Below are 72,089 nucleotides of genomic sequence, written 5' to 3'. Positions count from 1 at the left end.
AGCTCATTTTATTCCCATCAGAACCACATACCAAGCAGTACTCGGCATGGATGACGACGTAGACCGTAACATCGCCTCGCTTGTGACGGTGCTGGTAGTGGCAGCGCCATGTTCACGTCATCAGGAGCCAGTTGCCAGGGTGGCGTGGTGACTAGCTGGAGGCACATGGGGATCGGCGGATCCGTTCGGTGCATCGGCTGGGTCATCTCGTCCTGGGGGTGGCGTGTGCCCAGCGTCCGCGCCCGCAGCGGGGGCGGCCGGAGAGCTACGGTTCGCCCCAGAGCGAGCGCCACCGCTATGGCTGCGTCCTTCGATGGGGCGAAGAGGTGCGGACGGAATGATCTCTCCATGCGCACCTTGTGGAGCGTGGCCGCTGGGATGCTACTGGCGCTATCCTTCTCTGGTGCCTCCTGCTCCCATTTCGACCGCAGGGGAGGTGGTGATGATGCTGCCTGCACCGGCCATGTCCCCCTCAGCCTCCATGTCCCCATAGCCCCTGCGGCGTCAACGGTCGCGTGCGACGGGGCCTTCGAGGTGGACAGGTGAGCTGAAGCATCGGGCTTCTTCTTGGGCGCCATGGATGATGAAGCCATTGATGAAGAAAACGTTGATGAAGACGACGCGCTGCGTACGCTTCTCGGGTTCACGCAAGCGCTTCCCCCTAACTGGCGCACTAAAGATGTCGTGGGAAAACATGCCCACCTATGGGGCCATCAGGCTCTTGTGGTTCGGCAGGGGGGGGAAGAGCACATTGCAGAAAAAGCGGAGGGCGTAGAGCAGCACAGTAGAGATCACACAGACAGTTTTTACCCTGGTTCGGGCCGCCGCGAGGCGTAAAACCCAACTCCTGCTTTGGTGGATTAATGAGGGGAACGTAGTGGCGACTCAGCGCTCTAGCCCGGCAAGGTGGCCTCGGGGCGAGAGCGGTTACACGCCTATGAGTGAACAACGGTCCGAATCCTTTCTATGGTTGCCACGACCCTCCTTTTATAGATTGAGGGGTCACCACAATATCAAATTAGTTATTGTGTACTGATTAGATAGCAAACCGTGCTATCATACCTAACTTTGCAGACAGGACAAGGCCCATTAAATATGCCACTTAGTGTCACAACGTAGCGCAGCCTGGCAAGCCTTGTCGGGCCGTTCAGCCAGCTTCTCGCCTGTGTGACACGTCTCTGGATGGGTGTCATTTGGAGGTGATTTCCTTAGGAAGTGGTTGCGACGTGCCAAATACCGGACACTTGGGGCTCAACACCGCACCGATCGGTGACTTGCGTTGCTGTGAGGTGGAGCGATGGAGCCTTGGCGGGGGAGTCTGCCCTCATCTTGCCTGGCAAGCCTGCCGGGACAGTCTTGAGACTTGTCTTCGGGCCAACCTCGACCTCGCCAGGCTCGCCTGGCAAGGAAGGTTTTTCCTTAGTGGTATCTTGCTCCTTTGGCTTGACTTGGTCTTCTTGATCCGCTCCTTTTTCTCAAAGAGCTGATCTCTTCTGCTTGGTCTGGTCTTGGACGTTGCAACCTTTCTCTTGAGCTTGTGTATAGTCCGGGCAACAGACATGGGGTTTGTTTCACCGACAAAACTGGAGAGAGTCTCACTTCAACCAACCTAACAAGAAAATACAGAGAAACAGGGCATATGCTTGAAAACTGGACAAATGCTCACTGCAACCAACCTAACAAGCAAATATAGATAAATAAGGCATCTGCTTGAAAACTGGACAAATGCTCACTTCAACAAACCTAACAACCAAATACAGATAAACAAGGCATCTTCTTGATAACTGGACAAATGCTCACTACAGCCAACCTAAGAACCAAATACATATAAACAAGGCATCTACTCGATAACTAAAAAATGCTCACTTCAACCAACCTAACAACCAAATATAGATAAACAAAGCATCTACTCACTATAAACAACCAAATATAGCCATTCGTGAAACTGAAGTGGACAATTCATACTTAAACATCACATAGCCCTATTGAACAATGCATTTTTGCATAACTAAAATAATTAAACATGACACAGTTAAAACACCACACGACAAATGCTACTACGACAAAGGGTACAGGTTGGCAAGCTAGAAAACCTAACATTTGCAGATAGGATGTTGCCTCACATGTCATGGACGGGATCCCTCCAGTTGGAAGAGCATAGCCCAGGGTGCCCTCCTCGTGGTCGTGGTCTATGAGATCTGACTTGGCAATTGAGGATCCCAAGCCGCCGGCGTAGAAAGTGTCCTTCAAAATGACAAAATGGGCTCAATGGCATACAAGGACTGCAAATCCTTGACCGCGTGGCGAAGGAGATCAACGGCAGGGCCATCGAAGAGATCAACGACGGTTGAACCAGAGGGGTTGGGGATGGACCACTTAACCTGTGACATGCCGGCGTGAAGCCGCCGCTGTCGACGAGCTTTATGTCGTAGCCAGCTTTCCTAACATACAGTAATATGCTAGCCTGCTGACATGAAGCCTTCGGCACGGCGACGTAGTCAACATCTTCATCCGCTTCCACGGCGAGGTGTTGCTCCGGGATCGATAGGTCGGGGTGAATGGCATCCACCTCTCCAATGTCCACCGGGGAGGCCATGATAGACCTCTTCTTGGCCGAAAGCTCGTCGGGATCCTCGGGATACGTGGTCGAGCTTAGGCTGCGACATTCTGGAGCAGGGGATGTGGATCTGGCGGGGAGGGACACCGCAGGCCTCATCTAAAAACTCAGGGGAGTGGGGTGACGGTATGTGAATCGATGGGTAACCGGAAGTTTATTATCTAAGCTAGGAGGATTGGGCAGACCGACAGGGGTTGGTGGTGGCGGCGGTGAGCTAGGGTTCAACGGGGGATGGGGCCAGGTGGGGGACTGTTGAGGGGGGGTAGTGTTTGAGGATACGCCGCGGCTACTGCAAATTTTAGTAATGGTGGGTGGAGATGGTGGCGGACAAGGGAGGATGACGGTTCAAATGCCTCGGCTACTGCAATTTTACTATAAGGTCGGTGCTGGAGCAGTGTGGGCGACGGTTGAAGTATGACAACTACTAAAATTTGGGTAAAGGAATTGATTCGGGGCGGGAGAACCCAAGATCGCGCACGGTCCAATAAGAATATGTGTGTATGATAATAAGGAAAGGTGGCGGAACCGCCGATTTTTGCAACACTCAAGGCGGGTAGTTTGTTTTTAGATTTCAAGCTGGCTGGTCTATCGCACATGGTTCGTCGTAATTTTCAGACGCACACATGGAATTCAATCTAAATAAACTACACGCCTTTAGCCTGCTTAGGAGGTGATTTTATAGAGCACTTGCATCGCACATGGTTAAGCCAGTTCCTCCAGCTTTGCTCGCGCTTGCGCAGTCGTGCTGATTTTACAATGCATTTGCATTGCACATAGTTGAGCTAGTACCTCCACCTTTGCTCACGCTTGCGCCGTCGTGGTGATTCACAGTGCACTTGCATCGCACACGATTAAGACATTATACCCGTGTCCGTTGAGCGTCATCAGAGTCTTTGTAGCAAAAGGAACATTAGAGAGGGTCAGGAGACAACCACACCAGCATGTGTCCCAAATATATATGAGTGAAAAGGGTAGTCTGTGATGTTCAAAATTCCAATGCACAACTTTGACCATACGGGCCCATGGTCGGGCACGTCGTCGAAGATCGATGAGAGGGGCCAGAAGTCAAGAACCACCTCGAAGTGGCCAAATATATGTAGGAATATAGGGTGTGATGTTTGAAACTTTTAATACACAATGCACAACTTTGGTGGCACCTGCCTCGCAAACCTGAAAGCACCCTTGGATATATCTATAATGACATAATGTCGTAGCTATCTAGGGTGCTTGAACCACCTCCCACTTCGTGTCAGCGGGGCGGATGCACATAATGATACTTTGGTCATACATGCATGTCGCCATGACCTACCATAAGATAGACCAGTCAATCTATCATTTGGTCAGACAACAACTGTTGTTGTCGATTAACCGCTTGAGCCAATAGATTGAACCATCATAAAAAATCGCACGAGAGGGACCATGGAACCAACAACTTTTGCATGCGGCCCAAAATGATGTACGTTGGAAGGGGTGATGTGTGTTTTCAATATAGAATAATGTACAATTTAGATGTGGTGCCTGCCTCTCGATACAGACAACAACCATGAAGGCCAGGTACTTAAGGACGAGATACGCATGGTACGGTGTTGGTCGAGCCCAGCAATCTGAGCATGTGGGAGGGAATCCTGACAACGCATGAGCTCGATCTTTGGTTGAACGACATGTGATGGTGACCAGCCCTAACACGAACTAGGAGGAATCCATTCATGGCCAAGACATACCCCTCATTATCGGTCAAAGGGATGATATATATACACTCGGGGAGCCCATAGATATGCGTGTCGTCACAAAAAGCCGCACAAGGGAGATGTGGTCGATCAAAAGACCCCGTAGACACTGCATGCGGCCCAAAAATATGTATGGGTATGGTGGTGTGTGATGTGTTTAAATCCCAAATGCACAACTTCGATGGGCCACGAACTATATTACAAACCGAACACCATACCCGACACCAAGCCTGGTTCAATACATACGATGTCAGTTTCCCAACTTCGAGCAGGCGGGGGGGGGGGGTGTCGTCCAACGCATGCGTTCAAACTTTATTTGGTCTAACATGGCACACATAGCAATAGGAAACCATCATGGTCAAACCCTTCTCGTATGTTGGGTCAAAGGAATAGATTGTGTGGCCCACCTCATTATCAGTCAAGGATAATATATATACCTCGGGGAGCCCACAGATATGTGTGGCGTCTATAAACCACACAAGGGAGACATTCTTGATCAGAACAACCGGCCCACTATACCCTGCATGTGACCCGAAAAAATGTATGTATCTGGTGTGTGATTTGTTCAAATCCAGAAAGCACAAGTTCGATGGGCTACCAACTACATCAGTAACATTACAAACTGAAGATCGTACCCCTCGCGGCCAGGTTAAAGACGTACGATGTCGAGAACGCAACTTCGAGGCAGATGGGGGGGGTAGGGGCCGGGTGCCGTCCAACGCATGTGGTGAAACTTGTTTTGCTCTAACATAGCACATGAAGCAAAGAGTAAACCCTTCTCGTGCTTTGAGTCAAAGGGAAAATTTGTGTGGGCCTACAGATGCCAATCATTCTTTGATCTTTTAGAACAAAAAATAACCAATAAAAACATAGTCTACAAATTAGCAAAACAAGGATCCCAAGGTTTATATAATCGCCATGATAGGTCACTATAGAGTCGATCATTCTTTTATTTTTTAGAACAAAAAATAACCAATAAAAACATAGTCTACAAATTAGCAAAACAAGGATCCCAAGGTTTATATAATCGCCATGATAGGTCACTATAGAGACATTTATCTCTATAATGACCATGTCATAGTGTTTAAATGAAGCTTGAGATATGCAACTTCCCACTGGGTTACCCATCCTTAGACTACTCCAGACCGAGCATGCTTAACTTCTGCGTTCTATTCGACTAGGCTAGCGGATGGGAAGCCGCCCCTTGCTATTAGTAATTGCCTCCTTGCCTTTAAGGTGTTTCATGCTGGTCACCCTATGGGACCTACTCCCTCCTATCACACACATTTGTGCTTTTAGAAACTGTGTGCGATATTTACATGGCCGGTGTGTCGCCGCCTCGCCTTCAATGAGCACAGACACTGGCAGCGGGAAAACCATGGGAGAAGAGGCGGGAAACCGATGAGAGGAGTGGCGGTAAACGATAGCGTGTTTGGATATAGAACAACATTAATATAGAAAACTTAGTAGAGAAGGAAGCATGAGCTAGCACGACGCATGCGCACAGTGCTTACCCATATACTACATGTGTTGTCGAAAGGGATGAGGATTGCCCTTCGACCTGGGAGCATCCAACGGTGGAGACGTAAGATCCGTGGGCTTTCGGTTCTGGCCAATCAGAACACATGACTCATATCTGTGACGCCCTCGATTCAATCGTACACTAATCATACACGCAAATGTGTACGATCAAGATCAGGGACACACGGGAAGATATCACAACACAACTCTAGACACAAATTAAAATAATACAAGCTTCATATTACAAGCCAGGGGCCTCGAGGGCTCGAATACATAAGCTCGAATACACAAGAGTCAGCGGAAGCAACAATATCTGAGTACAGACATAAGTTAGACAAGTTTGCCTTAAGAAGGCTAGCACAAAAGCAACATCGATAGAAAAGGCAAGGCCTCCTGCCTGGGAGCCTCCTAACTACTCCTGGTCGTCGGCGGTCTCCACGTAGTAGTAGGCATCGACGGCGGCATCTGGCTCCTGGGCTCCGACATCTGGTTGCATCAACCGGAAAGAAGAAGAAAGGGGGAAAGGGGGAACAAAGCAACCGTGAGTACTCATCCAAAGTACTCGCAAGCAAGGATCTACACTACATATGCAACATTATCAAAGGAAGGCTGTATATGTGGACTGGGCTGCAGAAATGCCAGAATAGAGGGGAGAACCTAGTCCTATCGAAGACTAGCATCTTCTGGAAACCACCATCTTGTAGCAACAGGAGGGAGTAGAGTAGCATAAAGTAAAATAGTACTAGTGTTATCAACCTCGGCCAGAGATCCTTTCTCGACTCCCTGCGAGAAAGCAATCCCAGAGCCATACTATCCATTTCTCATATCCATGTCTCATCTCAATTATCCAGTTCTAGTTGTATCGATCGGGATACAACTCCAAGTGTCTGTTATTGTAGGACAGGCTATCGATAGATGTTTTCTTCCTTGCAGGGGTGCACCAACTTACCCACCATGCTCGATTAACTCCATCCGGACACACTTTCCTGGGTCATGCCCGGCCTCGGCCAAACAATACACCGCAACCCGACCTAGGCTTAATAGAGAGGTCAGCACGCCGGACTAAACCTATGCCCCCACGGGTCATGGGCCATCTCCCCGGGAACTCCTGCACGTTGCGTACGCGACCGGTGAGGAGACATAGCTACATCCTTTAAAAGGCAGGTGCTTACTAGTCCAACCCAGCGCGCGCCGCTCAGTCGCTGACGTCTATTAAGCTTCGGCTGATGCATACGACGTAGAATGCCCATACTATGCCCACGTGATGGTTAGTGCTATCAGGCCAGAGGCCCCTCGGATCAAATATCCAAATCGTAGTGGATTAGGAACACGCGGTAATAAGCAAAGACTCACGAAAGATGTGACCCCGTTGCCCCGTCTCGAGGACTTGCGGCAAGGGCTAGGAATACTTGGCCACGCCTCGTAATTATCTCGCGGGCACCATCCAGGTCAACCCGTCTCCACATCACTCGCAGGTACCCCTCGGGGTTGACCCACCCTTCCAAGTAACAATTGTAAAGTCCAGGTATCCGTGTTCCAAACATCAATGAGAAAACCCGAGGAATCACCCCCGGTGAATTCCACTTGATGTAATCATCAAGGTGAACGTAAGAGGAACCACCCCCGAGGTTCACACTTGAGGGGTTGCACGACAGAGTCATATCGGAAGTGGTTAAGGAGGAAATCACCCTCGATTACCACGACCGAATAGCTACACTACATGGTTAACATCAGAAGTGCTGAAGAGGTCTCACCCTCGGCACTCGATAGTAACCGTGTAGTTTCGAGCAACTAAGGGGGAAAGTGATGTGCGGTGCCGGGGCCTGGCCTTCGATCCTGTTGGTCGGGTCTTCAATGATGAAGCAGGGGCAACAAAGACAAGGTGGGGGTCACAGATGGATCACTAACCAACCTATACTAAGCAGTTTAGGATAAGCAGGTAGGTAACAATGAGCCGGTTACGAAAGCAGGCTATGCATCAGAATAGGAGCAAACAATAACAGTAGCAAAATCTAATGCAAGTATGAGAGAATGGAATGGGCGATATTGGGATGATCAATGGGGGGGCTTGCCTGGTTGCTCTGGCAAGGAGGGGTCGTCGGTGACGTAGTCGATCACAGGGGCATCAGCATCATCACGGGGTCTACCGAAGAGAAGAGGGGGGAGAAACAGTAAATACATAGCAAGCAAGTGCATAACAGGACAACAGGCAGAGCTAGACGTGTTCTAACACGCTGCTACACGATGCCGACGAAGGGGGGAAAGATGCGGGAAAGCTTTCCCGAAGTTTGGCATCTTCGGACAGATGAAATAGAGAGGGGCGGTTGCACGTTCGCTATGCTAGGGATGTATGGCAGACGAACGGACTGCGTATCCGGATACGTCTCGTCGTTCTGAGCAACTTTCATGTATAAAACTTTTTCATCCGAGTTACGAATTAATTTATATGATTTTCTAAAGTTTTAATAATATTCTGAAATTATTATTAATTCGAAAAAGGACTTATTGCGTCAGCAGGACGTCATGCTGATGTCAGCAGGGTCAACAGTAAACTCTGACTGGGTTGACTGGTCAAAGGTGAAGTGGGCCCCATCGGTCGTTGACTTAACTAATTAACATAATTAAATTAACTAATCTAGTTCATTAGGCTAATGAAGCAAGGGTAATTAAGTTAATCAATTACCTATTTAATTAATTAATCAACTAATTATTTATATATATATATTTTTAAAACCCTTTTTTATAAATAGGGGGTGAGGCCTCGCTGGCAGTGGCACACCCGGCCACTGGAGCGGGTGGCTTACGGGCGCGCGGGTGCGGTCGCAACCAGGCGGCCCGCACCCGGGGGGGCGAGGCCGGCTGGAGCGTGGCTGGCGGGAGCCGGCGGAGCAACTAGGCGGCGGCCCACAGGGAAGTGTGGGGCCACGGGGAGGGGAGCGCCTGCGGCAGGCGGTGTAGTCGCGGGGGGGGGGGGGGGGCGAGACGGCGTGGTCCCGGGTGCCGGGCCGAGCTCAGCGAGCCGGTTCCGCGGCGAGGCAGCCAGTGGCGGCGGCCAATGGACGCAGGTGAGGTCAGGGGAGGCGGGGCACAGAGCGGGAGGAGTCGCAGAGCGGCAGCAGCAGTAGTAGGGGAGGCGTAGCCGCGACGATGGAGTGGCAACGGCGAGGCGAACGCACGCACGGGCGGCTGCGCTGGCGCACCTGGGCGCGGGCGAGGCGTTCAGGCGCAGAGGCTACGGGCGCGGGCAGCGGCAGCATGTAACACCCCGGATGTGACTTTCCATATTTGTAACTCCAACTCTTGCCATTTTCGGCTATGTGTTATGATATTCCCTCCGTGGTTGTGTTTTGTCTTTCGTTTTGCATTTTGTTCATGTCATGCATTTCATATCATGTCATCATATGCATCTCATTTGCATACGTGTTCGTCTCATGCATCCGAGCATTTTCCCCGTTGTCCATTTTGCAATCCGACACTCCCACATGCACCGGCGCCCCCCTCTTGTCTCTCGTCGTGAGCGGGTGTTAAAAGTTCTCAGAATGGACCGAGGTTTGCCATGTGGCCTTGGTACACCACCGGTAGACCACCTGTCAAGTTCCGTTCCATTTGGAGGCCGTTTGATGCTCCAACGGTTAACCGGGTAACCGCAAAGGCCTGTTGTGTGTTGCAGCCCAACACCCCTCCAAAACAGCCCAATAACCCATCTAAACCCCCTCCATGCTCTCCTCCGTTGGGCGAAAACCGCTCCTCAATTGGAGTCTCCTAGCTCCCTCTACTTATAAATATGTGCTCCCCTCCGAATTTTTCGCGCAGTCCAACCCTAGCCTCCCCCTCTCCGCCGCCGGACACGTCCGGATCGGGCCGGACGCGTCCGCCGCCGCGCCCGCTCCAACCGGAGGCCGCCACGTGGCGCGCCGCCGCCTCCTTCCGCCGAAGCCCGCCGGGCCCGAGGCCGGCCCCCCGAGCCCATCGCCGCCCGCGTCTCCCGCGGCTCGGCCCCGAGCGCCCGCGGCACCGCCCCGAGCGCCGGCGTGCTCCACCGCACTTCGACGCTCCGCCGCCTCGCCATCGTCGCCGGCGACCGCGCCGCCGCCTCCCTTCGCCGTTCGCCGCCTCCCGCCGACCCTCCACACCAGATCCGGCAGTCCCAAGGCCGGATCCGCCTCCTCGCCGCCCCCGCCGCCCGGCCACCTCGCCGGAGCTCCTCCTCCTGTTCTTCGCCGGAGATCGACCAATCCAGCCTCACTGCGCCGCCGTTGACTTTTGCCCTCGAGGTCATGAAATTTCTGCCAAGTCCTTAAATTTTAGCATTCTGGAGCCCTGTTCATCATGCCATATCTCCATGCTCGGTGCTCCGATTTGTGCATATAATATGTCAAAATGGTCATCATGAGATGCTATTCATTTTTTTCCATTGTGCCATGTTTGTTTGAGTTCATCTTGGTGCCTAAATCATTGTTGCAAGAGTGCTATATGATGTTTACTGCTGTTAGTTATCAGATTATGATGTGTTGTCATTTTTGTAACTTTTGACGTGTGCATCTTATGAGCATGAGCTCTACATGTGTTTTGAACTAGGTCATGCCATCTTTACAGGGGTGCTTGCCATTTATTTTTGTGATCTATGTGGTGACTAGCAAGCATGTAAACTAGGCTTCATGATGTTGCTGTTTTCAGGGACTTAGAATTTTGCTGTCCTTTTCCTGCTGTTATTTTGATGCCATGTATCCTTGTTGCTACAGTGAGATCCATGCTTTTTTTGAGTATGTGCAGTAATGATGTTTTGGACATATAGATGTGCTCTATCCATCCATGCCCCTGTCTGCAATTATGGAGTGCCCTAGCATGTCTAAATCTTGGTCTACTTTTGCTATAAAATGTTCCTGGCAGAATGTTAACATGCTATTCAATATTGCCATGGATGTTGCTAGTGATCCATACATGCTATCAACTTTCTCTTGCCGTGGTTAGCTTCATGAACATGTCTTCTCGCTGTTGGTATGCTTGTTTTGTCATGCAATGGCTTGTGATGAGTGAATCGAGGTCGCAAAGATGCCTTCACAAGTCTGAATCTGGTAATAAAACTTGCTATGTTTATAGAGGTGCCATCATATCTTCTGTGCCTTTTTGGCTCATGATCAGTAAGGGACTTTTGTTCTATGCATTTAGTAGATTCATGCCATGCCTTGATTTGCTATGATATGTTCCTGTAGCATGTTGTTTGCTTGCTCTAAACATGGCTTCTTGATGTTATTTCTTGCTCTAGAATCTGCCATGCCTTGATTCATGCCATAAGTCTGTGAAGCTGATATCTTTTGCACTTTTGCCATGCTTGTTTGAACCTGCTCTGGTGTGATTTATCCGTAGCTTAGTATTCATGTTTTGTCAAGCATCTTGAGTAAATCACTGTCATATGCTTTGTTGTTATGTTGGAGTGCAGTAGCTTAGCTTCTTGTTGCATACTATGTGGCATCGTGCTGTTAATCGCAGAATTTTGCCATCCTTGTTTTCCTTGTCATTTGCAAACCGTGCATCCGATTCCGGTGATCCTTATATCTATTTCAGCCGAAATCATCTCATCTTTCCAACGGCATACTTGTTCATCTTTTCCCTTCCGGAGCACGCATACGCATTGCATATCACATCTCGCATATCATGCCATGTATTGCATCATGTTGCTTGTGCATTTCCCGTGATTGATTGTTGGTCCTTTGCTTTTGTTCTTGCTTTGGGTAGAGCCGGGAGACGAGAACGCTTATGAGGAACCTGTTGAGAACGCTTACGAGGATCAAGCTTTCGACAACTCGGAGAACCTTGCAGGCAAGATGACCATACCCTTGAAATCACTTCTATCTTTGCTTGCTAGTTGTTCGCTCTATTGCTTTGCTGCACTACCAACCACTTGCTATATCATGCCTCCCATATTGCCATGTCAAGCTTCTAACCATCCTTTCCTAGCAAACCGTTGTTTGGCTAAGTTACCGCTTTTGCTCAGCCCTTCTTATAGCGTTGCTAGTTGCAGGTGAAGATGAAGTTGGTTCCATGTTGAAACATGGATATTTTGGGATATCACCATATCTCTTATTTAAGTAATGCTTCTATATACTTGGTAAAGGGTGGAAGGCTCGGCCTTATGCCTGGTGTTTTGTTCCACTCTTTCCGCCCTAGTTTCCGTCATACCGGTGTTATGTTCCTTGATTTTGCGTTCCTTACGCGGTTGGGTGTTATGGGAACCCCTTGACAGTTCGCTTTGAATAAAACTCCTCCAGCAAGGCCCAACCTTGGTTTTACATTTGCCTACCTAAGCCTTTTTCCCTTGGGTTTTCGCGAGCCCAAGGGTCATCTTTATTTTCAACCCCCGGGCCAGTGCTGCTCTGAGTGTTGGTCCAACCTATCAGCCGCCGGTGGTCACCAGGGGCAACTCTGGGCTGGCCTATCGGAAGTTTGGACAATCCGGTGTGCCCTGAGAACGAGATATGTGCAGCTCCTATCGGGATTTGTCAGCACATTCTGGCGGCTTTTCTGGTCTTGTTTTACCATTGTCGAAATGTCTTGTAAACCGGGATTCCGTGACTGATCGGGTCATCCTGGGAGAAGGAATATACTTCGTTGACTATGAGAGCTTGTGATGGGCTAAGTTGGGACACCCCTGCAGCGTATTATCTTTTGAAAGCCGTGCCCGCGGTTATGTGGCAGATGGGAATTTGTTAATGTCCGGTTGTAGAGAACTTGACACTTGACTTAATTAAAATGCATCAACCGCGTGTGTAGCCGTGATGGTCTCTTTTCGGCGGAGTCCGGGAAGTGAACACGGTCTGGGTTATGTATGAACGTAAGTAGTTTCAGGATCACCTCTTGATCATTTTTAGCTTCTCGACTGATGCGTTGCTTCTCTTCTCGCTCTCTTTTGCGTATGTTAGCCACCATAAATGCTTAGTGCTTGCCGCAGCTCCACCACATTACCCCTTACCTACCCACAAGCTTAAATAGTCTTGATCTCGCGGGTGTGAGATTGATGAGTCCTCGTGACTCACGGATTCTACCAAAACAGTTGCGGGTGCCGACGATACCAGTGCAGCTGACGCAACCGAGCTCAAGTGGGAGTTCGACGAGGAACTTGGTCGTTACTATGTTTCGTTTCCTGAAGATCAGTAGTGGAGCCCAGTTGGGACGATCGGGGATCTAGCATTTGGGGTTATCTTCTTTTCATTTGGATTTGACCATAGTCGGTCTATGTGTGTATTTTGGATGATGTATGAATTTATTTATGTATTGTGTGAAGTGGCGATTGTAAGCCAACTCTCTTTATCCCATTCTTGTTCATTACATGGGATTGTGTGAAGATGACCCTTCTTCTTGCGACAAAACCTACAATGCAGTTATGCCTCTAAGTCATGCCTCGACACGTGGGAGATATAGCCGCATCGTGGGCGTTACACAGCAACACGCGAGCGCAGCGGCCGAGCAACGACAGGCGAGGCCAGGCGCGTGGGGGAGAACGATGTGGTTCGGGCGCGTTCGTGGTGGCGTCCTACGGCGTCCAAAATGAACGGGGAAAGTGAAGGGATCGGCGGAGGGCCTCACGGTGAGCGCGACAGCATGGTCGGGGAAGCCGGGGAGGTCGTGGTGGTGTAGATCGACGGCGACGACGGCGAGGCAGTGGCGGGGCCGAACGGGGAGAAGCACTTGATCCCGACGGTGTGGCGGCTCCCGGCTCGTACGCGTTGTCGGGGATGAAGCAGCGGACGTCGGTGGTTCTCCGGGACTCGACGGTGCGGCGCGGGGCAGCCGGTAGCCATGGCAATGGCGACAGTAGCGAGTGGCTGCGCAGTAGAGAATAAGAGAACGAGCGAGGGGAGGGGAAAGTGGGCTCTAGGGTTTGCCTATGCGTTTGGGGATGGTCTTATCCTCCTCCCGGCGTCCCTGTAGCGCCAGACGTCGAGCATCGGCGGACCGGGCGCCGTGGATTTCTGCCACGCCAAGCCTCTATACAGGGAGGAAGGAGATGGCTTGTTGGTGGGCTGGGTTGTGCACTGTAGCAATGGGCTACAAGTACACAGTAGTAGTTAGGCCTTTCTCTTCTTAGTTTGTTTTAATTACTATTTTGTATTTTCTCCAATGTTTTGCATTTTAAAGTAACACCAACTGAATTTTATTGATTACACCAGTTGTCACATAAATCAAGCACGATATTTTGGAGAGGCCCAAGAAGTTTCAAGTTAGTTGGAAATACATAAAAATTTGTTTATTTTGAAATGGTTACGTTTGTCTGAGTTGGACCACTTTATATTTTACTAGAGTTTAATCAGAGAGCCAAATGATGTTGGATTCAACATGACAAATATCCAGGGATTATTTGCCACACTTTGAACATTTTTTGTTTGCACGTTTGAGAAATTTGAATTTAAATTTGAACGGGATTGAACCATCATGGAATTAACAATGGTAATCATGGTGACGTGGCATCATTAGCAGATGTTACTGTAGCATGATTCTCGGGGTGTTACAATATCGCTCACGCAGCAGGGGGGCATCGGCCACGGTTTTGTAGGCACATGGCTTCCGTGAGTGGACCGTGTGCTATTTGAAAACATTTCGTGAGAAGAATTTAAATCCCATAAATCCAATACTCGCCCGAAAATCGTGAAACTTGGCATGGTGTCACAACATGGCACATATATGTCGAGGAAATTTCTTGTCCATTTTGGCGCAAGTTTTATTACAAGCCTCTTACAAACCGAACCTTCCCTCAAAGAAGCCTCGTGGTTCCGATAGGGAAACTTGTCCCCCTTTTGGGCAAAACGATAATCACTGCCTCTTTTCGCCTTGTCTTTGCTTCTATGGGCAACATGGAATGACAGGATATCTATGCTGAAATTTAAACTTATTCAGGGTTCGTGTAGCCTTTTTATACACTAATTGAGTTTCCTAGGCATTTAATGTCCATATTTCAAATCTGAACTACAAATCCATGCTCCAGTTCACCAAAATGGCTAGAAACATTATACATGTGTCCTTGGGTGTATGTTTAGGTCCCATGCCAGGAACGGGAATAAATTACAACCGTACCGGCGTCCTGGCTCGTCCTCCAATATTTGGATTCTCGGTTTTTAAATCCCCATAAATCCAAAGCTCACCAGAAAGTCATGAAAGTTGGCATGGTATCACGTCATGGCACATATATGTCGTGGTGAAAACATTGTCCAATTTGGGCCAAGCTTTATTAAAAACCTCTTACAAACAAAAGCCTGTCGCAAGAACCCTCGTGGTTTTGATAGGGAAACGTGTCCGCTTGTGGGCGAAACGATAATCGCTCCCTCTTCCAGCCTTGTATTTTCTTCTACATGCAAGATTGAATAAGGGGAGATTCGCGCTGAACTTAGAAATTATTTAGGGTTTGTTTGACTTTTTTTATTCGTTAATTGAGTTTTCTAGGCATTTAATGTCCATAATTAAAACCCGGACTACAAATACATTCTCCAGTGCACAAAAATGGCTTGAAAAATGTACATATGTCCTAGGGGTGCATGTTTAGGTACCATGGAAGGAATGGGAATGAATTCAACCGTCTCGGCATCCTGGCTCGGCCACAAACATTGAGAATCTCGATTTTTAAATCTCTGTCAATCCAAAACTCACCAGGAAATCATGAAACTTGGCATGGTGTCACTACATGGCACATATATGTCGTAGTAAAATAATTTTCCAATTTGGGCCAACCTATATTACAAGCCTCTTACGAACCGAAGGTTCTCGCAACCCTCATGGTTCCAGTAGGGAAACATGCCCCTCTTGTGGGTGAAACGATAATCGCTACCTCTTCTCGCCTTGAACTTTGTTTTCTACAGGCAACATAGAGTAATAGGAGTGTCGTGCTAAAATTTGAAACTGTTCACGATTCGCTTGGCCATTTTATAAATTAACTAAGTTTTCTAGGCATTTAATGTAGTCCATAATTCAAATTTGAACTACAAGCGCATGCTCCAGTGAAACAAAATGGGTGGAAAATCGTACATGTGTCCTTGGGTGCATGTTTAGGTCTCATTGAAGGAATGGGAATGAATTACAAACTTCTCCTCGTCTTGAAGCATTAGAATCTCGATTTTTATATCCCAGTAAATCAAAAGCTCACCCAAAAAACATGAAACTTGGCATGGTTTCATGACATGGCACATATATGATGTCGTAAAAAAAAGTCCAGTTTGAGACAAGGTGCACAAATTAATAGCCAACGAAGTCCTTTTGAAACAAATAGTTGTCACGTTAATATCACAAACGGTTGTATTATATGAACCGTGTGTTCTCTTAACCATATAAGTGCGGCCACGCGTCCCCCTTTTCTTATGGGATAGTACTACCTCCGTCCTCGTTCATTGGCCATCTTTGCATTTTGTGCCAAAATTTAACCCTACTCTATCGCGTGCGTGCAGCCGTTTGATTAGATGGGACGAGCACGAGAAGTCCACCGTGCAGGCACAATGGTACGCGTGCAAATAGTTCGCCGCGCAGGCTCGACAAGACGCGTGCATCCTGTCCACCTCGCAGGTTTGACAGGACACGTGCGAGCAGCAAGGCCGCCCATGCTCACCAGGAAGCGAGCTCTTTGACCTCCATCCACCAGCCGCCTGCCTCGCTCACAACTTCTCCATTAATGGCGGCAAAGCTAGTGTTTAACACGCGGTTATTTAGAGCACCTGGATGGAGGGTGTTTGCTTGTGATCACATGGCCTCGCTCAATGTTAGCATCTACTTTGTTCGTGTTTTCAAATTGTATTCTAGCCTAATTGAAAACGCCACATAGGGCAATGGATAATACGATTACAAATAAAATGACAATGGATAATACGATGACAAATTTACAATGGCGCGGATAATAATTGTCTTATATTCCGGATAATTTAAAATGCCACATGCGGCAAATCCCGGAAGATAGGGGGCAAGAGAAGAAGGAAATCGCAGACAATAATCTGGGTCGCTACTGTCTCTACTCCTCGATGGATTGTCGGGCGATGACATCCTCCAGCTCCTTCTTTAATTCCTCACGACTTTGCTTGAAAGCAGCCACAGATTCCTCAACCTCCTGCTCGTGCTCGATCCGGAACTTCCTCTAGTCACCCATGAGTTCTTTCAACGACCATTGTCAGCGTCATCCCTGAGGCTCTGCTCTACTCATGCAGCATCTTCCAGCCGGCGACCTCCTCCTCCTTCTCGACGAGCGCCTTGAGGAGCTTCTCATTTTCACCTATGAGTTGCTCGACGAGGCCGGTCGCCTTCTCATCCGAGGCATCGCTGATCTCGAGCAGCTTTATCAAGCCGTCGACCAGCTCCTGCTGCGTAATGAGGCCAGCGAGAATGTCGTCGTCACCGGCCATGGACTTTAGTGACGCCAACTCGTCGCGATCGCCGTCGCGGCGAGTGCGCTTGTGAGAGCTCGTTCGAGGGCTCCGCGGCGCGCCGGGACATCTCTGCTACGACTGCCACTTGGTCTTTGCTACCTGGTTATATGTCCACCTAAAACTCCTCCTACCAGTCATGGCAGAACAAGTTGACAGGGAAAGACCAGTTTGTGGGTGATGTGGAGAGGAACTGTGAAGTAATTTTTTAGTGGGTAGTTTTTATAGCCCGGTGCTAAGTGTGAACACATATTAGTTTGATCGGTGTGAATAGATTTGCAAGTACTTATTGCGTTGTAATCTGCAATGTGACGAGAAACAAGGTCAAAAATTATTGATGGTTTTGGGCCTACAAAGCCCGTTTCTATTGTTCTGGCTCATCGCAAACAGTTCTTATGGATCAACTGTATGCCACGCATCGGAAGCCCGAAACGTGGGCCCACATTCTCAAATGTACGTGTACGTGTTTGCCCACTATCACACACGGTCAAGATATCACCATCCTGTCCGATGGATGCACCGTCGCGCCTCCCACAGGGTGCCAAAAGGATGACCACATGGTTGCTCACCGTTGAGGCGACCGTGGCGCGCTCTGCTCGTAGTTGAGGCAGCCGCGGCGCGCTTTGCTCATGTCCGTCCGCATGTTTTGCATGCCATTGAGGCGGCCCTGGCGCGCTCCTCTCTAGCGTCCCTGCGCACGCTCTGCTCGCCGTTGAGGCAAATTTACAATGGCAACGGTTAATAATTGTCTTACATATTCAGGATAATTTAAAATGCCACATGCGACAATGCCCAAAACACTCATGACCTACATATGCATACAATTATAATAAAATATAGGCTAAAAGGATGAGTTGGAGGCCTTCCGACGACGGTCTTCTCGAAATCCATGATCAGCATAGCACCCTTGCGGCCGTTCATTCCAAGTGTCCCGACCCGCCTCTGCCTACGGGGCTGCTGTCCCTAGGAGGCTCTTGGGGCTGCTGGGCCTCTTCCAGAAGAGCTTGACAGCGTGCAATTGTGCGCATGATATCTCTGTGGAACCGCTCCATTTCCATGTCTTCGTCCATCACTTGCATCCTCAAGATATCACGTTGGCGATGTCCTACATCATCAGGGACGTCAACTCCACTAAGGATGCCCTCGAGCCTTGCCACCACATCATCGGGATCGAGGTTGACACGTCTGCCGAAAGCAATGATGATGCCGCGGGCTGGCTGTGTCTTGACTGAATTGCAGAGGTCCTCTGCCCATTCCTTGCAGTGCATTAGGCTCTCGATGAGCACTGGTGACGGCGGCTCTTCGTGTCGGTCATCGATCATGTCACCGAGAAGCTCTGGATCACTCATCACAACTCCTCTGCAATATGTCGATTGTGCGCCCAAGGATTATCACGCCGATATCGCTGTTGATGGGCCATGGTGCTTGCACTGGCTGATGAAGCTCTTGCTCCTTGACCTGCTCCGGCTCGTTCTCCTCACCGAAGATGTAACAGAGGTAGGGATCGACTTTGAAGCTTTGGTCGTTGCCTGGCATGCTTCGAATAACTAATGGTAGATGGGTGAGGGCTAGATCTGCGCAGAGTGTCGCGATGGTGCGTTGCCGCCTGGGTTATATGCAGCAAGCCATTACCTGGTGGTGGGAAACCGATGAGGGAAGAGGCGTGTATTTTATAATTCACCCATGTGGAGAGCGGGAAGTATTCGCTGGAGCGCGGGAAGATAAGTGGAGCACACACACAACCTGAATTACGTATCCGGTGCCACGTGTTATTTATCACACACGTGTTACCATAAGGAAACATATGTGTAACTTACTAATCATCACACACGAGTACTCGCAAACGCATCGTGTGCGATACTCCCAGCCACCACAAGCAACTAGTTTGCATTTTTCAAAGTTTTTTGTACAAACAGAATCACAATCGAACTAACTATAGTAACCGTCTGTGTTATATTTTCCCATTGCAAACAGTTCATCCGAGTGGGCAGTTTGTTGTGTATCACACACATCTTGTTTACACGAATCGTTTGTGTTCTTTTGGCTGATCGCAAACAGTTCATCTATGTGAACTGTATGCCGCATATCACATACATCTTGTTAAGTTGAACCATTTCTGTTCTCTTCCCTAATCGAAAATAGTTCCGTATATCACACACGCCTTGATCTAGCTGACCATTTCTGTTGCATTCCCTAATAACAAACAATTCATCGGAGCGAACTATATGCCGTATATCTCACACACATTGATGTGGATGCCCGTTTCTGTTGTTCTATCTAATCACAAACAGTTCGTATGGATCAACCGTATGCCCCACATCGCACATGTAACTAAAATCTGAACCGTGTTTGATGTCTCTGCCATCGCAAACATTTTGCATCTTTTTTGACGATTGTTTTACATCCCCTTTTGCGTTTAATGCATCGCACACCGTTTCGTCAAAGGGTCTCTGATCGTATTGTTGCATTAGTAGCGTCCTGTAGTAGTGTTGGTTCTCCACAAAATGATTTTTGTCCCATAATATTTGGTACACCTTTCTTGAACACTGTTAATGCTAAGATTGAATGCGCTAAAGAAACTGTGAGGGTTAACTTTGGTGACATATCTCATGAGTTTAATTTCTCTAAGTTTCTTAAAAAACCTCATGATAAAGAATGGCGTAGTAAAGATGAAACTATTGGTCTTGCTCTTATTGCCGTACCTCCTAATGATCCATTAGAACAATATTTGCTATAGCATGAAAATGATGTGAACTTCAATGAAAGACATGAAATAGATAAGATGTTCTTTGATCAACAACCTATTCTTAAACACAATTTGCCTGTTCAAACTCTTGGAGGTCCTCCTCCACCTAATGGTGATCCCGTGTTTCAATTAAAACAATTTCCTGATACACTAAAATATGCTTATCTTGATGAAAAGAAGATATATCATGTTATTATTAGTGCTAACCTTTCAGAGCATGAAGAAAAGAGATTGTTAAAAACTCTATGGAAGCACCGTGCTGCTATTGGATATACTCTTGATGATCTTAAGGGCATTAGTCCCACTCTATGTCAGCACAAAATTAATATGGAACCTGATGCTAAACCAGTTGTTGATCATCAATGGCGATTAAATCCTAAGATGTAGGAAGTGGTAAGAAGTAAAATGTTAAAGCTTCTGGAAGCAGGTGTAATTTAACCTATAGCTCATAGTAGATGGGTAAGTCTTGTTCATTGTGTCCGTAAGAAAGGAGGTGTTACTGTTGTTCCTAATGATAAAAATTAACTTAACCCACTAAGAATTGTGAATGGTAATAGGTTGGTAGTTGATTTTAGAAAACTAAATAAAACTACTAGAAAAGATAGTTACCCCTTACATTGATGAAATGTTAGAAAGATTTTATATGCATACACACTTTTGCTTTCTTGATGACTATTCCGGTTTCTCTCAAATACCTGTATCACAACGCGACCAAGAGAAAACCACTTTTACTTGTCCTTTTGGAACTTATGCTTATAGACGTATGCCTTGTTGTTTATGCAATGCACCTGTTGCCTTTCAAAGATGTATGAATTCTATATCCTCTTACTTTTGTGAAAATATATTTGAGGTTTTCACGGATGATTTTTCCGTTTATGGAACTTTGATGATTTCTTAAGCAACCTTGATCAAGTTTTTCAGAGATGTGAACAAAAAATCTTGTCTTGAATTGGGAGAAGTGCCACCTTATGGTTAATGAAGGTATTGTCCTGGGACATAAAATTTCTAAGCGTGGCATTGAAGTGAATAAAGCCAAAGTTGACGCAATTGAGAAAATGCCATGTTGGTAACCCACAACTATAGGGGATCGCAACAGTTTTCGAGGGTAGAGTATTCAACCCAAATTTATTGATTCTACACAAGGGGAGCCAAAGAATATTTGCAAGTATTAGCAGCTGAGTTGTCAATTCAACCACACTTGGAGATTAATTATCTACAACAAAGTGATTAGAAGCAAAAATAGTATGATAGTTTTGATAGTAGTAGCAACAGCAATAGTGGCGGTAACAATCATTTTGTAGCAAGTGAAACAGTAACATCAACAATAGTAACTTAGCAAGATCAATATATAGGAAAATCATAGGCATTGGATCAGTGGATTCGTTGGATGATATTCATCATATAACAGTCATAACCTAGGGTGATACAAAAACTAGCTCCAGTTCATAAATGTAATGTAGGCATGTATTCCGCAAATAGTCATACGTGCTTATGGAAAGAACTTGCATGACATCTTTTGTCGTACTCTCCCGTGGCAGCGGGGTCCATATGGAAACTAAGGGATATTAAGGCCTCCTTTTAATAGAGAATCGGAACAAAGCATTAACACATAGTGGATACATGAATTCCTCAAACTACGGTCATCACCGGAAAGTATCTCGAATACTGTCACTCTGGGGTTTACGGATCATAACACGTAATAGGTGAATATAACTTGCAAGATCTGATCTAGAACATAGATATAATGGTGATAACATAAACGGTTCAGTTCTGAAATCATGGCACCCGGGCCCAAAGTGACAAGCATTAAGCATGGCAAAGTCGTATGAACATAAATCTCAGAACATAATGGATACTAGGGACCAAGCCCTAACAAAACTAACTCGATTACATGACGAATCTCATCCAACTCCTTACCGACCAGCGAGCCTACGAAGTAATTACTCACTCCAAGTGGGGAGCATGCTGGAATTGGCAATGAGGAAGGGTTGGTGATGACGAAGATCAAAGAGCCCCCTCTTCGGAGCCCCAAACGGAATCTAGATCTGGCCTCCCGATGAAGAATAGGAGGTGGTGGCGGCTCCGTATCGTGAAACGAGATAATTCTTCCTCCCTGATTTTTTTCTGGAAAAATACGTATTTATGGAGTTGGACTCAGGGTCTGTGGGGCCACCAGGTGGACACAACCCACCTGGGCACGCCTGAGGGGGCGCCCTGGTGGGTTGTGCTCACCCAAGGGCCCCCTCCGGTGGTTCTTGGCTCCAGTATTTTTCTTTTATTGCATAAAAATTCTCCACAAAGTTCCGTTCCAATCTGAGAACTTTTATTTCTACACAAAAACAACACCATGGTAGTTCTGTTGAAAACAGCATCAGTCCGGGTTAGTTTCATTCAAATCATGGAAATTAGAGTCCAAAACAAGAGAAAAACATTAGGAGAAGTAGATACGACGGAGACGTATCAACTCCCCCAAGCTTAAACCTTTGCTTGTCCTCAAGCAATTCAGTTGATAAACTGAAAGTTGAAAAGAAAAGATTTTACGAAATCGTTTGCTCTGGTTTACATATATAAGCTTAAGTAGCACCCAGGTTTCAGCAAAGATTATAACTATCCATGTCAACAATAACTCTTAAAAATTATGTTAATTCATATCAATGACATAATCAACTAGCGAGCAATAATGAAATATCTCAAATGACAAAACCTTGTCAAAACAATCATGATATAATATGACAACAGTGCTATCTCGCTAGCCCTTTTTGAGACCGCAAAACATAAATGTTGAGCACCTCTGAAGTTCAAGCAGCGACTAAACAATGTAATTCATGGTAGAAAAGATCCAGCCATGATGCATCCAACAATTAATGAGGATGACAATAGTGCTCTCAGAATCTGGCGCTTATTTGAAAAAGTTATGAATCAACATAAAATTAAATAGATAGTCCCTTCATAGAGGGAAACAGGGATTCATAGTGGTGCCAGAGCTCAGCTTTTGAAACAGAGGTAAATGAAATTTTGAGAAATGCGCCCTTCCTGTTTACTTCGCGACCATTAGTTATCGATATCTTCCATGCTAAACACATTATCGGCGGTTCCCAAGCGATAAAAGTAAAGGTTTACTCCGCCTCCACCAACAATCACACTCCACGGCTAGCTAAATCCTCGGGTACCGTCCATACCAACATCAGTCCTGGGGGAGTTTTGTTTAGTTATTTGAAATTTGATTTCGGGACTGGGAATCCCTATTACCGCCCCTCTCGTGCATGGACGAGTGAATAAGCACTCATCATGAGAATAACCCACTTAGCATGGAAGATACCGACTACCTCCTGTCGCTCTATCAACAATCCTGGCACACAAAAAAGGAATTTATTTGAAGTTTTTAGAGGTGGCACATGCAAATTTACTTAGAACGGCAGGGTAATACCGCATATAGGTAGGTATGGTGGACTCATCTGGAATAACTCGAGTTTTAGGATTTTGATGCACAAGTAGTATTTCTGCTTAATACAGGCAAAGGTTAGCAAATAGGTTGGGAAGCGGCCAGCTAGAGAGCAAAAATGGTAATGAACATGCATTATGCATAATGAACATTGGATACTAGCATGAGTTGGATATGAACACCATGAACATAAGTATCATAGATGCTATGTTGGTTTCGATTCAACTGCATGCATGAGCATGTGCCAAGTCAAGCCACCCGAAACATTCAGTGGAGGATACCATATCATCATACTACATCACAATCATTTTAATGCAATGTTTACATCCAAGATAAATCATTATTCACTCCTATCTTCTTAAGCATGGCATGAGAAACTATAATATCTAATTGTCATTGCAAACATGTTTGATCATAATATGCTGAAACATGGATACTAGGTTAAACATATTTACAAAAACAGAACATGTTGAGTTCATACCCGTTTCTCTCTGCCACAGCCAGTTCACCAAATATCATCATTATTGCCTTTCACTTGCACGACCGAACGATTTGAAAATAATAATAGTGAAAGAATGCCGTGGACTAAGCTGGAATCTGCAAATATTTTATTCAAAGGGAGAAGACAAGATAATTTGGGCTCTTGATTAGATCAACAATAATGCATATGAGAGCCACTCAACATTTTCATCGTAGTCTTATCATTGGTATGACTCAACAAAAAAGAAAAGACACACTGAAATATTTTTGGAGTTTTTAGTTTTTCTTGAAGAAGGTAAATCAAAAGGAAGAAAAACAAAATCGAGAGAAACTATTTACACGGGAGAGCTCCCAACAAGCAAAAGAAGAATCGAGAAATCATTTTGGGTTTTCTTTTAAATACTACAACTAATTAAACTAGAAAGAAAAACCGAAAAGAAGCAGGAAATATTTTTGGGTTTTCTCAAAAAATTTCAAACACAAGAAGAAAGCGAGAAAAACAAATCTAAAATGGATTGTACAATGAAAAAGTGTGGACACCGACAACTGGAATAAAATGTATAATCATGAATATAATGTCGGTGGAAACACGTACTCCCCCAAGCTTATGCTTTTGGCCTAGCTTGGTAATCACCGTCTGTAGCCTGCGTAATAATCGGAGTGATAGCTCATGGAGGCTCTTGGTGCAGCCTCCTCAGCCTGCCGAGTAGCCACAACCTCCACGTTGTGTGCGCGGGCCTCGATCTCAAGAAACATAATACCTTCCTTTGTTGTGATAATCAAAGAGAGCAGGAGCAAGCAAAAAGGTGTGCACCATGGAAGATTTATTAAACAACGGGTTATAAATATAATAAGAAGTCTCGCACCTTAAGGAACTTATGGCGCTTCATGGCCTCAAAATCTAAGTACTGAGTGGGCAGGATATGGTCATTAGGCCAACGTGATACGCCCAACTCCCTTGCTAGACGTGAAGAATAAATTCCACCATAAAAATATCCACTACCAGCGTTGTGCTACAGTCTGTGTGCAACAATCACTCCAAGGTTATAACATTTATCACTAGTGAGAGTAGTGTGTAAAAGTCTCAAGTCAAGAGCACAAAGTGTACTGCAATCCTACTTGCTTACGATGCATTTTCCATTAAAGAGGGCGAAGTATTGAATCGATGGGAAATGAATGCTCTTAATTCTACGTTGTGTCTCTCCTCTAGTCTCACCATAGAAAAGGCTAGTCAAGAATGTCTCATACTCAGATCTTGGTGGCTCATCCATCGAGCCCCAAACGGGAATTTTGTAGTAGTTAGCAAATCTCTAACGGTATGGTAAATGGATTGTCATAGAGTTTAAACGAGGCTCTATACCCACGAGGATGAAATTTAATTTCTTTTGTAAATGATTATGTGAGGCTGATATGTTGGTTGCACTTATCTTCCATGTAGGGACCGAGCTCGTTGTTGTGAACATACTGCTCAAATTCTTCTTTAATACCTTCTCTCACCATAAAATTGTTGCATGACCATAGGCAAGATTTGGTAGCTGCTTCCCGTATCGACCTTGCGCTTGGTTCAACATAAGACCGACGCACGGAGCCACTACTAGAAGATGCCTCTAAAGACCTCCTCCTCGAAGAACTCCTAAAGAAATTCATCTTATTCCCATAAATAAAATTCTGAAATTTTTTGTCCACAAAATTTTTGTCAACAAAATTCACAAGATTGATAGAAATTACTCATAGGGCTGCATAGAGGCTATTTCAAGCATTTAAACTACTTAGAACTCTAAGAATTCAACATGGAAGCTCATCTACAGTAGCACCAAGAGTAGCTAATTATTCAAAATATAAACCACTAAAGCAAAAAGTAATTAGACCAATGGAGGAGTCATATACCAAGTAGTAATCCCCCAAAACAGTTTCAGAAACAGAGCTTTGAGTAAAGAGATTGAAATCCGCGCGTTTGAGAGCAAGAACACGAGAGAGAGAGAGAGAGCAATGGTGAATTTTTTCTAGAGGTAGCTGATGACATGGGCTATAGATATAAGTGAGGGGGCCCACGTGGGGACCACAACCCACCAGGGTGCGCCTGGGGCTACTAGCGCGCCCAGGTGGGTCGTGCCCACCTGGTGCACCCCCCTTTGATTTTATTTGCACTAAAACTTCAGATATATTCAGAAAAAATCGTATTAAATTTTCAGGGCATTCCGGGAACTTTTATTTTTGGGTTATTTTTATTGCACGGAAATCTAGAAAACAGGATAAACATGGCATTTTATTTTATTTAACTAAGAAAAACAAAAAACAAAAGGCAAGGATAGAAGGTTGTGCCTACTAAGTTCATCAACTTCATACCTCTCAAAAGTGATCCATTAATAAGGTTGATCAAGTCTTATTAAGAACCACCTTCGATTAGCATGAAACTGAAGAACTTCCGTAAAACACTAAGTTACCTCAACGGGGATATGCATATCCCCAACAATAAGCACATACTATTTCTTTTTAGCAGAAGGTAGAGGTAGTTGAAAACTTCCAATAGTGAGTGTCGGAGATTTTTCAATAACATTTATACCATTCACTTGGAATTGTCTATTCGGATAGTACACCGTATGCTCATTACCATTGATATGAAAAGTGACCTTGCTTTTGCAATCAATAACAGCCCCTGCAATATTTAAAAAGGGTCTACCAAGGATAATCGACATGTTGTCGTCCTCGGGCATCTCAAGTATAACAAAGTCAGTTAAGATGGTAACATTTGCAACAACAACGGGCATATCCTAACAAATACCGATAGGTATAGCAGTTGATTTATCAGCCATTTGCAAAGATATTTTAGTAGGTGTGAGTTTATTCAAGTCAAGTCTTTTGTATAAAGAGAAAGGCATAACACTGACACCAGCTCCTAAATCACACAAAGCCGTTTTAACATAGTTTCTTTTGATGGAGCAAGGTATAGTTGGTATTCCTAGATCTCCAAGTTTTTTAAGTACTCCATGCTTAAAATAATAATTAGCAAGCATGGTGGAGATTTCAGCTTCCGATATTTTTCTCTTATTGGTGATGATGTCTTTCATATACTTCGCCTAAGGGGCCATCTTTAATAAATCAGTCAAGCGAGTGCGCAAAAAGACTGGCCTAAGCATTTCAGTAAAGCATTCAAATTCTTCATCATCTTTGTTAGTTGATTTAGGTGGATAGGGCATGGATTTTTTACCCATGGTTCTCTTTCTTCACCATGTTTTCTAGCCACAAAGTCTCTTTTATCATATCTTTTATTTTTAGGTTGTGTGTTATCAAGATCAACAGCCCTTTCTATCTCAACATCATTATCTGGTTCTTTATCATTGTTGGTTTGAGTGCCTTCGTGAACATCATCATTATCTTTTTCATTATCACTAGGTGAATGTTAATTACCAGATTGACTTTCAGCATCAGAGATAGAAACATCATTATTATCTTCAAGAGGTTTTTCTACTTTAGGTTCACTAGAGGTATGCAAAGTCCTAACATTTTTCCTTTTCTTTTTAGAAGGACTGGGTGCATCAGTGTTAATTCTCTGAGAGTGTTGTTCAATTCTTTTAGGGTGTCCCTCAGGATAAAGTGTTTCCTGAGTCATTTTACCTCCTCTAGTCATTACTATAACAATATGATCATTGATATTATTGTTCATTTCAGCAAGGAATTCTCTTTGGGATTTAGCAACTTGTTCTAAGTGAGTATGAACCATAGAGGCATGTTTTCCGACACCTCTAACATCATTAGAGATTATAAATAACAAGTCACTCACACGAGTAATCATATCATAGTTGTATTTCAATTGTTTCATAACATTTTCATTGAAGTGATCTGGTTTTCTAATGTAGTTATCAAACTCATAAAGGCATTGACTAGGATTCATATTATAAGGGTTGTCCTTTTCATTAAATTTCATTAGAGAGTTTACCTCTACCACCTTGGGTGGTGGTGTGTTAAGTCCATGTATCTCTTCAACAGGAGGTAAAATTTTAACATCCTCTGCTTTAATACCTTTTTCCTTTATACATTGCTTTGCCTCTTGCATGTCTTCAGGACTGAGATATAAGATACCCCTCTTCTTCGGAGTGGGTTTAGGAGGTGGTTGTAACACTCCGAGAATCATGCCATAGTAATCCCCTTTAAATGATGCCTTGTCATCATTGTTACTGTTGCTAATCTCACTTTGATTCTATTGCAGTCCAAATCTCAGTTTCAAATTAAAGTCAAAATTCTAAATTGCTCAAACATGAAAAACTAAACTGTTCATCATGTGGAAAATATCCTTTTGACAATATTGGTGGTGAACCAACATTTTTGCAAAGTGTTTAAATGCCCTAAACTAATTAAAACAATGGTTAAAACGTTGTTTAAATGCCTTTTTGTTTTATAAAAATGCAAAGCTAATTTATTTAACTACCAAATTAATTGTGGTAGTAGTCTAAATTATAATAATAATTTAGGTTCAAGCTTTGTATTTTAAAAAACTGTTTTGCCTTTTCAAATTAAAAGAAAACAAAGAAGTTTAAAAAAAAGAAAAGGGCCACTGTTAGCTGGGCCTTAGTGCACAGTGTGCACGCCCAGCCCAACACAGCCGTCGACGCCTCCCTCCTCCCCGCGTCACCTCGCGCGCCCGCGCCCGAAGCTGTTCACCGTCGCCACCGCACCCGCTAGCCACCCCGCGTCGCTACAGGCCGTCGGGGTGGATAAGGTCTCCACTGTGGCCTCCCCTCTCGTCATCCTCATCCATTCGCCCCCGCGCGCCTCTCCCTCTCTCGTTCCCCACCTTACCTGAAACGCTCGCCACCGTTGCCGCTCGATTCCGTGTCCATCGTGCCTCCCGTGCCTCGATCGGGAGCTCACCGTCTTCCTCGTCATCGTCTACATCGCCTACGCCATCGGGATCGAGCCGAGCGCCTCTACTCCGACCGGAAGGAGCTCGTCTTCAACCTTCGGATCGCCGGCGTTTGTCGCCGATTCCGGCTACCTCGCGCCCTCCCCGAGCTCACTGCCACTCCCTACGGCTCCGCTATGAGCTCCCGCTTCTCCTCCCCATCTCCGTTAGCTCGCCGACGTTTCGTACCCGCCGATGCCACCGACAACCGAACACTCCGCCGCTCGCGCTTGTCACCGGCGTTGCCACGGTGACCTTTGGGTCCCGTGCGTGCCACCTTCGTGCTCGTCGCGTCACGTAGAGGCCGCCTGGCCTTTTATTTGCTCGCTAGCGTGCCCGCATCACCAATCGTCATCGCTCCCAAGCGCCGCCGCCTGCCGATGAGCTCGCCGTTGTCGCTATGGTGCTCCTCCAGCCACACCTCCGCCGCAGATCGCCTCTCCTTCGCACGCGCTTTCCAACGCGCCCACGCGCGACCCTCCCCGTGCCATGTTGCGCGATCCCGACGAGGTCCCGAATGCCGCCTCCGCTCGTGCTCGCCACCGCCGTCGGTCCCGTCCTCCCCTGCTCGTGCAACGACCGCCACCCGACGCGCGCTGTCGCGGGTGTACGAACGCACCTAGCTGGATGTCAAACGGAGCCATGTGCTCGTTTGCCGGCCGTCTCCGGCGAAGGGCCGCCGCGGGAGAGGCTCGCCGGAGCTCTCTCCGGCGCCGACGCCGACGTGGCTCAGTGGGCCCCGCCCCTGGGTCGCTGACCAGTGGGCCCTGATGGCCCAGTTGACTGGGTTAACCCAGTCAACTGCTGACTGGGATGCCCAGTGAGACCGACGTGTGGGCCCCACTTGTTTAAAATGTTTTAAAAACAAATAAATGTACTAACAAAAATCTGTTAATTAATTAGTAATTAGTTAGTCACTGAGAACCGGGGCCCATCCCTCTAATTAGCATATTAATTTAGTATAAATTACTGTTAGACTAACAGAGGCTGACATGTGGGTCCCAGTTGACCCATAGGTCAGGTTTGACCCTGGTCAGCGAGTCTGTTGACTGCTGACGTCATCCCCATGCAATGCTGACATCATAATTCCGTTTCTGTTAATTTAAATACTTTCTGGAAATGCTAAAATCTTTAGAAAATCATAGAAAATTAACCGTAGCTCGGATGAAAATGTTTTCTACATGAAAGTTGCTCAGAAAAATCCAACAAATCCAAATACATGGTCCGTTCATCTGTCACATGCCCCTAGCATGCTGAACATGGAACCGTCCCCTCTCTTTTCATCTGTCCGGAAAACGCCAGACGTCGGGAAAACCCCTCCGGATATTTCCCTCTCCGTCTGCAACGTCTAGCATTGCGTTAGTTCACACCCGACACATCTTATTGCCATGTTATGCTTTGTGGTGCTATGTTTGCTTTATGTTTACTGTTTCTTCCCCCTCTTCTCTCCAGTAGATCCCGAGACCGATGCTGCCCCTGTGATCGACTACGTCACCGACGACCCCTCCTTGCCAGAGCAATCAGGCAAGCCCCACCTTTGATCATCCCGATATCGCCCATTCCATTCTCTCATGCTTGCATTAGATTTTGCTACTGTTATTGTTTTCTCCTATTCTGATGCATGGCCTGTTTATCGTAACCTGCTGTTATCACCTACCTGCTTATCCTAAACTGTTTAGTATAGGTTGGGTAGAGACCCATCAGAGACCCCCACTTTGTCCCGATTACCCCGCTCGTTTATCAGAAGACCCGATCAATGGGATCGAAGGCCAAGCCCCGGTACCGCACATGACTTTCACCTTAGTTGCTCGACACTACTGGGTTACTATCGAGTGCCGAGGGTGAGGCCTCTACAGCACTTCTGATGTTAACCCTGTAGTGTAGCTATTCGGTCGTGGTCATCGAGGGTGATTCCGCCTTAACCACTTCCGATACGACTCTGTCGTGCAACCCCTGAAGTGTGAACCTCGGGGGTGGTTCCTCTTACGTTCACCTTGATGATTACATCGAGTGGAATTCACTGGGGGTGATTCCTCGGGTTTTCCCCTTGATGTTTGGACACACAGTTACTATGGTTACTATGACTTTACACTGAACCATGTTACTAAAGACGGGTCGGCCCTGAGGGGTACCCGCGCGAGCTTAATTGCAAGTGATCTGGAGACGGGTTGACCTGGAGGGTGCCCGCGAGAAAATTACGAGGTGTGGCCGGGCATTCCTAGCCCTTGCCGCAAGTCCTCGAGACGGGGCAACGGGGTCACATCTTTCGTGAGTCTCTGCTTGTTACCGCGCGTGTCACGCCCAAGATGCGACCCTATCCTAAAGGAACACGAAGGTCCCACCAATGATAGAAGCGCATCTTGAAGACGCTTTTGCAAGGTGGATATCATTACATCAACATTACATAATAGATGGGGATACATACAAGAGGCATACAATGCCGCAAGAATACATCAATATCATACAAGAGATCAACATCCGACTACGGATGAAACACAAACAGAAGCTCAAACGACATCCACCCTGCTAGCCCAGGCTGCCAACCTGGAACCTATCCCCTGATCGAAGAAGAAGCAGGAGAAGGAGAACTCCAAAACAAGCAACATCACCCTCGCGTCAAGATCATCGCAAAACCTGTACCTGCAACTGGTGTTGTAGTAATCTGTGAGCCACGAGGACTCAGCAATCCCATTACCATGGGTATCAAGACTAGCAAAGCTTAAAGGGGTATGGAACAGGATAAGTGGTGAGGTTGCAGCAGCGACTAAGCATGTATGGTGGCTAACATACGCAAATAAGAGCGAGAAGAGAAGCAACGAAACGGTCGTCAACTAGTAATGATCAAGAAGTGATCCTAAACTCCTACTTACGTCAAACATAACCCAGAAACCGTGTTCACTTCTCGGACTCCGCCGAGAAGAGACCATCACGGCTAACAAACGCGGTTGATGCGTTTTAAATAAGGTCAAGTGTCAAGTTCTCTACAACCGGATATTAACGAATTCCCATCTGCCACATAACCGCGAGCACGGCTTTCAAAAGATAATACCCTGCAGGGGTGTCCCAACTTAGCCCATTATAAGCTCTCACGGTCAACGAAGGATATTCCTTCACCCGGGAAGTCCCGATCAGTCTCGGAATCCCGGTTACAAGACATTTCGACAATGGTAAACAAAACCAGCAAAGCCGCCCGATGTGCCGACTATCCCGATAGGAGCTGCACATATCTCGTTCTCAGGGCAACACCGGATGAGACTAGCTACGAGTAAAACCAGCCCTCGAGTTTCCACGAGGTGGCCCCGCAGGCAGATCGGTTCGGACCAACACTTAGAGAAGCACTGGCCCGGGGGGGTTAAAATAAAGAAGACCCTCGGGATGCGCGACTCCCAAGTGAAAGAAATAGCTAGGCAAATGGTAAAACCAAGGTTGGGCCTTGCTGGAAGAGTTTTATTCAAAGCGAACTGTCAAGGGGGTCCCATAAATCACCCAACCGCGTAAGGGACGCACAATCAAGGAACATAACATCGGTACGACGGAAACTAGGGCGGCAAGAGTGGAGCAAAACACCAGGCATAAGGCCGAGCCTTCCACCCTTTACCAAGTATATAGATGCATTAATTAAATAAGAGATATTGTGATATCCCAACATAAACTTAATCCAACATGGAGCAATCTTCATCTTCACCTGCAACTAGCAATGCTATAAGAGGGGCTGAGCAAAAGCGGTAACGTAGCCAAAACAACGGTTTGCTAGGAAGGGTGACAAAGGTTAGAGGTTCATGGCAATTTGGGAGGCTTGATAAACAGGTGATAGGTGGCGAAGCATAGCGAAAGAACGAAGCAACTAGCATAGCAATGATAGAAGTGAGATCCAGGGTAACGGTCATCTTTCCTGAAATCCCGCTAGGAAGAAGAACGATTCCATGAAGAAGATGAAGCTACGAAGACGAACCAAGCGTAGACAGACGGATCCTCACGATCGCAACGAAACGGGAACTATCGAGAAGAAGCACACAACATGGTAAACACACCACACAAGAACAGGGCATGATGCTCAAACTAGTATGATGCATGGGGAGGCTACATGAAGCTACTCATGGCAAAAGATGATGCATACAAGAACAACACAACAAAGCAAGTTTAAATGAGGCCGGAAACAACATATAACAATTCCGGTAAGTCCTCATATGAAAATTTCTAAATTGGTTCAGAACTGAATAAACCTTATGTTCAAGTTGTTAAACAGCAAGTTAAAATGCACCATGATGATCTACACGAAATTCTAGTCAAGTTACATATAAAGTTCATTAGATTCGGAGCTACGGTCTAGAAGATATGAGCAAAACAAGTTAAACATGGCATTGATGCAAAATGCATCCAAACATCAAGCAAACACCTCAAAATAAGGATGCAACATGATAATATGAAACGTCATGCAAAACTAAGCAAGTTTCATATAGAACACACTCAAAACGGAGCAACGGTGCAACACATACACTCCAAACAAGACATAGCAACAATCTGTCCAAAATATCAACTAGGCATATTGCAGGTATCAAAACAACATCCTACAGCAACCTAACATGAGAAAAAAAGGCATGGACATGATATACAGGTAATGCATTAAAAAACATGAACACTGAGCTATCTCCAGAAATCACTAGAACATGCTCAAAATGACATCGCAAGACTGCAAATAATAACAGTTTCACAGACTTGGCAGAATTCCAAGACATGGCGGAAATAACATCAGATTGCAATGTTTAGAGCAATGAAACAACATGCTATAGGAACGGATCATAGCAAAAAAAGACAAGGCATAATTTTACTCAAAGCATAGATCAAAAGTCCCTTACTGAACATGAGCCAAAAAGGCACAGAAGATATGATGGCACCCATGTAAACTTAGCAAGTTATATGACAGATTCAGACTGAAAATAACAGTACATGGCAGAAACAACGATAAGTTCGCATGTTGGTGAGCTTGAACCACTTACCACAGAGCAATACATGGCATGACAAGGTAACAAACAGCAAGATGGCATAAATATGAAGCTAAGCATGGCAATATCATAGTCACAGGGTACATGGATCACTAACAAAGCACATGGCAATAATTAACTTCATGTTGACAGGCTGACAGCAACCTTATTTAGCAACTTGGGAGCATGATAACAACAAGCAACAGCAGGCTATAAATGCAAAAAAGGGCATGGATAGATTCATCAGAACATGTATAACAAAACATCCTTAGTGAACATCTCCAGATTATGCATAGAATGACTTGTAGCAGCAGGTTTACATGGCAACAAAATATAACAGACTTAGACTTGGCAGAAAACACTGTCACAGAAATCAGCAACATCAGGGAGGCTATTTTGCATGCTAGTGCTAGTCACCATAGACCTCCTAAAAATACAAGACAAGCACCACTGTAAAGATAGCATGGCATAGATCAAATCACATGTAGAGCTCCTACTCATAAGATGCACACATAAAATGCAACGAAAAAGACAAATCATCAAGTTCTGTTAACAGACAGCAGATAACATCACATAGCAGTCTTGCAACGATGCTTCGGGCATCAAGATGAGCTGAAACAAACATGGCACAATAAAATGAAATGTAGAGCATCTCTCAATGAACATTTAGACATATTACATGCACGAAACGGAGCAGCATGCATGGAGTTATGATGCAAAGAACAGAGCACCAGAATGTATGATTATCAGGACAGCAGAAACCGACCTCGAGGGGGGGGGCGAAGTCAACGCGGGCGGCAGCTCCAGATCGGGCTCGGGGCTCGCCGGCGTGGGCTGCCGGAGCGGAGAGGAAGGAGGGGCCGGCGAGGGGGGGTCGGTCGGGGCCGGCCGGAGTCGGGGCCTGCCGGACCCGGGCGGGGGCGAGGCGCGGCCGCTGGTGGCGCGGACGGGCGCGGGATCCGACGCGGAGGCGAGCTCGCCGGAGTGGCGCGGCGGTGAGGGACGCCGGGCGGCGGGGCGGCGGCGAATACCGGCGGGGAGCTGCGGGTCGCCTCGGGCGCGGGCGGAGGCGAGCGCCTCGGGGCGGCGGCGGCGGCTCGGGCCCGCGCGGGCCCCGGATGGGCTCCGCAGGCCGCGGCGGCGGGGAGGAGAGGGAGGAGGCGCGGGGTGATGTGGCGGCCGCTGGTTGGTCGGAGGGCGGCGGCGGACACGTCCGGCGGCGGCGATTTCGTCCGGTGGCGCGAGGAGGAAGGAGGCTAGGGTTGCACCGCGAAATTTCGGGAGGGCACACATATATATAGGTAGAGGGAGCTAGGAGTGTCCAAACGAGGTGCGGTTTTCGCCCACACGATCGTGATCGAACGACCGAGAGCATGGATGGGGTTTTGCTGGGCTAGTGGGCTGTGGTCAAGGGGTGCTGCGCTGCAAAGAGATAGGGTTTCGGGCTACGCGGTTAGCCGTTGGGGCATCAAACGACCTCCAAATGGAACGAAATTTGACAGGCGGTCTACCGGTGCTATACGAAGGCCACTCGGCAATTCTCGGCCCATTCTGGGAACTTTTTTTCTCCCGCTCACGAAACAAGGACTGAGAGGGGCGACGGACGCGGTGCGAGCATAAAAAGGATCGGAACGGACAACGGAGAGAACCGGGAGGACCCGAACGGATGCAAGTTTTGAAAAACATGCAGATGAAACGCAGATAATGACATGGCAAAATGCAACACGCAAGCAAATGACATGGCAACGACGGCGGATAACTGGCAGACACCTGGCGCATCGAATCCGGGGCATTACAGCGCGTTCCTAATCCACTATGATTTGGATATTTGATCCGAGGGGCCTCTGGCCTGATAGCACTAACCATCACATGGGCATAGTATGGGCGTTCTGCGTCGTATACATCAGCCGAAGCTTAAAAGACGTCAGCGACTGAGCGGCGCACGCTGGGTTGGACTGCGTATGCACCTGCCTTGGTGAAGGAGGTAGTTAGGTCTGCTCACCGGCCGCATTCACAACATGGAGGAGTTCCCGGGGAGATGGCCAATGACCACTAGGGGCATAGGTTTAGTCTGGCGTGCTGGCCACTCTATTAAGCAGGTCGGGTTGCGGCGTATTGTTTGGCCGAGGCCGGGCATGACCCAGGAAAGCGTGTCCAGCCGGAGTAAATCGAGCGTGGTGGGTAAGTTGGTGCACCCCTATAGGGAAGAAAACATCAATCGATAGCCTGTCCTACGGTAACGGACACTTGGAGTTGTATCCTGATCGATACAACTAGACCAGGATACTTGTGATGAGGAATGGATTGTGATGATAACTAGATAGTATGGCTCTGGGATTGCTTTCTCGCAGGGAGTCGAGAAAGGATCTCCGGCCGAGGTTGATAACACTACTACTACTTTACTTTATGCTACTCTTATCTCTTCTGATGCTGCAAGATGCTTGAAGATGCTGAAGATGCTAGTCTTCGATAGGACTTGGCCTTCTCTGTATTCTAGCATTTCTGCTGCCCAGTCCACATATACAGCCTTCCTTTGATAATGTTGCATATGTAGTGTAGATCCTTGCTTGCTGAGTACTTTGGATGAGTACTCACGGTTGCTTTGCTTCTGCTTTTCCCCCTTTCTCCTTCTTTCCGGTTGATGCAACCAGATGTCGGAGCCCAGGAGCCAGATGCCACCGTCGATGCCTACTACTAAGTGGAGACCGCCGATGACCAGGAGTAGTTAGGAGGCTGCCAGGTAGGAGGCCTTGCCTTTTCGATCAATGTTGCTTTTGTGCTAGCCTTCTTAAGGCAAACTTGTCTAACTTATGTCTGTACTCAGATATTGTTGCTTCCGCTGACTCTTGTAAAATCGAGCTTATGTATTCGAGCCCTCGAGGCCCCTGGCTTGTAATATAAAGCTTGTATTATTTTTAATTTGTGTCTAGAGTTGTGTTGTGATATCTTCCCGTGAGTCCTTGATCTTGATCGTACACATTTGAGTGTATGATTAATGTACGATTGAATAGAGGGCGTCAAAAGTTGGTATCAGAGCCGACAGCCTGTAGGTAGCCCCCTTTCCAACTCCTTAGCCGAAGTTGAGTCTAGTCGTCCAAAACTGTTTTACTAACTTGGCTATGTGGCCTACGGGCCCATGTCGCCATCGGGTGGTATTAGGATCTTTTATTCCTCGTCTATACTATGGACTCTGATCTCTCGTCTATTCGGGTTAAACATTTTACTAACTCTGACTTTAGGTTCTCGTACCCACTTCCTCCCGGAGATCCCTGACATTACTAATGATCGCTTGCTTCACCAGAAGATTCTGCGGATACTCCTCGATGTTTTCCGAGACCGTGTGCCCACTTCTTTGCAGTTCCTTACCACCGATAAGTCCCCATGGATAACATCCTTGCCAATTGTACTTTCATCCCCAGTTGCTCTTGTTGTTACAAGTTACTCCTAACACTCTCCGTTGTTTCGAGAATCCATTGTGCGTGCTACGTTGCAGCTCCTTTTCCGCCTGAATACGTGTAAGAATAATTCCTCACAATTATTGGGGATTCGTTCATCCCCAATTGCTTAGGTATTTCACAATAGTCTTCGAAATACCATTCGATCTTCCGAAAATCCGCAGCAGCCTATTGTTGTCGAAATTTTTGTTTGCTTGCATTATGGTTAATTCCATATTTCTAGTAATCTTTGTTGACATCCTCTATCACTATCGTTTCAAGTCCCTTGATCCAATATGTCGCGAATGGTCGTAATCCTCAATCAGATCCTAGCATTCATCCTTCCGGCTCAGATGTCACTCCAAACATGAGCTTGTTCTTGTCAAATCAAACCTTGATTGATTGTCGATCTGTATCGATTCGACTCAATTGTCTTTTGATCAGAGCCTCTACTTCAGATCTTCTGATTTGAAAATCGTAATTCCTTTGTATTCAAGCTTTGAAGTTATCCAGTTATATCTAACCCAATGCCTTTGCATTCTTTCTTCTTCTGGGTGAGTATCGATACTCACATCAGATCTTTTATGGACCGCCATATCCTTGGTTGGATTATTATCCGACAATGTCCTTCATATTCATTAAACTTGTGAGTTTTGCCCTGACATATTATGCCTTTAGTAAATTCTATCATCTGCTTTTGTCAACCATGCTCTGCTTTCGAGCTGGTATATTTTAATCCTGAAATTAGTGGTATATGTTCCTAAGATACCGCTACGGGTTGAACCTATGCCTTCCCTAATCCGTGTGAACTCGAAAGAGATGTGAGTCATACTCTTCTGGTGCTTCACCAGATAAATCTTTCGCACTACAAATTTTTCGAAAACGAGAAGTGAATGAAAGGTTATGCATTGAAGAAGTGGGAGTCGACCTTGAACCTTTGTGGTCATGCCCATGGAACCGATGTAGAACTTATCATGGAAGTTGCTCGTATAAATAATTACCCCTTGTTATAAGTTCATCTTGTATCGGTGGTTTGATCATTCATAATCGTGGTTCCAACCATAGTTTCTCCTTAATTCCATTTCCCAAACAAGTTAAAATACTTGTCTCCTGCAAGTCATTTCACCTGTCCAACCTCTAATTTGATCTACCTTCAAGTTTTGCCTCATGTTATCTCGATGATATTGTGTCATTGAACTACCTCTGGTAAATTCTTAATTGGAGTGATACTCCGTCACATCATTCCTAGCCTGCTCGGCTATATCATTATCGTGCTAATTTTACTGTGCTACCTGGTCCTTATTCCTGGAGCACAACTTTTCAACGATGAGCGAAGCTTACGTCGATCTTCCTCATTTTATCAATTCACCTGGAACAACAAGCTTAATTTTTAGCTTTGTGTCATATCCGTGGTTAAATAACCTTTCGCTTTATCATTCCTTTGACTTGATGTCATCGACGATTGATTACATCTTCATGAAATCTCTCGACAAATGTGTCATGATCATCATCAACATTCTGAGCTCTTCCAAGATATCGATTGAATTCATGATGAGAAATACCATCCTTGCCCCTCGATGATTTGTGTTATCATCGACAACATTCTTGCCTCCCCCAACTCGAATTTATTCATATAAATTTTGGAAATACATCCTTTTTGACATGTCGATGGATTTTTGCTGAAACCATCGGCCACCTCCTCATCTTCCCTGATAAAATTGCTTGAGGTGTTCAAGTAATTCCCGATCGATCCTTTATGTTCCCAAGGTCCGGCCATTACCTGATGACCATGTCAATGCTATCCAAAAGTATGGTTGTGTTACTCCGAACATCTTTCAGAACATTGAAGGCGCAATGCTAAATGTTTCTTGATCATTTATCCAAACACCGTTGTATGGGTAAACATCATAATTCTCCTTACCCCATTAATTAAATGGATAAGTACTTGATGTCCTGTCATGTATATCATGCTTTGTTTGTTCTTGGGAAGCATATACTCTAATACTTTTGTATAAACACATTTTCCTTTCCATTGGTTTGGTTAACCTTTCTTGTGATCTATATATGTTATAAGCAGAAATAATTCCCTGCTTATGGAAACACCTTGGTTTACAACTCTGTCAGTGTGACCCTGTTACTATTTCTGACGACATCCTGGTAACCCCCGATGGACGAGAACTTTCCCTATTGGTCCGCCTCATTCAACAAGCAGGAAAATGGTTCTCTTCGTCCCTCGCCCTTGGTACCAACGTTATTGCCAACATAACTGACAGGCTATCTTCTGCCATGCCTTGCTACCATGACCGTGCAATATGTCGGCGTCCTTCCTACTTTTGAACCACATGGTGGGCCCATAACCCACAGTTCCATAGGATCGAAACCTGACTCATGTACATCCTTGATTCCGAAGTATCTTTTTTCACTTGCCTTCGTATGTAATTCATGAGCCGCCTTCCTAGTGATCTATTCCAGTATTAGACGCAATAATTTTTGTTGTTGTTGCTCTGAACCCCTTTCACCTTTTGATTAGACACCGAATGATTGCCTGCCCGTTAAAACTGCTCATGGTACCTTCATTCTTTGCTCTCGATGTTTTATTAAGTTTCAACTCGAGAGATACTTCTGCCTCATTCCCTGAATTGTTCACGAGATAATTAACCCAATAAGGGCCAGTTCTCTCGAAGTTACTCTTTACTTCCCCACTTAAATCTCGGGACGAGATTTCTTGTAGTGGAGGATATTTGTAACACCTCGAGAATCATGCCATAGTAATCCCCTTTAAATGACGCCTTGTCATCATTGTTACTGTTGCTAATCTCACTTTCATTCTATTCCAGTCCAAATCTCAGCTTCAAATTAAAGTCAAAATTCTAAATTGCTCAAACATGAAAAATAAAATGTTCATCATGTGGCAAATATGCTTTTGACAATATTGGTGGTGAACCAACATTTTTGCAAAGTATTTAAATGCCCTAAAGTAATTAAAACAATGGTTAAAACGTTGTTTAAATGCCTTTTTCTTTTATAAAAATGCTAAGCTAATTTATTTAACTACCAAATTAATTGTGGCGGTAGTCTAAATTATAATAATAATTTAGGTTCAAGCTTTCTATTTTATAAAACTATTTTGCCTTTTCAAATTAAAAGAAAAAAAGAAGTTTTAAAAAAGAAAAAGGCCATTGTTAGCTGGGCTTTAGTGCACAGTGTGCACGCCCAGCCCAACAGAGCCGTCGACGCCTCCCTCCTCCCCGCGTCACCTCGCGCGCCCGTGCCCGAAGCTGTTCACCGTCGCCACCGCACCCGGTAGCCGCCCCCCGTCGCTACAGGCCGTCGGGGTGGATAAGATTTCCACCGTGGCATCCCCTCTCGTCATCCTCATCCATTCGCCCCCGCGCGCCTCTCCCTCTCTCGTTCCCCACCTTACCCGAAACGCTCGCCACCGTCGCCGCTCGATTCCATGGCCACCGTGCCTCCTGCGCCTCGACTCGGGAGCTCACCGTCTTCCTCGTCATCGTCTACGTCGCCTACGCCATCAGGATCGAGCCGAGCGCCTCTACTCCGACCGGAACGAGCTCGTCTTCAACCTTCGGATCGCCGGCGTTTGTCGCCGATTCCGGCTACCTCGCGCCCTCCCCGAGCTCACTGCCACTCCCTACGGCTCCGCTGTGAGCTCCCGCTTCTCCTCCCCCTCCGTTAGCTCGCCCATGTTTCGTAGCCGCCGATGCCACCGACGACCGAACACTCCGCCGCTCGCGCTTGTCGCCGGCGTAGCCACGGTGATCTTTGGGTCCCGTGCGTGCCACCTTCGCGCTCGTCGCGTCACATAGAGGTTGCCTGGCCTTTAATTTGCTCGCTAGCGCGCCCGCATCGCCAATCGTCATCGCTCCCGAGCGCCACCGTCTGCCGATGAGCTCGCCGTCATCGCTATGGTGCTCCTCCGGCCACACCTCCACCGCAGATAGCCTCTCCTTCGCACGCGCTTTCCAACGCGCCCACGCGCGACCCTCCCCGTGCCCCGTAGCGCGATCCCGACGAGGTCCCGAATGCCGCCTCCGCCCGTGCTCGCCACCGCCGTCGGTCCCGTCCTCCCCTGCTCGCGCAACGACCGCTGCTCGACGCGCGCTGTCGCGGGCGTTCGAACGCACCTGGCTAGATGTCAAACGGAGCCCTGTGCTCGTTTGCCGGCCGTCTCCGGCGAAGGGCCGCTGCGGGAGAGGCTCGCCGGAGCTCTCTCCGGCGCCGACGCCGACGTTGCTCAGTGGGCCCCGCCCCTGGGTTGCTGACAATTGGACCCTGATGGCCCAGTTGACTGGGTTGCTAACTGGGCTGCCTAGTGAGACTGACGTGTGGGCCCCACTTGTTTAAAACGTTTTAAAAATAAATAAATCTACTAACTAAAATCTGTTAATTAATTAGTAATTAGTTAGTCACTGACAACCAGGGCCCACCCCTCTAATTAGCATGTTAGTTTAGTATAAATTACTGTTATACTAACAGTGGCTGACATGTGGGTCCCACTGGACCCAGAGGTCAGGTTTGACCCTGGTCAGCGAGTCTGTTGACTGCTGATGTCATCCCCATGCAATGCTGGCGTCATAATTCTGTTTCTGTTAATTTAAATAATTTCTGTAAATGCTAAAATCTTTAGAAAATCATAGAAAATTAACCGTAGCTCGGATGAAAAAAATTTCTACATGAAAGTTGCTCAGAAAAATCCAATGTATCCAAATACATGGTCCGTTCATCTGTCACATGCCCCTAGCATGCTGAACATGGAACCGTCCCCTCTCTTTTCATCTGTCCGGAAAACGCCAAACGTCGGGAAACCCCTCCAGATGTTTCCCTCTCCGTCTGCAATGTCTAGCATTGCGTTAGTTCACACCCGGCACATCTTATTGCCATGTTATGCTTTGTGGTGCTATGTTTGCTTTATATTTACTGTTTCTTCCCCCTCTTTTCTCCGGTAGACCCCGAGACCGATGCTTCCCTTGTGATCGACTACGTCACCGACGGCCCCTCCTTGCCAGAGCAACTAGGCAAGCCCCCCTTTGATCATCTCGATATCGCCCATTCCATTCTCTCATCCTTGCATTAGATTTTGCTACTGTTATTGTTTGCTCCTATTTTGATGCATAGCCTGTTTATCGTAACCTGTTGTTGTTACCTACCTACTTATCCTAAACTGTTTAGTATAGGTTGGGTAGAGACACATCAGAGACCCCCACTTTGTCCCGATTGCCCCGCTGGTTTATCAGAAGACCCGATCAATGGGATCGAAGACCAGGCCCCGGCACCACACATCACTTTCCCCTTAGTTGCTCGACACTACTGGGATACTATCGAGTGCCGAGGGTGAGGCCTCTACAGCACTTCTGATGTTAACCCTGTAGTGTAGCTATTCGGTTGTGGTCATCAAGGGTGATTCCGCCTTAACCACTTCCGATACGACTCTGTCGTTCAACCCCTCAAGTGTGAACCTCGAGGGTGGTTTCTCTTACGTTCACCTTGATGATTACATCAAGTGGAATTCACCAGGGGTGATTCCTCGGGTTTTGCCCTTGTTGTTTGGACACATAGTTACTATGGTTACTATGACTTTACACTGAACCATGTTACTAAAGACGGGTTGGCCCTGAGGGGTACCCGCGCGAGTTTAATTGCGAGTGATGTGGAGACGGGTTGACCTGGAGGGTGCCCGCGAGATAATTACGAGGCGTGGCCGGGCATTCCTAGCCCTTGCAGCAAGTCCTCAAGACGGGGCAACGGGGTCACATCTTTCGTGAGTCTCTGCTTGTTACCGCGCGTTCCTAATCCACTACGATTTGGATATTTGATCTGAGGGGCCTCTGGCCTGATAGCATAACCATCACGTGGGCATAGTATGGGCATTCTGCGTCGTATACATCAGCCGAAGATTAATAGACGTCAGCGACTTAGCGGCGTGCGCCGGGGTGGACTGCGTAAGCACCTGCCTTTTTGAAGGAGGTAGCTAGGTCTGCTCACCGGCCGCGTTCGCAACGTGCAGGAGTTCCCGGGGAGATGGCCCATGACCCCTGGGGGCATAGGTTTAGTCCGGCATGCTGGCCTCTCTATTAAGCCTAGGTCGAGTTGCGGCGTATTGTTTGGCCGAGGCCGGGCATGACCCAGGAAAGTGTGTCCGGCCGGAGTTAATTGAGCGTGGTGGGTAAGATGGTGCACCCCTTCAGGGAAGAAAACATCTATCGATAGCCTGTCCTACGGTAACAAACACTTGGAGGTGTATCCCGATCGATACAAGTAGAACTGGATACTTGTGATGAGGAATGGATTGTGATTATTACTGGATAGTATGGCTCTGGGATTGCTTTCTCACAGGGAGTCGAGAAAGGATCTCCGGCCGAGGTTGATAATACTACTACTACTTAACTTTATGCTACTCTTATCTCTTCTGACGCTGCAAGATGCTTGAAGATGCTGAAGATGCTAGTCTTCGATAGGACTAGGCCTTCTCTCTATTCTGGCATTTCTGCAGCCCAGTCCACATATACAGCCTTCCTTTGATAATGTTGCATATGTAGTGTAGATCCTTGCTTGTTGAGTACTTTGGATGAGTACTCACGGTTGCTTTGCTTCCCCTTTTCCCCCTTTTCCTTCTTTCCGGTTGATGCAACCAGATGTCGGAGCCCAGGAGCCAGATGCCACCGTCGATGCCTACTACTACGTGGAGACCGCCGACGACCAGTAGTAGTTAGGAGGCTCCCAAGCAGGAGGCCTTGCCTTTTCGATCGATGTTGCTTTTGGCTAGCCTTCTTAAGGCAAACTTGTCTAACTTATGTCTGTACTTAGATATTGTTGCTTCCGCTGACTCTTGTAAAATCGAGCTTATGTATTCGAGCCCTCGAGGCCCCTGGCTTGTAATATAAAGTTTGTATTATTTTTAATTTGTGTCTAGAGTTGTGTTGTGATATCTTCCCGTGAGTCCTTGATCTTGATCGTACACATTTGCGTGTATGATTAGTGGATGATTGAATCGAGGGCGTCACAGTGGTTCAGGAAGAGTCGAATCATCATAATTTTTCAATATGTTATTCACTAATTCCTCAGCTTGTGCAATAGTCTGTTCCCTAAAAACACAACCAGCACAACTTTCTAGGAAGTCCCTTGAAGCATCGATTAGTCCATTATATAAGATATCAAGTATTTCATTTTTCTTAAGAGGATGATCAGGCAAAGCATTAAGCAGTTGGAGACTCTCAACCTCAATTTGCACAAAGTTAAATATTTCTTGTAAGGCAGCTTGTTTCTTATGATAAGGAAACTATTTTTCAGAGAAGTAGTAAATCATATCCTGGGGACTATGCACACAACCAGGAGCAAGAGTATTATACCATATCTTAGCATCACCCTTTAATGAGAATGGAGATAATTTGAGGATATAATAAAAGCGAATCTTCTCATCATAAGCAAATAGGGTGGCTATATCATTTTATTTGTTAAGTTGTGCCACAACAGTTTGAGTTTCATAACCATGGAAAGGATCAGATTCAACAAAAGTAATTAACTCTGGGTCGACAGGGAATTCATAATCCTTATCATCAACAAATATAGGTGAAGTAGAAAACTTAGGATCACATTTCATTCTAGCATTCAAAGATTTTTCCTTCAGTTTTTATAATAATTTTTTAGATCATCTCTATCATTGCAAGTAAGAAAGTCTCTAGTTGTCTGCTCATCCATAACATAACCTTCAGGTATCTTAGGCATTTCATATCTTGGAGGGCTAGATCTAATAGGTGTTTAAAGATTTTCAGTTTCAAGTACTTCATCAATTTCTGTAATTTCATCGGTTTCAGTAATTTCAGTCTCTTTAGCTCTAGCAATTTGTTCATCAATAAAATCACCTAGTGGCATACCATCAAGCAAGGTACTAGCATCATCATGAGTAGCATTCATAGAAGTAGCATCATCAATAAATTGCGACATGTCATGATTAATAGCATGTGGTGGTGTTGCAACTCTACTCAAAAAAGAAGGTGAATCAAGTGTAGTGTGTGATGGCAGTTCCTTACCTCCCCTCGTCCTAGAGGGAACAAACTTTCTTTTTGTATCCTCTAGATTCTTTATAATGATAAATAGATAATAATCCCAAGTGACTCAACAAATATAGCTATGCTCCTCAGCAACGGCGCCAGAAAAAGGTCTTGGTAACCCACAAGTATAGGGGATCGCAACAGTTTGCGAGGGTAGAGTATTCAACCCAAATTTATTGATTTGACACAAGGGGAGCCAAATTATATTTGCAAGTATTAGTAGCTGAGTTGTCAATTCAACCACACCTGGCGATTGTTATCTACAACAAAGTGATCAGTAGCAAAAGTAGTATGATAGTTTTTATAGTAGTAGCAACAGCAATAGTGACGGTAACAGTGGTAGCAATGATTTTGTAGCAAGTGAAACCATAACAACTGCAATAGTAACTTAGCAAGATCAATATATAGGAAAATTGTAGGCATTGCATCGCTGGATTCATTGGATGATATTCATCATATAAAAGTCATTACCTAGGATGATAGAAAAACTAGCTCTAGTTCATAAATGTAATGTAGGCACGTATTCCGTAAATAGTCATACGTGCTTATGGAACGAACTTGCATGACATATTTTGTCGTACCCTCCCGTGGCAGCGAGGTCCATATGGAAACTAAGGGATATTAAGGCCTCCTTTTAATAGAGAATCGGAACAAAGCATTAACACATAGTGAATACATTAATTCCTCAAACTACGGTCATCACCGGAAAGTATCCCGAATAATGTCACTGCGGGGTTTACGGATCATAACACGTAATAGGTGAATATAACTTCCAAGATCGGATCTAGAACATAGATATAATGGTGATAACATAAACGGTTCATTTCTGGAATCATGGCACCTAGGCCCAAAGTGACCAGCATTAAGCATGGCAAAGTCATATGAACATCAATCTTAGAACATAATGGATACTAGGGACCAAGCCCTAACAAAACTAGCTCGATTACATGATGAATCTCATCCAGCTCCTCACCGACCAGCGAGCCTACGAAGTATTACTCACTCCAGGTGGGGAGCATGCTGGAATTGGCGATGAGGAAGGGTTGGTGATGACGAAGATCGAAGATCCCCCTCTTCGGAGCCCCGAATGGACTCCAGATCTGGCCTCTCGATGAAGAACAGGAGGTGACGGCGGCTCTGTATCGTGAAACGAGATAATTCTTCCTCCCTTATTTTTCTAGAAAAATAGGTATTTATGGAGTTGGACTCAGAGTCTGCAGGGCCACCAGGTGGGCACAACCCACCTGGGCGCGCCTGAGGCGGGGGGGGGGGTGCCCTGGTATGTTGTGCTCACCCAGGGGGGGCCCCTCCGGCGGTTCTTGGCTCCGGTATTTTTCTTTTATTGCATAAAAATTCTGCACAAAGTTTCGTTCTGATCCGAGAAATTTTATTTCTGCCCAAAAACAACACCATCGTAGTTCTATTGAAACAGCGTGAGTCCGGGTTAGTTTCATTCAAAACATGAAAATTAGAGTCCAAAATAAGAGGAAAACCGTTAGGAAAAGTAGATATGACGGAGACGTATCACATGTCCTCAAGATATTAAAGGTATAAGAAGTTTCCTCGGTCATGCTGGCTTATGTAGAAGGTATATAAAAGAATTCTCTAAAATTCTAGGCCTCTTACTGATCTCTTTCTCAAAGATATTCCTTTTGTTTTTGCTAATGATTGTGTAGAGCCTTTGAAATACTTAAGAAAGCCTTAACTTCTGCACCTATAGTTAAACCACCTGATTGGAACCTCCCTTTTGAAATTATGTGTGATGCTAGGTATTATGTTGTTGGCGTTGTTCTAGGACAAAGAGTTGATAAGAAATTAAATGTTATATACTATGCTAGCAAAACTATAGACAGTGCCCAAAGAAACTATGCTATTACTGAAAAGGAATTTTTAGCAGTTGTGCTTACTTCTGATAAATCCAGATCTTACATTGATGATTCTAAAGTAATTGTTCCCACCGATCATGGTAAACCTAGACTCATTAGGTGGGTTCTTTTGCTACCAGAATTTTACTTGCATATTACTGATAGGAGAGGAGCTGAGAATCCCGTAGCTGATAACTTGTCTAGGTTAGAAAATATTCTTGATGACCCACTACCTATTGATGATAGCTTTCCCAATGAACAACTATCTATCATAAATGCTTATCGTAATACTCCTTGGTATGCAGACTATGCTAATTATATTGTTGCTAAATTGATACGACCTACTTTTACATACCAACAAAATAAAAAATTCTTCTTCAATTTAAGACATTACTTTTGGGATGACCCACATCTTTATAAAGGAGTAGATGGTATTATTAGACGTTGTATACTTGAGCACGAATAGGAACAAATCCTACAGAAGTGTCACTTCAAGGCTTACAAAGGACACCATGCGGGAGATAGAACTGCACACAAAGTATTACAATCTGGTTTTTATTGGCCTACTCTTTTCCAGGATGCTCGTAAGTTTGTCTTATCTTGTGACGAATGTCAAAGAATTAGAAATATTGGTAGACGTCAGGAAATGCCTATGAATTAATCACTTGTTATTGAACCATTCAATGTTTGGGGATTTCATTATTTGGGATACTTTCCTTCCTCTAATGGGTATACACATATTTTGGTTGTTTTGATTATGTCACTAAGTGGGTAGAAGCTATTCCCACTAGTAGTCCCTAGATATTTTATGATGGTTCACATTTTTTTCATTGTGCTTTCCGTAAATTGCTTGCTAGATATGATGTCAACCATAGAATTGCATCCCTTTATCACCCTCAATCTAGTGGTCAAGTTGAGTTGAGTAATAGAGAAATAAAGTTAATTTTGTAAAATATGGTCACAAAAGAATTGGTCCAAGAAAGTTGATGATGCATTGTGGGCCTATAGAACTGCTTACAAAAATCCTATGTGTATGTCTCCATATAAAATGGTTTATGGAAAAGCATGTCATTCGCCTCTTGAGTTAGAACATAAAGCATATTGGGCAATTAAATAACTCAATTATGATTTCAAACTTGCTGGTGAAAAGAGGTTATTTGATATTAGCTCATTAGACGAATGGAGAACCCAAGCCTATGCAAATACCAAATTATTTAAAGAAAAAGTTAAAAGATGGCATGACAAAAGAATCCAAAAAAGTTAAATGATGTCACCTATTACAGGTAGGATCAAGGACCCATCATATGGAGCCACATGGGGCCCCACACCACTATGTGTAGGTCCCTGGACCATACTAGCATTCGGATGCATATATCAGGAAGTCCACTCGGATGCCTCGACGACACACGGACAACCACCCGTCACTTGGCTGGAAAACCACCACTCGGAATAAAGAGGTGAAGGGATGGCGTGGGAGCTGCAACGGTCAAGGAATCCTAAGTCGCCCTTAAGGCGGAGTCAAGACTATTGTTACTTGTAACTACTGTAGTAGAGACTCTTTACACCTGTAACTGACACAATCAATGGCATTAAGTGCCCTGGCGACGTGCAGGGCATGGGGCTGTGGCACACTCTATATAAGCAAAACTCAACCTCCGAAGCTAGGGTCGAGCTAGCTTTGTAACTTTATCTATCGAAACAAAACCAAGCCTCAGGGCATGAGACGCAGGCCTGTTACCTCCGCCTAGAGGGGCCTAAACTCGCTAAACACAGAGTGGTACACCTCCGCCGTAGCTAGGTTCTGCCCCTTATTCATACCCCTAGTACTCATTGTCAGGATCCTAACCCCAACAGTTGACGTCCACCATGGGGCTAGGCGTCTAGAAAAGTTTGATTGAGTAGGTGGATTTTTTTCCTCATCATGTTAGTCGGTGGCAAAATCTATTCCGGGACGCTCTCCTGTTGGCGAACGCAGTAATTTCAAAATTTCCTACGCACACTCAAGATCTATCATGGTGATGCATAGCAACAAGAGGGGAGAGTGTTGTCCACATACCCTCGTAGACCGAAAGCAGAAGCGTTATCACAACGCGGTTGATGTAGTCGTACGTCTTCATGATCCGACCGATCCTAGCACCAAAAGTACGACACCTCCGCGATCTGCACAAGTTCGGCTTGGTGATGTCCTGTGAACTCTTGATCTAGCAGAGTGTCAAGGGAGAGCTTCGTCATCATGATGGCGTGATGATGGTGATGATGAAGCTATCGTCACAGGGCTTTGCCTAAGCACTGCAACGATATGACCGAGGTGGATTATGGTGGAGGGGGGCACCGCACACGGCTAAGACAATGTCTGTTGTTCTGTTCTAGGGTGCCCCCCTGCCCTCGTATATAAAGGAGGAAGGGGGAGGCCGGCCGGCCCTAGGGGAGGAGTCCTCCTCCTAGTAGGAGTAGGACTCCCCCTTTTCGTAGTCCAACTAGGAGGGGGGAGGGGGAAGGAAGGAGAGGGCGAGGGAGAGGGAAAGAGGGGCCGCGCCCCCCTCCCCTAGTCCAATTTGGACTCCCTTGGGAGGGGGCGCACCACCTCCTGGCTGCTGCCCTCTCTCTCCCCTAAAGCCCACTATGGGCCCAATAACTTCCCGGGGGGGGGGGGGTTCCGATAACCCTCTAGCACTCCGGTTTTATCCAAAACCTCCCGGAACACTTCCGATATCCGAATATAGTCGTCCAATATATCAATCTTTTTGTCTCGACCATTTCGAAACTCCTCGTCATGTGCGTGATCATATCCGGGACTCTGAACTTCCTTCGGTACATAAAAACACATAAACTCCTAATACCGATCGTCACCGAACGTTAAGCGTGCGGACCCTACGGGTTCGAGAACTATGTAGATATGACCGAGACATGTCTCCAATCAATAACCAATAGCGGAACCTGGATGCTCATATTGGCTCCCACATATTCTACGAAGATCTTTATTGGTCAAACCACATAAGAACATACGTTGTTCCCTTTGTCATCGGTATGTTACTTGCCCGAGATTCGACAGTGGGTATCTCAATACCTCGTTCAATCTCGTTACCGGCAAGTCACTTTAATCGTTCCGTAATGCATCATCCCGCAACTAACTCATTAGTCACATTGCTTGCAAGGCTTATATTGATGTGCATAACCGAGAGGGCCTGGAGATACCTCTCCGACAATCGGAGTGACAAATCCTAATCTCTACTTGTGCCAACTCAACAAACACCATCGGAGACACCTGTAGAGCACCTTTATAATCACCCAGTTACGTTGTGACGTTTGGTAGCGCACTAAGTGTTCCTCCGGTATTCGGGAGTTGCATAATCTCATAGTCATAGGAACATGTATAAGTCATGAATAAAGCAATAGAAAATAAACTAAACGATTAAGTGCTAAGCTAACGGAATGGGTCAAGTCAATCGCATCATTCTCTAATGATGTGATCCCGTTAATCAAATGACAACTCATGTCTATGGCTAGGAAACTTAACCATCTTTGATTCAATGAGCTAGTCAAGTAGAGGCATACTAGTGACACTCTGTTTGTCTAGGTATTCACACATGTACTATGTTTCTGGTTAATACAATTCTAGCATGAATAATAAAGATTTATGATGATATAAGGAAATATAAAAAAACAACTTTATTATTGCCTCTAGGGCATATTTCCTTCAGTCTCCCACTTGCACTAGTGTCAATAATCTATATTACACAGTAATGATTCTAACACCCATGGAGTCTTGGTGTTGATCATGTTTTGCTCGTGAGAGAGGCTTAGTTAACGGGTCTGCAACATTCAGATCCGTATGTATCTTGCAAATCTCTATGTCTCCCTCCTTGACTTGATCGTGGATGGAATTGAAGCGACTCTTGATGTGCTTGGTTCTCTTGTGAAATCTGGATTCCTTTGCCAAGGCAATTGCACCAGTATTGTCACAAAAGATTTTCATTGGACCTAATGCACTAGGTATGACACCTAGATCGGATATGAACTCCTTCATCCAGACTCCTTCATTTGCTGCTTCCGAAGCAGCTATGTACTCCGCTTCACACGTAGATCCCGCCACGATGCTTTGCTTAGAACTGCACCAACTGACAGCTCCACCGTTCAATATAAATACGTATCCGGTTTGTGACTTAGAGTCATCCGGATCATGTCAAAGCTTGCATCGACATAACCATTTACGACGAGCCCTTTGTCACCTCCATAAACGAGAAACATATCCTTAGTCCTTTTTATGTATTTCAGGATGTTCTTGACCGCTGTCCAGTGATCCACTCCTGGATTACTTTGGTACCTCCCTGCTAAACTAATAGCAAGGCACACTCAGGTCTGGTACACAGCATTGCATACATGATAGAACCTATGGCTGAAGCATAGGGAATGACTTTCATTTTCTCTCTATCTTCTGCAGTGGTCGGGCATTGAGTCTGACTCAACTTCACACCTTGTAACACAGGCTAGAACCCTTTCTTTGCTTGATCCATTTTGAACTTCTTCAAAATTTTGTCAAGGTATGTGCTTTGTGAAAGTCCAATTGGGCATCTTGATCTATCTCTATAGATCTTGATGCCCAATATATAAGCAGCTTCACCGAGGTCGTTCATTGAAAAACTCTTATTCAAGTATCCTTTTATGCTATCCAGAAATTCTATATCATTTCCAATCAACAATATGTCATCCACATATAGTATTAGAAATGCTATAGAGCTCCCACTCACTTTCTTGTAAATACAGGCTTCTCCAAAAGTTTGTATAAAACCATATGCTTTGATCACACTATCAAAACGTTTATTCCAACTCCGAGATGCTTGCACGAGTCCATAAATGGATCGCTGGAGCTTGCACACTGTGTTAGCATCCTTTGGATTGATAAAACCTTCAGGTTGCATCATATACAACTCTTCTTCGAGAAATCCATTCAGGAATGCAGTCTTTACATCCATTTGAATCACCTGAGATGGAGTAGTTTTCAATGGTGAACATCACTATGTTGATCATATCTACTATATGATTCACGCTCGACCTTTCGGTCTCAGTGTTCTGAGGCCATATCTGCATATGCTAGGCTCGTCAAGTTTAACCCGAGTATTCTGCATGTGCAAAACTTGCTTGTACCCGTTGTATGTGAACGTAGAGCTTATCACACCCGATCATCACGTCGTGTCTCGGCACGACGAACTTTCGCAATGGTGCATACTCAGGGAGAACACTTGTACCTTGAAATTTAGTGAGAGATCATCTTATAATGCTACCGCCGAACTAAGCAAAATAAGATGCATAAAGGATAAACATCACATGCAATCAATATAAGTGGTATGATATGGCCATCATCATCTTGTGCCTTTGATCTCCATCTCCAAAGCACCCTTATGGTCACCATCGTCACCGGTGCGACACCTTGATCTCCATCGTAGCATCGTTGTTGTCTCACCAACTATTGCTTCTACGACTATCGCTACCGCTTAGAGATAAAGTAAACCAATTACATGGCGATTGCATTTCATACAATAAAGCAACAACCATATGGCTCCTGCCAGTTGCCAATAACTGTGTTACAAAACATGATCATCTCATACAATAAAATTTAGCATCATGTCTTGACCATATCACATCACAACATGCCCTGCAAAAACAAGTTAGATGTCCTCTACTTTGTTGTTGCAAGTTTTACGTGGCTGCTATGGGCCGAGCAAGAACCGTTCTTACCTACACATCAAAACCACAACGATTTTTCGTCAAGTGTGCTATTTTAACCTTCAACAAGGACCGGACGTAGCCACACTCGATTCAACTAAAGTTGGAGAAACTGACACCCGCCAGCCACCTGTGTGCGAAGCACGTCGGTAGAACTAGTCTCACGTAAGCGTACGCGTAATGTCGGTCCAGGCCGCTTCATCCAACAATACAGCCGTATCAAAGTATGACATGCTGGTAAGCAGTATGACTATTATCGCCCACAACTCATTCGTGTTCTACTCGTGCATATAACATCTACGCATAGACTTGGCTCGGATGCCACAGTTGGGGAACGCAGTAATTTCAAAATTTTCTAGGGTGCCCCCTGCCCCCGTATATAAAGGATCAAGGGGGGAGGCCGGCCGGCCCTAGGGCGCGCAAAGGAGGGGAGAAGTCATCCTCCTAGTAGGAGTAGGAGTCCCCCTTTTCCTAGTCCAACTCGGAGGGGGAAGGGCGAAGGAAGGAGAGAGGGAGGGAGAGGGAAAGAGGGGCCGCGCCCCCTCCCCTAATCCAATTCGGACTCCCTTGGGAGGGGGCGCGCCACCTTCTGGCTGCTGCCCTCTCTCTCCCCTAAAGCCCACTAAGGGCCCAATAACTTCCCGGGGGGGGGGGTTCCGATAACCCTCTCCGGCACTCCGGTTTTATCCGAAACCTCCCGGAACACTTCCGGTGTCCGAATATAGTTGTCTAGTATATCAATCTTTATGTATCGACCATTTCGAGACTCCTCGTCATGTCCGTGATCATATCCGGCACTCTGAACTTCCTTCGGTACATCAAAACACATAAACTCATAATACCAATCATCCTCGAACGTTAAGCGCGCGGACCCCTACGGGTTCGAGAACTATGTAGACATGACCGAGACACGTCTCCGGTCAATAACCAATAGCGGAACCTGGATGCTCATATTGGCTCCCACATATTCTACGAAGATCTTTATCGATCAAACAGCATAACAACATACGTTGTTCCCTTTGTCATCGGTATGTTACTTGCCCGAGATTCGATCATCGGTATCTCAATACCTAGTTCAATCTCATTACCGGCAAGTCTCTTTACTCATTCCGTAATGCATCACCCCGCAACTAACTCATTAGTCACATTGCTTGCACGGCTTATATTGATGTGCATAATCAAGAGGGCCCAGAGATACCTCTCCGACAATCGGAGTGACAAATCGTAATCCCTATCTCTGCCAACTCAACAAACACCATCGGAGACACCTGTAGAGCACCTTTATAATCACCCAGTTACGTTGTGACGTTTGGTAGCACACTAAGTGTTCCTCCGGTATTCTGGGGTTGCATAATCTCATAGTCATAGGAACATGTATAAGTCATGAAGAAAGCAATAGCAAATAAACTAAACGATCAAGTGCTAAGCTAACGGAATGGGTCAAGTCAATCACATCATTCTCTAATGATGTGATCCCGTTAATCAAATGACAACTCATGTCTACGGCTAGGAAACATAACCATCTTTGATTCAACGAGCTAGTCAAGTAGAGGCATACTAGTGACACTCTATTTGTCTATGTATTCACACTTGAACTAAGTTTCCGGTTAATACAATTCTAGCATGAATAATAAAAATTTATCATTATATAAGGAAATATAAATAACAACTTTATTATTGCCTCTAGGGCATATTTCCTTTATCTCCTTCATCACCGACGACTCGGCATGGCTTCGTGAGCCCCCGCTGAACATGGAGGTGCTGCCCGTACGCGACGCGGTGCATTTCTGTGCGTCCTCGTATGTAGTCCTTCTCCAGCAGCACTCAGCTCCGTACCGAGTGGCCGCTCACCCTCCCATCGCGCGCCACCGCAAGCGCTCCGGATGCTCACGGCTGTAGCGCTGGATTAAGCATGTGGTGGCCATCCAGGCCGCGACGGAGCATGTGGCGGCTCTCAAATTCGACGAGCTTACCATCGACCTCTTCGACGGGTCACTCGATGATTCCTCCGAAGAGTCCAAGCGCAAAAGTGTCGAGTCGACCACCGAAGTTCTCATGGCGGACAATTCCGAGTATCGCGCGCCCCCGGGCTAGATGGATGGTCAGGATGACCATGCGGGTGTGTCACACGGTAAGACTAGTGGCGGCGGCCTGGGCCACAAGCTGTATGTGCCCCGGGCACTCACCCGAGAGCAGCTTGAGGAGCTTCGCCGTAATAACGAGCAGCTCTTGAACACCCCAATCACCGGGACGACCCCGGAAGCATTGGCCATGGAGTCGACCCGCCTAGCCACTCTGGCTAAGCGCGACCGCCTCGAACGGCTTCAGAGGGACGATCGTGTGCGCCGCCAACCCAACTCCAGTCGGCATGAATGTCGGCCTTACTCGAGTGACCAGCCTCGTAAGTATCACGTTCTCAGTACCCCGCTACAAAATCAGCGGCTACCACTCGGATCGCGGATTCCATCCAGCCCTCTGGCTCCGCAGCCGGGGAGGGGATTTGGCAAATCCAGGCGCTCCTAAAGACGGCGCTGTGGCAGAATGTGGCAACGTCCCAGTCCAGGGATAGCAGTCATAGCGCATCAGTGCGTGCAGAGACCGTTCAGTCAGCTCACAACCCACTCGGCTCCGGCAGGCGTCGAGTCACATCCTCCTCGAGAGATCACTACAAAGCTCGAAGGCGCGGTCGACTTGTGTCCCCCCGGCGGCATGATGATTACAATCGCACCCTGATGCCTCCACTGCGAGATGGTGCGTACGGGCGCTAGTCCTACGAGGACACACGAACACACGTGACATTTTGGGCCGAACGAATTTTTTTTCTGTCATACTTATGACACTTCTATGATGATAATTGTGACAAAACCTGGTATCATCATAGATGTGGTGGGCTCCAACTTCTATAACAAAAAATCATGACAGAAAATGGGCTTTTTGTCCTGGGCGGGCCGGAGACGCAGCTGCATGACATTCTTTGGGCCGTCCATGACGGAAAAAACTGTGGTAGAAGCGAGGGCGAGGAAAATATCGGGGTGTTCCCGGTTACGGTGGGTGGTCGAGGCCGAGCGATGCGCGTTTCTCTCATACACGTACGCGCGTGTGTGCGAGGCGTTGGGCTCTAACTGAACCCGAGCGAGGCGTTCGCCCACTGAACCAGAGCGATTGCACTACAGGCTACGCGTTACTGAACCCGAGTGATTGATCGATGGCTGTTAACTGAACCCGATCAAGCGATTCCTTCGCTACTGCTGCTAACTAAAGCCGATCGATGCTGCCTCTGGATGAACAGTGAGTGTTGCTGGGGGGCTTTGGATGAACAGTTCCCGGTGGGGGTGGATGAATAGGACCCCGTGGTGTTGCCTCTGGATGAACAAGACCCTGATCGATCGAACCGGTTGGGGCTGGATGAACAGTAGATGGTGGAGGGCTGGATGAATAGTACCCCGTGGAGGGGTGGTTGAACAGGAGCCAGTGGAGAGGCCTGGTTGAATAGTAGCCGGTGAAGTACTGCGCGGTGGAGGCTAGATGAACAATCGCGGGTGGAGGCCAGAGGAGGTCGACGGTGGATGAACAGTAGCCCGCGGAGGCTGGAGGGGTCGACGGTAGAGATGAATAGTATCCCGTGGAGTCCCGTTTTGTGGTAGGCCACACCCCTCCCGATGAACAGTTCCCCCGTTTCGACCGTAGCGCTCCAACACAAGTCTGTTTCCTCTGTTTTGCGGTACGCCACACCCCTCCCGATCAATAGGACCCCGTTTTAACCGTAGGAGGTCCAACACAAGCCCGTTTCCTCCGTTTTGCGGTACGCCAGACCCCTCCCGATGAACAGGATCCCGTTTCGAACGTGGCCGGTCGAACACAAGGCCGTTTCCTCCGTTCTGCGGTACGCCAGGCCTCGTTTCGATCGGTTGTTCCTTCCAAGCCCTCCCGATGAACACGACGAGGCATTCCATTCCGACCCAGCCGGCTGGCTCCCCATGAACACGATGATGACGCTGTTTCTCCGTTCCGACCCAGTCATGTACACGAGCCCTGGCCATACGTATGCGCGAGTAGGCGTTAGAGACCCCGCCCGTATGTACGTACATGGCCGTATTTTCTTTCTTGCACACTGGCCGCTGTACGTACGTGTACATGCTACATGCGCGCCTCTACATCGACCAGTATGTACGTACACGTTCGCGACCAGAATGACAACGCTACGTACGCTTCGACCAGGTGGGTCCCGACTGTCAGGCACTTCCTTGCGTGCGAAGATGTAGCTGGTGGGTCCCAGCAGTCAGGCGGGGCGAATCAATATTTTTTTGTCCGGATGCACTTCCTTGCGTGCGAAGATGTAGCTGGTGGGTCCCAGCAGTCAGGGGGGAAACATTTTTTTCACAAAATACCGTTGCCCGTCCGATGGGTCCCTGCTGTGAGGTGGAGGAATCATTATTTTCCGTGTAATAAGGAGGCACTTCCTTGCAGCCGTCGCGGACCCAGCTATCAGCCTCTCCAGATACAGTACTCTTCCAATGGAAGTCGGTCGTTGACCACATTGACCACGCCGCGCCGAGAGCACCAGGGCGGTGGACGACGACGAGGCCTATGAAGGGGACGACGCGGAGCCGGGGAAGACGCGGCAGTGGAAGCCCACGCGGAGAGGAGTACAAGGGTTCACTGGTTCAGCTGCGGTGTGAGGCTGCCGTCGGCACAGGGCCTGGCCAGCGGTGGGAATAGTAGGGGGCGGTGAGGCCTCCGCAGCAGCACAGCCAACCACGGGAGGCAGGAGCAGGCGGCACGACCGGCACTGCTTTGGGCGGCTGGAGCAAGAAGACCAGAGGTTGAAGAAGCACGACGGTCGTTGGATGGACATCGTACGGTCACTTCAGCTAGAATCGTTTATATTGACTAAGTTGACAAAGCCCTTGGTACGCGTCAAGTTAGTAGGCCCACAAGTCAGCTTCCGAAACGGTGCGCCCCAGATGTCAGGGGGAGGAATCATTTTTTGGGCGGGTGAAGCTAGAATATCCGAGATTGAAGAAGAAGCACGACATCCATTGGATGGACATCCAACGGCCACTACTGCTAGAACCGTGTGTTGACTATAAGTTGACAAAGCCTTGCATACGTGTCAACTCTTTTTTTAGGGGACGCGTCAACTTAGTAAGGCCAACAGTGTGTGGCAGAGAACTTATAGCCCATTTAAGATTTTTAAGAATGTGCAGCCAATTTTTGAATTTACTACAGCCCATTTACAGTTTGTTAAAAGTACAACCCATTTCAACCAACCGTTCAAAACAAAATTCAATTAAATTTCCCACATTTTGATGGGATCCGAATTTTTTGTATCCCGAAATTTCGAGTCAGATTAAATACAATTTCAATATAAATTTATATTACGTAAAAATCCAACGAAAAATTGCGCTTGCAATAATTAATGAAATGAAAATTTTCAATATCCAAAAATAATATTTTATAAAGTAATTACATGTTTGGTGCATTTTTACAGTTACTGCCCAGTTTTTATAATTACATCCCATTTATTATTTCTTAAAGCCCATTTTCTTGTTAAGCCTAATGCATCCCTCCTAGGAAAGATTTGCAGCCCAGCGGGGCGGAGAATAACAACTTGACCTTGCCTGGGTATTCCTAAAAAAAAGTATAGCTGGGCTAGCCATTTTCAGCTTGAAAAAAATTAATATCTGGGCTGGAGGTCTGGCCTGGGCTAGACGGCCACAGCCCGCCCAGTTAATACCTGCAGCGATGTTTTCGTTGTTGTTCAGAGGAGAAAAATTAATATCTGGGCTAAACATCGCTCAAGAAAAACTCTGTAGTGCTCACACCTCAAAAACACAAATACTGCTCGAGCTGCTTGGTCCCAGCTGTCGGCCGCTTCTTGTGCAATTCTATCGTTTATTGACTACATAGGTTGACAATGGTGTGGGACCGTGATGTCATGAAACCAGGAGGAAGCAAAAAAAATATAGTTTTGTATACTAATAAGGAGGCACTTGTGTACGTGCGGCTATGGCCCTGGTGGGTCCGACTGTCATCCTCTCCAAGTAAAGTCATCTCCTCATCCTCATGTCCGTTGACCATGTTGACAACGCGAGACAGCGGCGCCACGGCGAGCGCAACAACTCGAAGGACGACGGAGAGGGCCTCGCGGGCCCTACGGATGGTCTGATACAGCGCCCACTACTCATTCGGGAAGCCAGGATCATAGGGCCACATGTCCGCGACAGGATTGTCGTTCGCTTCTTCACTGGTGCTTGTTGAGGAGACGGAGGTTGCAGCATAGCTCCTCCTGCGCTGGTAGCTCCTCCGCCATTAGGGCGTCGAAGTGCGGCCGCACCTGCTCTATGGTGAACATGGCATGAACTGGCTTGGACCGTGGCGCCGGCTCCTAGTCGGAAGCTACGTCCATTGTCTGATTGTCGTCGCTCAGCTCGGCAAGCTAGCTGGCGAGCCAGCATATCCGGCTGCTGGACCGACCTGTTGCCAAGCACGTGTAACGCCCATGATGCGGCTATATCTCCCACGTGTCGAGGCACGACTTAGAGGCATAACCGCATAGTGGTTTTGTCGCAAGAAGGGTCATCTTCACACAATCCCATGTAATGAACAAGAATGGGATAAAGAGTTGGCTTACAATCGCCACTTCACACAATACATAAATATTATTCATACATCATCCAAAATACAATCATATAGACCGACTACGGTCAAAATCCAGATGAAAATAAGACAACCCCAAATGCTAGATCCCCGATCGTCCCAACTGGGCTCCACTACTGATCATCAGGAAAAGACACATAGTAACGACCACGTTCCTCGTCGAACTCCCACTTGAGATCGACGCCATCATCTGCACTGGCATCATCGGCACCTGCAACTGGTTTGGAAGTATCTGTGAGTCACGGGGACTCAGCAATCTCACGCCCGCGAGATCAAGACTATTTAAGCTTATAGGACAAGAGGTGCAAAGAGGTGGAGCTGCAGGGGCAAAACATATATGGTGGCTAACTTGCGCAAATGAGAGCGAGAAGAGAAGCAAAGGAACGGACGTCATCTAGCAATGACCTAGAAGAGGTCCTGAACACCTACTTACGTCATACATAACACAGATCGTGTTCACTTCCCGGACTCCGCCGAGAAGAGACCATCACGGCTACACACGCACTTGGTGTATTTTAATTGGGTCAAGTGACAAGTTATCTACAACCAGACATTAACAAATTCCCATCTGCCTCATAACCGCGGGCACGGCTTTCGAAAGATAATACCCTGCAGGAGTGTCCCAACTTAGCCCATCATAAGTTCTCACGGTCAACGAAGGATAAACCTTCTCCCGGAAAGACCCGATCAGTCTCGGAATCCTGGTTTACAAGACATCTCGACAATGGTAAAACAAGACCAGCAAAGCTGCCCGAATGTGCCGACAAATCCCGATAGGAGCTGCACATATCTCGTTCTCAGGGCACACCGGATTGTCCAAGCTTCCGATAGGCCAGACCAGAGTTGCCCCTAGTGGCCACCGGCGACTGACAGTTTGGACCAATACTCAGAGCAGCACTGGCCCGGGGGTTTCAGGTCTCTAGAAAACCCGGGGGAAAAAGGTATAGGTCGCAAATGGTAAAACCAAGGTTGGGCCTTGCTGGAGGAGTTTTATTCAAGGCGAACTTTCAAGGGGGTCCCAAAAATCACCCGACCGCGTAAGGAACGCAAACTCAAAGAACATAATCCCGGTATAACAGTAACTAGGGCAGCAAGAGTGGAACAAAACACCAGGCATAAGGCCGAGCCGTCCACCCTTTACCAAAATATATAGATGCATTAATTAAATAAGAGATAGTGTGATATCCCAACATATCCATGTTCCGACATGGAACAACTTCAACTTCACCTGCAACTAGCAACGCTATAAGAGGGGCTGAGCAAAAGCGGTAACTTAGCCAAACAACGGTTTGCTAGGAAAGGATGGTTAGAGGCTGACATGGCTAAAATGGGAGACATGATATAGCAAGTGATAGGTAGCGAGCATGGCAATAGAGCGAACAACTAGCATAGCAAAGATAGAAGTGATTTCGAGGGGTGGTCATCTTGCCTGCAAGATTCTCAGAGTTGTCGAAAGCTTGATCCTCGTAAGCGTACTCGACAGGTTCCTCGTTCACGAACTCGTCTCCCGGCTCTACCCAAGACAAGAACACAAACAAACGGAACCACAATCAACAACGAGAAATGCACAAGCAACATGATGCAAGACATGTATGATATGCAAGATATGATATGCGATGCGTATGCGTGCTCCGGAAGGAAAATGATGAACATGGCAGTAAATTGGCGAACCAAGCATGCCACTGGAAAGATGAGGTGATATCGGTCGAAATCGATATAAAGATCACCGGAATCGGATGCACGGTTTGCAAATGGCAAGCAAAACAAGAATGACACTAATCTGCGAAAAACAGCAAGATAGCACATCAAATGCAACAAGCAACAAAGCTACAGCACCCCAACATAGCAACAAAGCACATGGCAGTAATCTACAGGAGATGCTGGACAAAAGATGAACACTGAGCTACGGCTAGTTCACAACATATCAAGCTCAAACAAGCATGGCAACAGTGCAAAAGATTACAGGTTCACAGACTTGGTGAAAAACTGGACATGGCAGAAATCAGCATCAGGTAGCCATGTTCAGAGCACGAAATCAACATGCTACAGGAACTTAGCATAGCAAAACAAGGCATGGTAGTCTTCTAATAAATGCACATAACAAAAGTCCCTTAATTACCATAAGCCAAAAAGGACCAGAAGATATGATGGTAAGCATGTAAACATAGCACGTTACGTTATCAGGTTTCAGACTTAGCGGAAAACGGAGCATGGCAGAAATATTAATATGTAGGCCTCTTTGTGAGCTTGATGCACTCACTACAGAGCAATGCATGACAAACCAAGCATACCTACAGCAATATAGCATGTTTATGAAGCTATCCATGGCAAGAACAAATGCATAGCATATATGGATCAACTACAATAAGCTTGGCAAAAATGCATGTCATGTTAAGAATCTGCCAGAAATATTTTATAGCAAAAGTAGAGCAAGATTGAGACATCCTATGGTACTCTAAAATTGCAAACAATTGCAGGAATGGATCAATTACAACTATAGCTACAAAACATCCTTACTGAACATCTCCAAAATATGCATGAATCTCTCTGTAGCATCAAGTTTACATGGCAACAAAATTACAGCAGTCAAAGACTTAGAGAAAACACCAAGTCCCTGAAATCAGAAATATTACGGGCCTACTTTGCATGCTTGTGCTAGTCACCATAAAGATCACAAAAATACGTGGACTATACCACTGGAAAGATGGAATGGCATACTTCAAAACACATGTAGAGCTCATGCTCAAAAGATGCACAAAATAAATGATACAAAAATGACAAATCTCCAAGTTCTGATAAGAACCAGAGATTAACAGCAACTAGCCCTCTTCCAACGAAGATTTGGGCATCAAGATGACCTCTAATGAAAACGGTGCAATTGAACAAAATGAAGAGCATCATGAGACGAACAATTCGACGTATTACACGCGCGAATCGGAGCTACATGCACAAATTTATCGCAATATGAACAGGGGCATATGCTGATGGAATCTCCAGACTTGGAGAAATAGAGGGGGGCGAGAAGTCAACGGGAGCTACAGTACCGATCGGATCTGGCTGTTGGAGCTCGGGCTCGCTCGCCGGAGGAGAAGAAGGGCCGGCGGTCGGCGCGGGGGAAGGAGAGGAGGAGGCGCGGCGGAGGAGGCGGTCGCCGGCGGGGGCGGCGGTCGCCGGAGGCGCGGCGGCGGCGATGGAGACCGGCGGCGGCGCACTGGCCGGCGGCGGGGATGGCGCGCGGGACGAGGCGCTCGGCCAGCGGCGGCGGCGGGCGGGCCCCGCGGGCCGGTTGCGGGCTGCGCGGGCCGGCGGCGGCGGAGGAGAGAGAGGCGGGTGAGGTGGCGCGCGCCGATTGGCTGCGGCCGGTGCGTCCGGCCGGCGGCGGACGTGTCTGGCGCGGCGCGAGGAGAGGGTTAGGGTTTCGTCTGCAAATGTATTTCGGGATGCCCACACATTTATAGGTAGAGGGAGCTAGGAGGCTCCAAATGAGGTGCGGTTTTCGCCCACACGATCGTGATCGAACGACCTAGAGCATGGAAGAGAGTTTGGTGGGTTTTGGGCTGGTTTTAGAGGGGGTTTTTGTTGGACACTCAAATGGACTTTGCAGATGCCCGGTTAACCGATGGAGTACTAAACGACCTCCGAATGGAACGAAACTTGACCGGTAGTCTCCGGGTGGTATATTAAGACCACTTGACAAGCCTCGGTCCATTCCGAGAAAGTTTGACACAAGCACACGAAAGAAAACAAGAGGGGTGCACCGGAGGAGATAGGAGCGCCGGATTGGAAAACGGACAACGGGGAAAATGCTCGGATGCAAGATACGAACACGTATGCGAATGCAATGCACAAGATGACATGATATGAAAATGCATGACATGACAAAAAACAAAACGAAAGAAAAAACCCAACAACGGAGGGAAAAACATATCACATAGCCGGAAACGGCAAGAGTCGGAGTTACAAATATGGCAAGTTACATGCGGGGTGTTACAGCACGAGTCTGACTGCCCTAGCCCACCCAGACCGCCTCCCTCGCCCGCGCGCGCTTTCCGCCCGAAACCGTTAGCACCGCCCGCCCCGCTTTTTGGTGCAGGCGATTGCTCCGCCTTCAAACGACTAAAGTGCCGTCCGTCCGTCCTTCTGCCGCCCACATTAATGATATGCGGTTGCCGAGGCGGCTAGTCCGGCCCCACACGTTCGTCCCTCCGCCGCCCACCATTGCTATATAAACTGCTGCGCCGGCCATAGCCGCAGCCATCCGCATCCATTCCCTTTCTCCTGTCCACACCACTACTGCCCACCATGGCTTCCTCGCGCTCCAACGCTCTTCGGGACGGGTGGATGATGGACCACAAGGAGATGGCAGCCATTGCTGCCGACTGGCATCCGGAGGACGACGACGTCCCAATGGAGAACATGGTAGTCGATGATCCGGTGCCAACCCCCTCTTCCGCGCCATCCTCGCTGGTGCATTGCACCATGACCATCTGCGAGGCCCGTGCCCAATATATGTACACGGTGAGGCAGAAGCGTGAGGAGCAGTTCCGGGAGGCGCAAGCCGACGCTGCCTACAACCACCATCTCCTCCAGGAGCACCTGCAGGCGGACGAGCAGATCGCCGCGGAGCGGGCGGAGCAGGAGGCGCTGCTCGACTCGTACCGCTCCGCCCGCGAGGGCCGCCTGGAGCGCTGGCGGTACCGCATGCGGGTGGCGGAGGCTGCGGCCGCCTACAAAGAGGGCGATGAAGCGGGCGAGGCGCTGTTTGGCAAGACCGAGGACGAGGCAGAGGACAATGCCGGCTCCAACGAGTCCCCGCTCCGCTGGCGTCGACAAGGCCCAGCTCCGCCGAGGCCCCGCGGCGCCAACAACGAGGCAGAGGACACCGCCGGCTCCACCGAGGACCCACTGTACCGACAACGAGGGGGAGGATTTCCCTCGCTCCGCCGAGGCGCTGCCCGCCGGCAACGAGACAGAGGACATCGCCGGCTCCGCCGAGGCCCCGCCCCGCTGCCAACGAGGCTGCGCCACACAGAAAACGAGGAAGAGTAGAACACGGTAGGTCGCCGCCGCTCGGGTCCAAGTAAGGCCACCGCTGCTACCCTCTGGTTGAAGCCAAGCTAGGCGGGTTGACCACTGACGGCCGGTTAGCTTCTTGGCGGCGACGTGGAATCGGAGAGCTATGTTGGAGAAGGATGCTGCTTCTACTTAACTGCTGGTGCAGTTGGCTGACTGACACGTGGGCCCAACAGGAATCTGGGCCACATGTCAGTTACGCAACTGCACCTGCAGTAAGTCACTGAAGCTTCTGTTCGGCTCAGCCGGACACAGGCTGGTAGCTTTAGTTAATTAATTTTACCTCCAGCGCACCCCTTTTTAGTTGAAGAATGTATGAAATGTAAAGAAATCCAGCATGTTTATATGAAATCCGACCGTGTATGAATGAATTTATTTCGATTAGTTCGAATTCTTGTATCACTAGCATTGGATGAACATGCAAAACAATACGTACTAGCATTATTCCCAGGGTGATCACCTCGTTTGCAGCAGTTACACATGTACTCCCTCCGGTCCTTTCTAGTCTCCATACAAGTTTTGTCTGCAGTCAAAGTATCTCTACATTGACCAATCTTATAGAAAAAAGTATGCACTTTCACAATGTGCGAAGTAAAATGGAACAGAAGGAGTACAAAGAGTTTGAGCAGCTTTTTAGCATTCCTGTACATTCCAATCAAACACACAGGCCTGACAATTCATAGAGAACATTCAAAACAATCGATAATTATGCATCTCAGCGATTCACATGTCAGAGCCAATATTTACTTCACATCTAAAGAATAAAGAAAAAAATGGATCGACGCTGCTGACAGCAAAGGGCGTCCCATTCGAAAATATCAAACGCATGTCTTCTTGCTAAAATCAATGAGCAAAATTTCACAAGGTTGTCCCATTCCAAAATATCAAATGCCTACGATTGTGGAATGGGAAGGGTTTGCCATCAGTTCGGACATTGACATGGCACCTCGTGCTAAATAAACCAGCTATTCTTTTTGTGCAGTTCCACCAAAATCAACCAAATTCGCGCGTAGCTTGTATGGTTTCGCCCTTGTATGTTGCAACACCTTGAACTTATCGACACCTCCTTTCTTGTGGTGGAGATGAATGATTCGATGTATTCATGAACATTTTGTGCAGTTCGCATTGAAATCAAGCTGAGCACCCCTGTTTGCACAAATACAAAAAAGTGATTAGTATAAAGCAAATTGTACTATGAATTGACAGTTTAAACAGGCACCTACATGGTCCATGTAGAGCACACTTTTAGAAAAATGTAACTCACCGGAAAGAATCCTAGAACAACATTGTACTCGCGCATCACAGCAAGAAAATGGAGATTTGTCAGTCCTTCTGAGCTCAGTTAGTTTCGTCTTGTGGGAGTAATGTAACCATCATTCAACTGCTCCTTCTGATGAGAAGATAGACATGGCTTCTTCATCCTGGCATAATCGGAACTAGTCACTTCACGTACTCCATATTCTTCTTCAGAGGAGGATGATCCTGTTGTTCAAAGACAAGAGGACAACTAAATGCTAGCATCCCTGTTTGCTCAAAAAAAAGGAAAGGAAATATTTAAAATAGCACAGATGAAGCACTTCTCAAGGACAATACCACTTTTTCATGACAGTATCTAAATAGTAGCACAACACCAATAGAGATGACAAAGCTCAATCATATGGATGAAATCAGTGGGCGAGTACCAACCTTTGTCAGGAGGCTTATTGTGTAGAGCATACAGATGAAGCACTTCTCCGGAACCATCTGTTGCTATCTACTGTGGTGGCCATGCTTACTATATACTCCTCGATTAGTTTAATGTTTCCAACATCTTCTTGTGCAGTTCCACTAAAATATATGGTATCTTCAAAGAAGATCCCTGTTTGCACAAGTAGAGATAATTACGTCTTACATTAAGAGTGGCATCAACTCAGTGGCAAAACAATTGCTCGTTTCAGCCATAGCAATAAATTAAGATGCAAAACTATATCATTACTTGTGTCATCACAGTTCCAATGCTTCATTACAGCACCGGGAGTTGATTTTTGTTTTTCTTCCGCTTGTTCTTCCCCTTCATCACTTGGTTCAATAATAGACAAGCTTCGCCTTCAATGTAAGATTTGGCATGTCAATTAGGTTGCACAAGTATAGCACTAAACAATGACATTAATTTTCTGATGAAAATTGCAAAATATAGGCCAACAGTTGTGAAATATCCTTATCTTACCTCAATGGGACATTACGGTGCACATACAGATTGGAAGTCTTATCTCCATTTGTGCAGTTCACTAAAATCAAGCAACATTACCGTACAAGTAGCACAACATATGAAAGCACACTGAAGAATCATGTGAAAGAAGGCTAGTACTGACCTCTCATGACGCGGAATTCAAACAACTCACAAGAGAAGATCTGAACCAAATTTGCCAACACGGATGGGAAGTAAGATCTCCTCTTGTGCAGTTCCACTAAGATCAAGCAATCAAGCAACGTTGTCGGTGTGATATTTTGGTTGAACTGCACAAAACACTCTTAAAACAAAAGTGTTTTGTGCAGTGCAACAAAAGGTCACAATGGCAACGAGGTGAAGTAGATAACCCTGTTTACACAGAGGTGCAAAGGAAACAACTAGCGGTCAATAACGGTGGATGACACAGAAGCCAACAAAAAGAAGCATCTACCTTATCGAAATGGGAAAGAAAGCAGGACAGTAGCATTTCTCAAACGGTGGCATTGATTAATATTAACAGAGAGATTATATTAACAATAAAATTCATTAAACATGTAATTTGCTTTTAAATGTGGCATTGCATCAATTTTCCAGCAGCATTATTAGAGGGTGTTTGTTTACAGGGACATTTTGGTGGAGGGACTAAAAAACTCCGTGTTAGTCCCATCTAAACCAAACAGGAGGGACTTTTAGGGACTAAAAGTGGGTATTTGGGACTAAATAAAGAAGACCCCGAGGGAGAGTCTTTCTGGGACTCCTTCCAACAGTTGCCCCTGCCACGCATCACACCTTGTCTCTATTAGTTCATTACTAGGGGTAACATGGTCTTTTAGCATGTCATTTAATCACCTCTAGTCCATGTTCAGTCCCTGGAACCAAGCAGGTATGGACTAGGGAGTTTTTAACCAAACATGGCCTTAGATTAACAACAGTTAAAGAGTTGCACGGGATAGTGGACGCACCAGCACCATGTGCATCTATCGATGTACTGGGGTGATGCACTGTCTGTTGCAACAAAGAACAAACAACCAAGGAGCATATTTTTGTTGGTCCTAGTTTTGTTATCTTTAGACACCTTTCCCTATGTGAGCACAGCAAATCTAGTCCTGCTCAAACTCTACAGCCTCGACCAACGTAGGTGCTGGATAGCCAGTCTGAACTAGTACTTTCCCCCCTTCCTTTCCTCTTTGAACCACATCCTAGATTTATGCTATAAAACTTTCCCCACTACTTCCCCCCATTCCTTACCTCTTTGAACCACGTCTTAGATTCATGCGATACAACTTTCCCCACAACTTTCCCCCTTCCTTTCCTTTTTGAACCACGTCCTAGATTCATGCTATACTACTTTTCCCACTACTTTCCCCCATTCCTTTCCTCTTTGAACCACGTCCTAGATTCATTGTACACAACTTTCCCCACTACTTTCCTGTTTGTTCCAACACCTAGATTCGAGTGAAGAAACGGAAAAAGCCGACATGCAGCTAGAGCAATGCATGTGGAATAAGTAAATTATACCTTAAGGTACTTGGGGCGTGGTTCGGTGGGCTACCGGAGGCCGTTCGGCGCACACTAGGTACGGCGGTGAAGAAGAAGGGCTCGGAGGCCCTCCCGCGACGCCGCTGGGTGAAAGTGAACAACTGCGCCGGTAGTGGATTCCCTCCCTCGCCGACGGCAACAGCGTTAAGCCTCCTTCCCTTCCCGGCAGACGGATCCTGCCGGGTCTTTAACCAGAAGTGAGGGAAGAGAGAGAGGCCAACGAAGTCTTGTTTAGATCCGGAGAAGGTGAGAGAGTGTGAAGAGAGCGACTACAAGCAGACCAGCAGTGAGCGGAGAGAGAGAGGCCAACAAAGTCTTGTTTAGATCTGGAGAGGTGAGAGAGTGTGAAGAGAGCAACTACAAGCGTTGAGGCTCCAGCATGTATATATATACTGGAGAGAGTGTGAAGAGTGCAAACCCTAGAAAACAAGCACCGAGGCTGCAGCTGATCGTATAGCTCTGTATCCATCCATTTTGACCAGTCAAAGAATCCTCCTGGCACAAATTATGCTCAAGTGTAGTTATCGAACCCAAGACCTCAAGTTTGATGAGCGAACAGGCTAACCAGCTACACAACCCTCCCCTTATGTTCAACGAGAGGAAAATAACCTTTTATACATTCCTGCATTCGTGTGACAAGCATGCCGTGTTTTTTTTATGTGGGAGTCATCGGGATTTAAATCATAACCGTGTCATGTGGCTTTAGTGGTAAGACTATCCACAGTGGTGCAGAAATAATGTAACCTTAGTCACCTTACCTCTCTCCACGTAGTACGTTGGGTCCCACCAGTCAAATGGTGAAACAAACAAATTAATAAGAAAAATGAAAAGCGCCAGCGGTGTATCTTACCTCACACATATCGCTACTACTCGGGAACACTGTCCAATTGATCCCCCTGTTCGCTCACATACTATTTTAAGTGAATCCTTATTATAACATGCACACAATTTTGGGCACTTGTATTCGACCAAAGTCAGTGTGCCACCATATCTCGTACAACTCCCTCCGTCTAGGTGTAGTAAGTCATGTTAGAAGGTGCAGCGGGACCAAGGTGCAAGCAGATTGGAGGAGAAGGAGAAACTTGACCGGTCATTCCTCCAATCAAAGCCCTGATTTCTGTCTCTAAACGCAACAATTAATCCAAACAACTAAGAGATGACGTTTTAGCTACCATGCAGGGCCACGTATTAAATCGCATGCAAGACGACTTTGATTTCTTGACTGATCAATGCGTAGTTGCGCTCCATGCATTGGGTTTCTGGGGGGATAACAAGGCAGAGTAAGGGCATCTCCAACAGGTGTAAGATAGGTGTTGGTAAATTTGCCACCTAGGACATAGTGATGATGTGGCATGTAATAAAGCTGGGGAGAGAGCAAAGTTGTATGTAGAATAACCAACAACCTTTGCACAAGCTCCAATGTGAAATAGAGAGCAATCACATTTATTTTTTCATCATCTATTGGATAGTTTTGTCGGATCACGGGTTCCGGCAAAACCCTCAAGGTTCGAACACTGGGGTGCGAGTGAAGATTTCCTCCCTACCGATCTATGCCCTAGCTCGCTAAGATCTCGCGGACGAACTCGATGAACTCACAACACAAAGAACACAAGGTTTATACTGGTTCAGGCGACCATTGTGGTGTAATACCCTACTCCAGTGTGGTGGTGGATTGATTGCCTCTTGGGCTGATGATGAACAGTACAAGGGGAAGAACAACCTCCAAAGGTTGAGGTGTTCTTGTTCTCTGCGAACTTCTGGGTGTTAGGATGGAGTGGATCTAGTCCAAGATGAGATGTCTCTACGGTGGTGTCACATCCCTAGTTTTGGTATGCACTAGCCTAGCCCTTCATGTGAGCATCATGTTTAAATTCAAGAAATTGAATTGAGGAATTTTCAAAGCCTCGGAATTTTTTTTATAAAGAAGGTAAAGAACCCTTAAAATTGCATTCAGTGAACAGAAATACCCTAAAAATAGTTTTGTGAATTTTGGCAAGAGTTATATACCAAACCAAAATTCTGGAAATTTTTTAAGGAACTATTTGGTCTCTGAATTTAAATCAATATTCTATTTGAAATTTGAAATTATATTCAAATATATGAGGGATATATTTTCAAATACTCTGTGATAATTTATGTGCCTTTGGAAAAGTCCATGAAGCAACATAAAAGTACTCAGAGAATGTTTTGGCATTGTTTGAATTTTGTTTGAATTCAAAAACAGTGGCAAAAGATTAAATAAAAGAAAACAGAAGGAAAATAAAATAGAACTTACCTGGCTTACCTGTAGCAGCCCAACACTGTGCCGGCCCAGCCCATTGGGGGCACATGCGTCTTCAACCTCCTGCTAGAGCAGGCAGGCAGCTGCGTGTCGCGCGTGCGCTCGCTGCAGCCACCTCTTGCTTCCCCATCCCTCGCCCTGGTCTGCGTCTGGAGACGCCCGAGCCACCTCTCACTTCTCCCTCGCTCTCTGCTCGCTCTAGCACTCTTCCCTCTCGATTTCGAGCTTCACCGAGAGCCACCACTGCGCGCCGTTCCCGCCGCCCGCTGCCACCGTGACCATTGAGCCCGCCTGTCCTCCCCACCGTGTCCGTAGCCTCCGCCGCGACGCTAAACATCGACCCGAAGGAGAAAACGAGCCCGGGAGGCCTTGCTCCATTGTCACCGCGGTCTTCTTCAACCTCGGACGCCGGAGATCCCCCTCACCGCCCCAATCGCTCCAGAGCTTCCCCGAGCCCGCTGACCTGCTGCGCCACACCCTGTGAGCTCCTGCTCCTCCTCCTGTGCTCTCCCCCTCCGTTCCCGTCCTCTAGCTTGCCTCCCCACTGCAACCGAAGCTCGCCGCCGCCGTGGCTCCTCGCCGCCGTGGCTCCTCGCTGCCGTGGCTCCTCGCCGCTGTGGCCAGGCCCACCGTAGCTGATTTCCGAGCATGGGACCGTGCTTCGGATCTCACCAGGAGCACGTAGGACCCACCAGCGCGTCCCCTAGTGCACCGCAACGCCGAACCCGTCTTTGCCGAACTCCGGCCACCGCGGATGACCTTGCCGCGGTCGTCTCCGGCCACCCCAGCTCCCGCCGTCTGCTCCATCAGCTGCGCGCGAGCAGCAGGTCTTCGTAGAGCCTCCCCACACCCAAAACCATCGCCGTCTGCCGTCTCTGTCATCGTCGGCGACAAGCCGTGGACCGGGTCCGGCGGGTTTGACCCCGCTTGACCGGGGTTTGACTTCCCCCTTGACCCACTGACGTGTGGGCCGCTGCTGTTAATTATTAGTTAGGTTTAGTTTAGTGCTAATTAACCTAGATTAGTGCTTAGCCTAACACTAACTAACTCTGTTAGTTAGTTGTGTCACTGACCAGTGGGCCCCACTGGTCAGGTTTGACCCGGACCAGCCCTGTTGACCTGCTGACATCATCATGACGTCAGGCTGACATGGTAATCCTTTTCTGGAATTTAAATAAATCTTAAATGATTTATTTATTTCAGAAAATGTCCAAAACTTCTAAAAATCATAGAAAATCAACCGTAACTCCAAATGAATTAAATTATATATGAAAAATGATCAGCAAAATCCAATATTTCCATCTGTACCATTTTCATGCATGATAAAGCAACTTAACCTTGCTGTATAGATCAAAACATGTAAATGCACTTTGGAAATTCATAGTTTGAATTTGAATTTGAACCTTTGGTTCAAATCAACTCAAACC

The sequence above is a fragment of the Aegilops tauschii genome, chromosome 3 (assembly GCF_002575655.3).
Source record: "Aegilops tauschii subsp. strangulata cultivar AL8/78 chromosome 3, Aet v6.0, whole genome shotgun sequence".
Taxonomy (NCBI): domain Eukaryota; kingdom Viridiplantae; phylum Streptophyta; class Magnoliopsida; order Poales; family Poaceae; genus Aegilops; species Aegilops tauschii.
The sequence above is the reverse complement of the archived record's forward strand: the minus strand, read 5'-3'. Positions refer to the sequence as shown.